The sequence below is a fragment of the Triticum urartu genome, chromosome 2A (assembly GCF_056163025.1).
Source record: "Triticum urartu cultivar PI428250 chromosome 2A, HENAU_Tu73, whole genome shotgun sequence".
Lineage (NCBI taxonomy): Eukaryota > Viridiplantae > Streptophyta > Magnoliopsida > Poales > Poaceae > Triticum > Triticum urartu.
In genome coordinates, this window is record NC_141874.1 from 429,109,389 (window position 1) to 429,181,477 (window position 72,089).

The following is a 72,089-nucleotide window of genomic DNA, read 5'->3' on the forward strand; positions in this document are numbered from 1 at the left end:
AAAAAACATCATATATATGATCATCTATGAATAAAAAAAAGCATAATATGAGCAAAAAAGCACATATATATATAGGACAAGACTATTCTAATCCCAGGATCATAATAACTATTTGGATCACAGATCCCCCTATATAGGCAGTGAGGAGGTGTTCCCGAACTTAGTAAGAAGAAGAAAAACACTTGCCTCCCCCACCCCCACGCACCGTCCCTATCCTCCCGATGGACCAGCACTCGTCGGCCTCCCCATAGACCCCCGCGTGGCGAGGCTCACCCAGCCCGCCGGCGTCGGCGGCGCACTTTGCCGTTCGCCCGCGCGCATCCCTGAACCCCAACCGACCGCGCGCGCCCCACCACCAACCCCGAGCGCCACCACCCGATGCAGGTCACCCCCGAGCGCCACCACACATGGATCCGGCTGAAGCCGGCCAGATCCGGTCTCCACGTCGGCATCCGCACCGCCCCGCCCAGCGCATCGCCACTTACCTTCCCGGTGGCCGCATAAGGATCCACAAAAAGCACAGCGGGCCTGCATCTTTCGGTCCCCGCACGCTTCAACGCCCAACCCACCGGCGCGCCTCCACCCCCAACTCGCCGGCGCGCCACTCCAGCCAGCCCGCGCGGCACCCTCACGCGCGTGCCTCCCTCTGTCTGAGCTTGCTGCTGCGGCCAACCGCCTCCATCTCCACCCGCAGTTCCCATCTCCGCAAGCAACTGCGCCTCTTTGGAATTCTTCAGTTAGTCTCTCTGCAGCCGCACACACGACATCACCCGGCCACCGTTCAAATTGTGCCTTGGCTACATTCCACAACGCGCTGATGCTCCACCTCCTAGCGCGTGTATGCCAAGCGCAAGTGCGCATGAGTTGCTGCGGGTGCAGCTGCAACTCTCATTGTGCATGCACACAGCTGCTCTTCTCTCTCTCTTAGCACATGTGTGCAACAACGATTCAGCTCTCTAATGGTGTTTTCTCTTTTGTCAGTGTGACGGCTGCTAGAATTTACTCCTACTCTTTATCTACTGTCTCAATAATTGTTCTAGCGCGCGTGAGAAGTTCATGTACTGACAGCATATAAATTACTAACATATTTCAATGTTCGCCAGAGAGGAAAAAGACCAAAAACTCTGACAGAACAGATCGATGAATAAGTTCACCACAGATGCAGGGAGAAGGTCACCACGGAGGCAGGAAGAAGTTCACCAGAGGCAGGGAGATGGATGCGATCTCACAATCTGTGTATTCTTGAGATGGCCTCCCTTAGACTCAAAACCATATTGCCTACAAATATGATAGTCGCAAATGCTACCGTCATGTGTAAAGAAAATTATATATGTACATGTACACAACCTACAACAACTTTACGGGGAGTTGATGGATTATTCAGTGGTTGTTGCTGCCACTACTGATTTTTTCTTGAGATGGTCTTCATCACCATTCAATAATTCACTTTTTTCTTAGTTGCATCTAGTTCCCTCACTCCACCTCAACACTGATTCCTTCAGCTAGATCTCCCTTGTTATTTTGTATTCTTATTTTCTTTTCATAAAACATTTGCTCTGAAATCCGGATACGATGACGTAGCTTTGACTATTCATGAAAACGTGGTGAAAATTTTACATGCTCTGTAGGTAAATTTTTTGGCTTTAATATATTTTTTGTGAACGTCAAAATGTTGTGTTTGAGAAGGTCAGGTCTGTTATCTCAGCAAGTTCAAATAAAAAATAAACATGCAAGGTAAAACATCGGAGAGTTGCGATTTTTTAGAACTTCAAGTGACAAACAAATTTGAAAAGAGCACAAAACAAAATTTAAGTCTAGAAAAATCACTTCAAAACACTAACAAGAAAAAGAATGTTCTCTTTGTTATCGAACGCAAAAATAAAAATTAATGAAAGGGGGAATGCAGTCTACGCATTTTGTGAAAGAACTAAGAAGTTCGAGTCAAACTAATAAAGTAGTTTGATTTTAATAAATAATTCTGTTTTTTTGTTTCATAAATAAAACCAAGAAGTTCAAATTTTAAAAATAGAGAAGTTCAAAAATCATAAAAAGTACTTTCATTGTTTCTAAAATTTAAAAAACTCTAGAAGTTGAAATTGAAATAATGGACAATTCAATATTTATTACAAAACTATGATATTGTCTTTACTAAAAGAAATAAATCAAGAAGTCCAAATTACAAAAATAGAGAAGTTCCATATTTATGACAAAACTTAGATTTTCCTTGTTACAAAAAAATAAAATGAAGAAGTTCAAATTAAAAAAGGAGAAGTTCGATGGATATTGAAAAACTCAAATTCCTTTCGTTTCTTGGAAAAATAAAAGTATGAAGTTTAATTTTTAATAAAATGTTTGATGCTTATTTAAAAACATATTTTTTTCTAAGAATAGGACTAAGAAGTTCAAATTAAAATAAAAGAGAAGTCCAAAAATTATGAAAAACTCAGATTTTTCACGATACTGAAGTATAAAACGAAGAAGTTCAAATTAAGAAAAGGAACAACTAAAAAAAGATTAAAAGTAGATTTTCCCCATTTCTAAAAGAACTAGAAGTTCAAACGAAAATAACGAAGTGGTTCGATGTCTATTTAGAAACTAAGATTTTACCGTTATTAAAATACTCAAATGTCCCTTAGTATTGAAGAATCAACCATGAAGTTCAAATTGAAAAAAAAGATTAAGAAATAAAACCAGGAAGTCCATATTAAAAAGATGGAGAAGTTCTATGATTATAGAAAACTCAGATTTTGCTCGTTATTAAAGAATGGAAACAAGAAATTAAAAAATAGAATAACAAGAAGTTCAACTTTTAAAAATAGAGCGCTTCAAAATTTCATAAAAAGATTAAGAAATAAAACCAGGAAGTCCAAATTAAAAAGATGGAGAAGTTCGATGATTATAGAAAACTCAAATTTTCCTCGTTATTAAACAATGGAAACAAAAAGTTCAACTTTTAAAAATAGAGCGCTTCAAAATATCATAAAAAAGATTAAGAAATAAAACCAGGAAGTCCATATTAAAAAGATGCAGAAGTTCGATGATTATAGAAAACTTAAATTTCCCTTGTTATGAAACAATGGAAGCAAGAAGTTCAAAAATAAAATAACAAGAAGTTCAACTTAAAAAATGGAGCGCTTCAAAATTCACAAAAAAAGGATTATGAAATTCAGATTAATATTTATAAAAAACTTAGATATTTTCACATAACCGAGAGAAGTTCAGGTTGATAAACTACCAGAAGTTCACGTTCTACACGGTGTGCATTTTGTAATAAAAAGGAATAAAAATGCAAAGGCTAAATTTGTTGTCGTTATAAGTTCAAGTACTCCGTCGGAGAAAGTTAAAAAAATTATTGTGAGAGAGGTTTGTATAACAAGAATGTCATTTGTGTAACACTGACGAATGGATGAGAAAAATACAAACAAAAATACGTCACAGATGTCCAACGTGAAAACAGTATGAAGTTCAACTACTACGCTGAATGAATTTCAGATGAAAAACTTTTAAAATCATCACGAGTATGAAAAAAGATCAACACGGGAAAGTTATGTGCTTACAACAGCTTTCCACTGGTATATCACTTGCTCAATTCCGGTGAGTGGATGGAGTTACGAGCAGTGGATGGAGACCTACGAGCAAAAAAATCACGTGAAAAACAGAGTGAAGTTTAGGTACACGCGCCGAGAAGTTCAGGTTCTTCACGCGGTGCATTTTCGAAGAATCAGTTTTGCGATAAATGCAGAACGCATGATCCCGCCGTTTTCGAAATTACTTGAAAACGGCTAGGAATCAGAGAAAATCATCAACATGAAAAAGTTTCGAATTTTCCGTAGCTTTTCAGCGGTATATTATTTGCCCCATTCCGATAAAGTTTGTAGAAATTACGGTGAAAATATGGTTTTCGCCATTTTCGAAACTGACTTAAAACCGTAAAGAATTGGGAGAAACAATACATACCAAAAAGTTTCGCATTTGTTCAAGCTTTCCAATGCCATATCATTTGCTGCATTCGGACACACGGTTAAAAAATTAGCTCAAAAATACGAACTCGGTAGGACTTGGACCATTTTCTATATTACTCTTAAACCATTCAAAATTAGGAAAAAACTTTCAAGATGAAAAAGTAGCGCATTTTCATAAGCTTTCAAACGCCCTATCATATGCCTCCATTGGATTAGCCGTTTAGAAATGACATTGAAAAAACGTACTCAGCTGTTCGGTTTACGAAATTTTATGTTTTTTCAAATTACTCTTTAACCATAGGGAATTAGAGAAAACTTTCAACATGTGGAAGGAGTGGTTTTGCAGCAACTTTCCAACGCCATATTATATGCCTCATTCCGATAAACGGTTTAGAAATGCGATCGAAAATACGATTCACGTTTTTTATGCGAAGAAAAAACGGTTTTCAAAACTGCTCTTAAACCGCTTATATTTTGCCAAAGATTTAAGTTGGGTCATGATATTGGGGTCCATAGCTTTCCAACGGTATATCGCAAGCCCCATTTGGGTAATGTTGGCGGAAGATCAACCTAGTTCACAGGGAAGTTCAACGTACTACTAGCGGGGCAGGTCAGGTTGTGATCAGAATATTATTCTGATCCCATGATCAGAATAGTGTTTATATATATATATGTGATCAAGCAGGGGAGAAAAAGGGGGTCGGCCGCCAGACCGAACGGGGAGGAGTGGCGCGCACCGTCGGGGCAGGGCAGGGGCGCGGGGCGGCGCGTCAACGACGAGCTCGGGGTAGGGCAGGGGCGCGGGGCGGCGCAGACATGGCGAGCTCGAGACAGGGCATGCAGGGGCGCGGTGGCGGCAAGGAGACGGCGAGCTCGGGGCAGGGCAGGGGCAAGGGCGTCGATGGCGAGCACTGGCAGGGGCGCGGCAGCGGCGCGTCGACAGCGAGCTCGGGGCAGGGCGAGGGGCGCGGCGGCGAGCACGGGCGGTCTGGCGGCGTCGATGAGCTCGGTGTCGTCGGGGGGCAATTAGCGATGAAACTGCCAAATTTTCTAAGTGCGGGCTTATATACCCACACCATTGGTCCCGTTTCGTCGCAAAAACAGGGACGAATGCCCCTTTGGTCCCGGTTCGTGTCACCAACCGGGACTAAAGGTCTCTTTTCGGCAGCCCAAAGGGCGGGAATGTCTTGGTTGGTGGCACCAACCGGGACCAAAGGTGTGCTTTGGTCCTGGTTGGTGCCACCAACCGGGACGAAAGGGTGGCCCAGCGGTGGTGTGGTGGGAGTTTAGTCCCACCTCGCTAGCCGAGGGAGCTTACCACCTGTTTATAAGCCGCGTTGCGGCAGAGGTGCTGAGCTCCTCTCTAATTGCAGGCAGTACTTGCCTACCCTTGTCGCTGCCTTGTTGGGCCTATTGGGCCACCGGGCCTGCATCCTGGCCCATGTACAGATGAAATTCTAGTTGTATGCAGGCCGTGTGGCCCAGTAGGCGGATTTTTTTTTAAAATTCCAGTATTTTTGTTTTGTTTTTTGCATTATTCATTTTCTTTTGTTTTTTGCTTTATTTTTTAAAATTCCTTTTGCTTTTAGGTCCGAAAAATATAAACTTTCTGTTAGTGCCATTAGTTTTCAAATTTTAATAGTTTAAATTTTAATTCTTTGAAATTTGTGTGAATCAATAGATTGTGATTAACTTTACTATAAAAATATATTTTGGAGTGATTCTTTTTCCTGCTATTTAATATTACAGCGTTTTATCATTATTCAAAAACAGTTTTTGTTAATTTAGTTTCTAACAAAAAAATCTTTATGATAATTCTTTTTGCTATTAAAGTTTCTAACTAAAAAAGTTCTTTATGAAAAGCAGTTCAAATGAATTCTGAAGAGGTTGAAAATTGGCATGGTATCATCATTTCACCCACATAGCATGTGCTAAAAAGTCGAGAGGGTTACGGCAAAAACTGGATGCCCTTCATGTACAAAATGGACAATCTCTTTTGAAGTATCAGGGTTTCGCGTGAAAACTCATCTGTTACAAAGGGATTTCATTTTTTTGAACTTATTTGAACTCCAGACATTTTGTGTGTTCAAAATGCACCATTCAAAGCCACATCATCAATTTTCAACCCTTTCTGACTTCATTTGTTATTTTTCATGCATTTACTGATTTTTTGAGCTAACTGACCTTGAAATTAAAAAACATTCAGATGAACTCGGAAGAGGTTGAAAATTGGCATGGTATCGTCATTTCACCCACATAGCATGTGCTAATAAGTTGAGAGGGTTACGACAAAACTGGATGCCCTTCGTGTACAAAATGGACAATCTCTTTTGAAGTATCAGGATTTTGGACGAAAACTCATCTGTTACAAAGGGATTTCATTTTTTTGAACTTATTTGAACTCCAGACATTTTATGTGTTCAAAATGCACCATTCAAAGCCACATCATCAATTTTCAACCCTTTCTGACTTCATTTGTTATTTTTCATGCATTTACTGATTTTTTGAGCTAATTGACCTTGAAATTAAAAAACATTCAGATGAACTCGGAAGAGGTTGAAAATTGGCATGGTATCGTCATTTCACCCACATATCATGTGCTAAAAAGTTGAGAGGGTTATGGCAAAAACTGGATGCACTTCGTGTACAAAATGGACAATCTCTTTCGAAGTATCAAGGTTTTGGACGAAAACTCATCTGTTACAAAGGGATATCATTTTTTTGAACTTATTTGAACTCCGGCCTTTTTGTGTGTTTAAAATGAACCATTCAAAGCCACATCATAAATTTTTAACCCTTTCTGACTTCATTTATTATTTTTCATGCATTTACTAATTTTTTGAGCTAAATGACCCTGAAATTGAAAAGCACTTCAGATGAACTCTGAAGAGGTTGAAAATTGGCATGGTATCATCATTTCACCCACATAGCATGTGTTGAATAGTTGAGAGGGTTAGGACAAAAACTGGATGCACTTCGTGTACAAAATGGATAGTCTCTTTCGAAGTATTAGGGTTTTGGACGAAAACTCATCTGTTACAAAGGGATATCATTTTTTTGAAATTATTTGAACTCCAGACTTTTGTGTGTTCAAAATGCACCATTCAAAGCCACATCATCAATTTTCAACCCTTTCTGACTTCATTTGTTATTTTTCACGCATTTACTGATTTTTTAGCTATATGACCCTGAAATTGAAAAGCACTACAAATGAACTCAGAAAAGGTTGAAAGTTGGCATGGTATCATTATTTCACCCACATAGCATGTGCTAAAAAGTTTAGAGGGTAACGACAAAAACTGGATGCACTTCGTGTACAAAACGAACAATCTCTTTTGAAGTATTAGGGTTTCATAAGGAACCTCGTCTGTTACAAAAGACATTTCATTTCTTCACATGTAACTGCAGTGATATTCTAGATCAAAGGCATCATCATAATAGTTGTGGAGAGAAAGTTTTCTCTTTTTCTTCGCTTGTGTCCTTTGCTTATTGCGTCGTAACCATGGATATTCTTCATCGCTTAACAGGGTGCTTGGGTCATCCTTGACTTTGAAGGGAGGAATTTCATGAAACTTTTCATAATCTTCAGACATGTCTGTCTTGCCCTGCTATCCCACGATGTCTCTTTTTCCTGAAAGAACTATGTGGCGCTTTGGCTCATCGTATGATGTATTCACTTCCTTATCTTCTCTTTTTCTCGGTTTGGTAGACATGTCCTTCACATAGAAAACCTGTGCCACATCATTGGCTAGGACGAACGGTTCGTCTGTGTACCCAAGATTGTTCAGATCCACTGTTGTCATTCCGTACTGTGGGTCTACCTGTACCTCGCTGATGTCTACTACACAACCTTCTTCTTGTAGACGTTGTTGGGCCTCCAAGTGCAGAGGTTTGTAGGACAGTAGCAAATTTCCCTCAAGTGGATGACCTAAGGTTTATCAAACCGTAGGAGGCGTAGGATGAAGATGGTCTCTCTCAAGCAACCCTGCAACCAAATAACAAAGAGTCTCTTGTGTCCCCAACACACCCAATACAATGGTAAATTGTATAGGTGCACTAGTTCGGCGAAGAGATGGTGATACAAGTGGTATATGGATAGTAGATAAAGGTTTTTGTAATCTGAAAATATAAAACAGCAAGGTAACAAATGATAAAAGTGAGCGTAAACGGTATTGCAATGCTAGGAAACAAGGCCTAGGGTTCATACTTTTGAAGGAAATATGCCCGAGAGGCAATAATAAAGTTATTATTTATTTCCTTATTTCATGATAAATGTTTATTATTCATGCTAGAATTATATTAACCAGAAACATAATACATGTGTGCATACATAGACAAACAGAGTGTCACTAGTATGCCTCTACTTGACTAGCTCGTTGATCAAAGATGGTTAAGTTTCCTAACCATAGACATGAGTTGTCATTTGATTAACGGGATCACATCATTAGGAGAATGATGTGATTGACTTGACCCATTCCGTTAGCATAGCACTTGATCGTTTAGTTTGTTGCTATTGCTTTCTTCATGACTTATACATGTTCCTATGACTATGAGATTATGCAACTCCCGTTTACCGGAGGAACACTTTGTGTGCCACCAAACGTCACAACGTAACTGGGTGATTATAAAGGTGCTCTACAGGTGTCTCCAAAGGTACTTGTTGGGTTGGCGTATTTCGAGATTAGGATTTGTCACTCTGATTGTCGGAGAGGTATCTCTGGGCCCACTCGGCAATGCACATCACTATAAGCCTTGCAACTAATGAGTTAGTTGCGGGATGATGTATTACGGAACGAGTAAAGAGACTTGCCAGTAACGAGATTGAACTAGGTATTGAGATACCGACGATCGAATCTCGGGCAAGTAACATACCGATGACAAAGGGAACAACGTATGTTGTTATGCGGTCTGACCGATAAAGATCTTCGTAGAATATGTAGGAGCCAATATGGGCATCCAGGTCCCGCTATTGGTTATTAACCAGGGAGGTGTCTCGGTCATGTCTACATAGTTATCAAACCCGTAGGGTCCGCACGCTTAACGTTCATTGACGATATAGTACTATATGAGTTATGTATGTTGATGACCGAATGCTGTTCGGAGTCCGGGATGAGATCACGGACATGACGAGGAACTCCGGAATGGTCCAGAGATAAAGTTTGATATATGGGATAGTAGTGTTTGATCTTCGGAAGGGTTCCGGAATTCACCGGAAGGGGTTCCGGATGTTTCCCGAAATGTTTGGGCACGAGAACACTTTATGTGGGCCAAAGGGGAAAGCCCACGAGGCTTTTGGAAAGTGCAAAAGGAAGTTTTGCGGAGACCAGAGGCTAGATGCCAGGAACCCTGGCGTCTAAGGGGTAGACGCCGGGAACCCTGGCGTCTAGCCCTGGAGTCCGAGAAGGACTCTTGTCTTTCAGGTGAAACCGACTTTGAGTAGGCTTTTACTCCAAGTTTTGACCCCATGGCTCAACATATAAATAGAGGGGTAGGGCTAGCACCAAAGACATCAAGAAACACCAAGCCGTGTGCCGGCAACCCCGTCCCCTCTAGTTTATCCTCCGTCATAGTTTTCGTAGTGCTTAGGCGAAGCCCTGCGGAGATTGTTCTTCACCAACACCGTCACCATGCCGTCGTGCTACCGGAAATCATCTAATACTTCGCCCCTCTTGCTGGATCAAGAAGGCGAGGACGTCACCGAGCCGAACATGTGCAGAACTCGGAGGTGCCGTGCTTTCGGTACTTGGATCGGTCGGATGTGAAGACGTACGACTACATCAATCGCGTTGATATAACGCTTCCGCGAATGGTCTACGAGGGTGCGTAGACAACACTCTCCCCTCTCGTTGCTATGCATCACCATGATCTTGCGTGTGCGTAGGAAATTTTTTGAAATTACTAAGTTCCCCAATAGTGGCATCCGAGCCAGGTTTTATGCGTTGATGTTATATGCACGAGTAGAACACAAGTGAGTTGTGGGTGATATAAGTCATACTGCTTACCAGCATGTCACACTTTGGTTCGACGGTATTGTTGGATGAAGTGGCCCGGACCGACATTACGGGTACGCTTACGCGAGACTAGTTTTACCGCCGTGCTATGCACACAGGTGACTAGCGGGTGTCAGTTTCTCCAACTTAAGTTGAACCGAGTGTGGCTACGCCTGGTCCTTGAGAAGGTTAAAACAGCACCAACTTGACAAACTATCATTGTGGTTTTGATGCGTAGGTAAGAACGGTTCTTGCTAAGCCCATAGCAGTCATGTAAAACTTGCAACAACAAAGTAGAGGACGTCTAACTTGTTTTTGCAGGGCATGTTGCGATGTGATATGGTCAAGACGTGATGAGATATAAGTTGTTGTATAAGATGATCATGTTTTAGTTATCGGCAACTGGCAGAAGCCTTATGGTTGTCTCTTTATTGCATAAGATGCAAGCGCCAAATAATTGCTTTACAATTATCGCAATGCGATAGCAATAGTTGCAAGAGCAATAGTTGGCGAGATGACCATGTGACGACACATTGATATAGATCAAGGTGATGGAGATCATGGTGTCATGCCGGTGACGATGGAAATCATGACGATGTTTTGGAGATGGAGATCAAAGGCACAAGATGATGATGGCCATATCATGTCACATATTTTGATTGCATGTGATGTTTATCTTTTATGCATCTTATCTTGCTTTGATTGACGGTAGCATTATAAGATGATCTCTCACTAAATTTCAAGATAAAAGTGTTCTCCCTGAGTATGCACCGTTGCCAAAGTTCGTCGTGCCCAGACACCACGTGATGATCGGGTGTGATAAGCTCTACGTCCATCTACAACGGGTGCAAGCCAATTTTTGCACACGCAGAATACTCAGGTTAAACTTGACGAGCCTAGCATATGCAGATATGGCCTCGAAACACTGAGACTGAAAGGTCGAGCGTGAATCATATAGTAGATATGATCAACATTGTGATGTTCACCATTGAAAACTACTCCATTTCACGTGATGATCGGTTATGGTTTAGTTGATTTGGATCACGTGATCACTTAGAAGATTAGAGGGATATCTTTCTAAGTGGGAGTTCTTAAGTAATATGATTAATTGAACTTAAATTTATCATGAACCTTGTCCTAGTAATATTAGCATATCTATGCTGTAGATCAATAGCTCGCGTTTAGCTCCCCTGTTTTATTTTTGATACGTTCCTAGAGAAAACTAAGTTGAAAGATGTTAGTAGCAATGATGCGGATTGGATTTGTGATCTGAGGTTTATCCTCATTGCTGCACAGAAGAATTATGTCCTTAATGCACCGCTAGGTGACAGAACTATTGCAGGAGCAGATGCAGATGTCATGAACGTTTGGCTAGCTCAATATGATGACTACTTGATAGTTTAGTGCACCATGCTTAACAGCTTAGAATCGGGACTTCAAAGACGTTTTGAACGTCATGGATCATATGGATGTTCCAGGAGTTGAAGTTAATATTTCAAGCAAATACCCGAGTTGAGAGATATGAAGTCTCCAACAAGTTCTATAGCTAAAAGATGGAGGAGAATAGCTCAAGCAGTGAGCATGTGTTCAGATTGTCTGGGTACTACAATCGCTTGAATCAAGTGGGAGTTAATCTTCCAGATAAAATAATGATTGACAAAATTCTCTAGTCACCGTCACCAAGTTAGTAGAACTTCGTGATGAACTATAGTATGCAAGGGATGATGAAAACAATTCCCGAGCTTTTCATGATGATGAAATCGATGAAGGTAGAAATCAAGAAAGAGCATCAAGTGTTGATGATTAACAAGACCACTAGTTTCAAGAAAAGGGCAAAGGGAAAGAAAGGGAACTTCAAGAAGAACGGCAAGCAAGTTCGTGCTCAAGTGAAGAAGCACAAGTCTGGTCCTAAGCCTGAGACTAAGTGCTTCTACTGCAAAGGGACTAGTCACTGGAAGCGGAACTGCCCCAAGTATTTGGCGGATAAGAAGGATGGCAAAGTGAACAAAGGTATATTTGATATACAAATTATTGATGTGTATTTTACTAGTGTTCGTAGAAACCCCTCGGTATTTGATACCGGTTCAGTTGCTAAGAGTAGTAACTTGAAACGGGAGCTGCAGAATGAACAGAGACTAGTCAAGGGTGAAGTGATGATGTGTGTTGGAAGTGGTTCCAAGATTGATATGATCATCATCGCACACTCCCTATACTTTCGGGATTAGTGTTGAACCTAAATAAATGTTATTTGGTGTTTGCGTTGAGCATGAATATGATTTGATCATGTTTATTGCAATACGGTTATTCATTTAAGTAAGAGAATAAATTGTTGTTCTGTTTACATGAATAAAACCTTCTATGGTCATACACCCAATGAAAATGGTTTGTTGGATCTCGATTGTGGTGATACACATTCTCATAATATTGAAGCCAAAAGATGCAAAGTTAATAATGATAGTGCAACTTATTTGTGGCACTCCCGTTTAGGTCATATTGGTGTAAAGCGCATGAAGAAACTCCATGCTGATGGGCTTTTGGAATCACTTGATTATGAGTCAGTTGATGTTTGCGAACCATGCCTCATGGGCAAGATGACTAAGACTCCGTTCTCCAGAACAATGGAGCGAGCAACAGATTTGTTTGAAATCATACATACTAATGTATGTGGTCCGATGAATATTGAGGCTCGCAGCAGGTATCATTATTTTCTAATCTTCACAGATGATTTAAGCAGATATGAGTATATCTACTTGATGAAACACAAGTCTGAAACATTTGAAAAGTTCAAAGAATTTCAGAGTGAAGTGGAGAATCATCGTAACAAAAATAAAAATTTCTTCGATATGATCGCAGAAGTAAAATATTTGAGTTACGAGTTTGGCCTTCAGTTAAAACAATGTGAAATAGTTTCACTATTCACGCCACCTGAAACACCACAGTGTAATGGTGTGTCCGAACGTCATAACCATACTTTATTAGATATGGTGCGATCTATGATGTCTCTTACCAATTTACCACTATCGTTTTGGGGTTATGCATTAGAGACAGCTACATTCACGTTAAAAAGGGCACCATCTAAATCCGTTGAGGCGACACCGTATGAACTGTGGTTTGGCAAGAAACCAAAGTTGTCGTTTCTTAAAGTTTGAGATTGCAATGCTTATGTGGAAAAGTTTCAACCTGATAAGCTCAAACCCAAATCGGAGAAGTGTGTCTTCATAGGATACCCAAAAGAAAATGTTGGGTACACCTTCTATCACAGATCCGAAGGAAAGATATTCATTGCTGAGAATGGATCCTTTCTAGAGAAGGAGTTTCTCTCGAAAGAAGTGATTGGGAGGAAAGTAGAACTTGAAGAGGTAACTGTACCTGCTCCCTTATTGGAAAGTAGTTCATTACAGAAATCTGTTTCTGTGACTCTTACACCAATTAGTGAGGAAGCTAATGATGATGATCATGTAACTTCATATCAAGTTACTACCGAACCTCGTAGGTAAACCAGAGTGAGATCCGCACCAGAGTGGTACGGTAATCCTGTTCTGGAGGTCATATTACTTGACCATGACGAACCTACGAACTATGAGGAAGCGATGATGAGCCCAGATTCCACGAAATGGCTTGAGGCCATGAAATCTGAGATGAGATCCATGTATAAGAACAAAGTATGGACTTTGATTGACTTGCCCAAAGATCAGCGAGCCATTGAGATTAAATGGATCTTCAAGAGGAAGACGGACGTTGATAGTAGTGTTACTATCTACAAAGCTAGAATTGTCGCAAAAGGTTTTCGACAAGTTCAAGATGCTGACTACGATGAGAGTTTCTCACTCGTATCTATGCTTAAGTCTGTCCGAATCATGTTAGCAATTGCCACATTTTATGAAATCTGGCAAATGGATAAACAAAACTGCATTCCTTAATGGATTTATTAAAGAAGAGTTGTATATGATGCAACTAGAAGGTTTTGTCAATCCTAAAGGTGCTAACAAAATATGCAAGCTCCAGCAATCCATCTATGGACTGGTGCAAGCATCTCGGAGTTGGAATATACACTTTGATAAGTTGATCAAAGCATATAGTTTTATACAGACTTGCAGTGAAGCCTATATTTACAAGAAAGTGAGTGGGAGCACTACATCATTTCTAATAAGTATATGTGAATGACATATTGTTGATCGGAGATAATGTAGAATTATTCTACATAGCATAAAGGAGTGTTTGAAAGGAGTTTTTCAAATAAAGACCTCGGTGAAGCTGCTTACATATTGAGCATCAAGATCTATAGAGATAGATCAAGACGCTTGATAAGTTTTTCAATGAGTACATACCTTGACAAGATTTTGAAGTAGTTCAAAATGGAACTATAAAAGAAAGAGTTCTTGCCTATGTTACAAGGTGTGAAACTGAGTAAGACTCAAAGACCGACCACGGCAGAAGATAGAAAGAGAATGAAAGTCATTCCCTATGCCTTGGCCATAGGTTCTATAAAATATGCTATGTTGTGTACCAGATCTATTGTATACCCTACACTGATTTTGGCAAGGGGTACAATAGTGATCTAGGAGTAGATCACTGGACAGCGGTCAAAATTATCCTTAGTGGAATAAGGATATGTTTCTCGATTATGGAGGTGACAAAAAGGTTCGTCGTAAAGGGTTACGTCGATGCAAATTTTGACACTGATCCAGATGACTTCAAATCTCAATCTGGATACATATTGAAAGTGGGAGCAATTAGCTAGAGTAGCTCCGTGCAGAGCATTGTTGACATAGAAATTTGCAAAATACTTACGGATCTGAATGTGGCAGACCCGTTGACTAAACTTCTCTCACAAGCAAAACATGATCGCACCTTAGTACTCTTTGGGTGTTAATCACATAGCGATGTGAACTAGATTATTGACTCTAGTAAACCCTTTGGGTGTTGGTCACATGTCGATGTGAACTATGGGTGTTAATCACATGGTGATGTGAACTATTGGTATTAAATCACATGGTGATGTGAACTAGATTATTGACTCTAGTGCAAGTGGGAGACTGAAGGAAATATGCCCTAGAGGCAATACTAAAGTTATTATTTATTTCCTTATTTCATGATAAATGTTTATTATTCATGCTAGAATTGTATTAACCAGAAACATAATACATGTGTGAATACATAGACAAACAGAGTGTCACTAGTATGCCTCTACTTGACTAGCTCGTTGATCAAAGATGGTTAAGTTTCCTAACCATAGACATGAGTTGTCATTTGATTAACGGGATCACATCATTAGGAGAATAATGTGATTGACTTGACCCATTCCGTTAGCTTAGCACTTGATCGTTTAGTTTGTTGCTATTGCTTTCTTCATGACTTATACATGTTCCTATGACTATGAGATTATGCAACTCCCATTTACCAGAGGAACACTTTGTGTGCCACCAAACGTCACAATGTAACTGGGTGATTATAAAGGTGCTCTACAGGTGTCTCCAAAGGTACTTGTTGAGTTGGCGTATTTCGAGATTAGGATTTGTCACTCCGATTGTCAGAGAGGAATCTCTGGGCCCACTCGGTAATGCACATCACTATAAGCCTTGCAAGCATTGCAACTAATGAGTTAGTTGCGGGATGATGTATTACGGAACGAGTAAAGAGACTTGCCGGTAACGAGGCTGAACTAGGTATTGAGATACCGACGATCGAATCTCGGGCAAGTAGCATACCGATGACAAAGGGAACAACGTATGTTGTTATGCGGTCTGACCGATAAAGATCTTCGTAGAATATGTAGGAGCCAATATGGGAATCCAGGTCCCGCTATTGGTTATTAACCAGAGAGGTTTCTTGGTCATGTCTACATAGTTCTCGAACCCATAGGGTCCGCACGCTTAACGTTCATTGATGATATAGTACTATATGAGTTATGTATGTTGATGACCGAATGTTGTTCGGAGTCCGGGATGAGATCACGGACATGACGAGCAACTCCAGAATGGTCCGGAGATAAAGTTTGATATATGGGATAGTAGTGTTTGATCTCCGGAAGGGTTTCGGAATTCACCGGAAGGGGTTCCGGATGTTTCCCGAAATGTTTGGGCATGAGAACACTTTATCTGGGCCAGGCTTTTGGAAAGTGCAAAAGGAAGTTTTGTGGAGACCAGAGGCTAGACGCCAGGAACCCTGGCGTCTAGGGGGTAGACACCGGGAACCCTAGAGTCTAGCCCTGGAGTCCGAGAAGGACTCCTGCCTTTTGGGTGAAACCGACTTTGAGGAGGCTTTTACTCCAAGTTTCGACCCCAGGGCTCAACATATAAATATAGGGGTAGGGCTAGCACCAAAGACATCAAGAAACACCAAGTCGTGTGCCGGCAACCCCGTCCCCTCTAGTTTATCCTCCGTCATAGTTTTCGTAGTGCTTAGGCAAAGCCCTGTGGAGATTGTTCTTCACCAACACTGTCACCACGCCGTCGTGCTGCCGGAACTCATCTACTACTCCGCCCCTATTGCTGGATCGAGAAGGCGAGGACGTCACCGAGCCGAACGTGTGCATAACTCGGAGGTGCCGTGCTTTCGGTACTTGGATCGGTCAGACGTGAAGACGTACGACTACATCAACCGCGTTGATATAACGCTTCCGCGAACGGTCTACGAGGGTACGTAGACAACACTCCCCCCTCTTGTTGCTATGCATCACCATGATCTTGCGTGTGCGTAGGATTTTTTTTGAAATTACTATGTTCCCCAACAACTTTCACTAGTGCAAGTTCTGTCAACAATAATAACATAATTGGATCACATAAATATCCCTCAACATGCCACAAAGAGTCACTCCAAAGTCACTAATAGCAGAGAACGAACAAAGAGATTATGGTAGGGTACGAGACCACCTCAAAGTTATTCTTTCCAATCAATCCGTTGGGCTATTCCTATAAGTGTCACAAACAGCCCTAGAGTTCGTACTAGAATAACACCTTAAGACACAAATCAACCAAAACCCATAGTCACCTAGATACTCCAATGTCACCTCAAGTATTCATGGGTATGATTATACGATATGCATCACACAATCTCAGATTCATCTATTCAACCAACACATAGAACCTCAAAGAGTGCCCCAAAGTTTCTACCGGAGAATCACGACGAAAACGTGTGCCAACACCTATGCATAGGTTCATGGGCGGAACCCGCAAGTTGATCACCAAAACATACATCAAGTGAATCACGTGATATCCCATTGTCACCACAGGTACGCACGACAAGACATACATCAAGTGTTCTCAAATCTTTAAAGACTCAATCCGATAAGATAACTTCAAAGGGGAAACTCAATCCATTACAAGAGAGTAGAGGGGGGAAGAAAACATCATAAGATCCAACTATAATAGCAAAGCTCGCGATACATCAAGATTGTATCACCTCAAGAACACGAGAGAGAGATCAAACACATAGCTACTGGTACATACCCTCACCCCCAAGGGAGAATTACTCCCTCCTCGTCATGGAGAGCACCGGGATGATGAAGATGGCCACCGGAGGGGGATTCCCCCTCCAGCAGGGTGCCGGAACGGGTCTAGATTGGCTTTTGGTGGCTACGGAGGCTTCTGGCGGTGGAACTCCCGATCTATTGTGCTCCCCGATCGTTTTAGGGTATATGGGTATATATAGGAGGAAGAGGTACGTCAGGGGAGCCACGAGGGGCCCACGAGGGTGGAGGGCGCGCCCTAGGGGGGTGGGCGCGCCCCCTACCTCATGGCTCCCTCGTTTCTTTCCCGACGTGCACTCCAAGTGTATCAGGTTGCTTTCCTTCCAAAAATAAGTTCCGTGAAGTTTCAGGTCAATTGGACTCCGTTTGATTTTCCTTTTCTGCGATACTCTAAAACAAGGAAAAAACAGAAACTAGCACTGGGCTTTGGGTTAATAGGTTCATCCCAAAAATCATATAAAATAGTACATAAATGCATATAAAACATCCAAGGTTGATAATATAATAGCATGGACCAATCAGAAATTATAGATACGTTGGAGACGTATCACCCGCCTCCTGACTGATTAACCCATTTGCACTTAAACAAAGGGACCTTAAAATCATGTCTGTAGTCAAGTTCCCATATGTCCACTATCTGACCATAATATGTGTCCGTTACCCTATTGGTTGCTGCATCAAAGCAGACACTGTTGTTTTGGTTGGTGCTCTTTTGATCTTGCACGATCGTGTAAAATGTATTCCCATTTATCTCGTATCCTTTGTAAGTCAATACAGTCAAAGATGGTCCCCTGGACAACGAGTACAACTGATCAAAAACAGTGTTGTCACCTCTGAGACGTGTTTCCAACCAACTGCCGAAAGCCCTGATGTGTTCACATGTAATCCAGTCGTCACACTGCTCTAGGTGTTTGGAGCGTAGACTGTTCTTGTGTTCATCGACATACGGGGTCACCAAGGTAGAGTTCTGTAGAACTGTATAGTGTGCTTGAGACCAAGAATGCCCGTCCCTGCATATTATTGAGTCCCCTCCTAGCGTGCCTTTTCCAGTTAGTCTCCCCTGATACCGCGAGTAAGGGAGACCAATCTTAAGGCCATGAATGAAGTCAACACAAAACCCAATGACATCCTCTGTTTGATGGCCCATGGAGATGCTTCCTTCTGGCCTAGTGCGGTTACGGACATATTTCTTTAGGACTCCCATGAACCTCTCAAAGGGGAACATATTGTGTAGAAATACGGGGCCCAGGACGACAATCTCGTTGACTAGAGGAACTAGGACGTGTGTCATGATATTGAAGAAGGATGGTGGGGACACCATCTCGAAACTGACAAGATATTGCGCCACATCACTCCTTAGCCTTGGTATGATTTCTGGATCGATCACCTTTTGAGAGATTGCATTGAGGAATGCGCATAGCTTCACAATGGCTAATCAGACGTTTTTCAGTAGAAGCCCCCTCAATGCAACCGGAAGCAGTTGCATCATAATCACGTTGCAGTCATGAGACTTTAGGTTCTGGAACTTTTTCTCTGGCATATTTATTATTCCCTTTATATTCGACGAGAAGCCAAACGAGGCCTTCATACTGAGCAGGCATTCAAAAAGATTTCCGTCTCTTCTTTGGTAAGAGCGTAGCTGGCAGGACCTATTCATACTACTTTGGAGGCATGCCGTCTTTTTCGTGCAAATGTTGCAAGTCCTCCCGTGCCTTCGGTGTATCTTTTGTCTTCCCATACACGCCCAAGAAGCCTAGCAGGTTCCTGCAAAGGTTCTTCGTCGCGTGCATCACGTTGATTGAAGAGCGGACCTCTAGGTCTTTCCAGTAGGGTAGGTCCCAAAATATAGATTTCTTCTTCCACATGGGCGCGCGTCCCTCAGCATCATTTGGAACAGATAGTCCGTCAGGAACCTTTTCAAATATTATGTGTAAATCATTGGCCATAACAAGTACGTGATCACCGGTACGCATGGCGGGCTTCTTCCGGTGATTTGCCTCGTCATTGAAATGCTTGCCTTTCTTTCGACATTGATGGTTGGCCGGAAGAAATCGATGATGGCCCAGGTACACATTCTTCCTGCATTTGTCCAGGTATATACTTTTGATGTCAGCTAAACAGTGTGTGAATGCGTGGTATCCCTTGTTTGTCTGTCCTGAAAGGTTACTGAGTGCGGACCAATCGTTGATGGTTACAAACAACACCGCATGCAGGTTAAATTCCTCTTGTTTGTGCTCATCCCACACACGTACACCGTTTCCATTCCACAGCTGTAAAAGTTCTTCAACTAATGGCCTTAGGTAGACATCAATGTCGTTGCCGGGTTGCTTAGGGCCTTGGATGAGAACTTGCATCATAATGAACTTCCGCTTCATGCACATCTAAGGAGGAAGGTTATACATACATAGAGTCATGGGCCAGGTGCTGTGATTGCTGCTCTGCTCCCCAAAAGTATTAATGCCATCCGCGCTTAAACCAAACCATATGTTCCTTGGGTCACCTGCAAACTCAGTCCGATACTTTCTCTCGATTTTTCTCCACTGCGACCCGTCAGCGGGTGCTCTCAACTTCCCATCTTTCTTACGGTCCTCTCTGTGCCATCGCATCAACTTGGCATGATCTTCGTTTCTGAATAGACGTTTCAACCGTGGTATTATAGGAGCATACCACATCACCTTGGCAGGAACCCTCTTCCTGGGATCTCGCCGTCAACATCACCAGGGTCATCTCGTCGGATCTTATATCGCAATGCACCGCATACCGGTCATGCGTTCAAATCCTCGTACGCACTGCGGTAGAGGATGCAGTCACTAGGGCATGCATGTATCTTCTGCACCTCCAATCCTAGAGGGCATACGACTTTCTTTGCTGCGTACATACCGTCGGGTATTTCGTTATCCTTTGGAAGCTTCTTCTTCAATATTTTCAATAGCTTCTCAAATCCTTTATCAGGCACAGCATTCTCCGCCTTCCACTGCAGCAGTTCCAGTACGGTACCGAGCTTTGTGTTGCCATCTTCGCAATTGGGGTACAACCCTTTTTTGTGATCCTCTAATATGCGATCGAACTTCAGCTTCTCCTTTTGACTTTCACACTGTCTCCTTGCATCAACAATGACCCGGCGGAGATCATCACCGGGCACATCGTATGGTTCCTCTTGATCTTCAGCAGCTTCCCCCGTTGCAGCATCACCGCATTTAGGGGGCACATAGTTTTCATCGTCCTCTTCTTCTTCGCTGTCTTCCATCATAACCCCTATTTCTCCATGCTTGGTCCAAACATTATAGTGTGGCATGAAACCCTTATAAATCAGGTGGCTATGAAGGATTTTCCGGTTAGAGTAAGACTTCATATTCCCACATATAGGGCATGGACAACACATAAAACCATTCTGCTTGTTTTCCTCAGCCACTTCGAGAAAATTATGCACGCCCTTAATGTACCCGGAGGCGTGTCTGTCACCGTACATCCATTGTCAGTTCATCTGCGTGCATTATATATAATTAAGTGTGTCAAAAACCATTACAGAACATCATGGATAGATAAGTGACCAAATTAATAGAAGCTCATCATCACATTAAAACCAAAGTACATACATAGTTCTCATTGAACAACATATAGCTCTCCAGAGCATCTAATTAAACCATACATTGAAACTATGTAAAACATTTCAACACAACAACAAATGCGATCATAATCGCAACCAAGGTAACAATTGATCCAACGGCATAATGATACCAAGCCTCGGTATGAATGGCATATTTTCTAATCTTTCTAATCTTCAAACGCATTGCATCCATGTTGATCTTGTGATCATCGACGACATGCGCAACATGCAACTCCAATATCATCTTCTCCTCCTCCTCAATTTTTTAGTTTTTCCTTCAAGTAATTGTTTTCTTCTTCAACTAAATTTAACCTCTCGACAATAGGGTCGGTTGGAATTTCTGGTTCACATACCTCCTAGATAAATAAAATCTATGTCACGTTGGTCAGCATAATTTTCATAAACAATAAATGAACCAAATAGTTATAAAAGATAATATATACCACATCCGAGTCATAGACAGGACGAGGGCTGACGGGGGTGGATACCAAAACCATCGCACTATATAGTAACAAGCAATAATAAAAGTAAGAAAATTAGACAAGTATCTATCTAATCATACAAGTAAGAATTTTTTTCTTTCAGAAAGAAGATAAAAACAAGAGGCTCACCATGGTGGTGCCAGCGACGAGATCAGTGCGGGCGATCGACGGCGGTGAAGACGGGGATGTGACGTGATGAACCGCTAAACCTAGACAAATCTTGAGGAAAATGGAGCTTGGAGGTCGAGTTTCAAGAGGAGAAAGATTAACTAGTGTAGCTAGGGCATTTCATCGAACACCTCATGTGCATAGGAGGTGAGCTAGAGCACTACAAAGCGCTCACCTCGCCGGCCAGAAAAAACAGAGCAGTGCGGAGTGCTCTGCTCGCCGGCGATGGGGTATATATAGGCAACTCATTGGTCCCGGTTCGTGGCTGGAACCGGGACTAAAGGCCCCCCTTCTGTCCCGGTTCCAGCCACAAACCGGGACCAATAGATGTGGACCAGGAGCGAGGACCATTGGTCCCAGTTCATGCCTGGAACTGGGACAAATGGGTCCAGACGAACCGGGACCAATGCCCCACGAGGCCCGGCTGCCTCCCTGGGCTCACGGCGAACTGGGACGTATGCCTCAATTGGTCCCGGTTCATTATTGAACCGGGACTAATGTGCTGGCCAGGCCTGAACCTAAGCCCTATTTTCTACTAGTGTGGTTCTACTGATGTGCTTCGCACACAGATGGCTAGCGGGTGTCTGTTTCTCCAACTTTAGTTGAATCGAGTTTGACTACTGCCGGCCCTTGTTGAAGGTTAAAACAACACACTTGATGAAAAATCATTGTGGTTTTGATGCGTAGGTAAGAACAGTTCTTGCTAGAAGCCCGTAGCAGCCACGTAAAACTTGCAACAACAAAGTATAGGATGTCTAACTTGTTTTTGCAGGGCATGTTGTGATGTGATATGGTCAAGACGTGATGAGATACAAATTGTTGTATGAGATGATCATGTTATGTAACAGTTATCGGCAACTGGCAGGAACCATATGGTTGTCGCTTTATTGTATGGAATGCAATCGCCATGTAATTGCTTTACTTTATCACTAAGCGGTAGCGATAGTCGTAGAAGCAATAGTTGGCGAGATGACAACGATGCTACGATGGAGATCAAGATGTCAAGCCGGTGACGATGGTGATCATGACAGTGCTTTGGAGATGGAGATCAAAGGCACAAGATGATGATGGCCATATCATATCACTTATTTTGATTGCATGTGATGTTTATCTTTTATGCATATTATTTTGCTTAGTACGCCGGTAGCATTATAAGATGATCTCTCACTAAATTTCAAGGTATAAGTGTTCTCCCTGAGTATGCACCGTTGCTACAGTTCATCGTGCCGAGACACCACGTGATGATCAGGTGTGATAAGCTCTATGTTCACATACAACGGGTGAAGCCAGTTTTTACACATGCAGAATACTCGGGTTAAACTTGACGAGCCTAGCATATGCATATATGGCCTGGGAACACTGAGACCGAAAGGTCGAACGTGAATCATATAGTAGATATGATCAACATAGTGATGTTCACCATTGAAAACTACTCCATCTCACGTGATGATCGGACATGGTTTAGTTGATATGGATCACGTGATCATTTAGATGACTAGAGAGATGTCTATTTAAGTGGGAGTTCTTAAGTAATATGATTAATTGAACTTTAATTTATCATGAACTTAGTACCTGATAGTATTTTGCATGTCTATGTTATTGTAGATCAATGGCCCATGCTACCGTTCCCTTGAATTTTAATGCGTTCCTAGAGAAACTACACGTACTGGGTCCATAACTTGAGGATTATCCTCATTGTTGCATAGAAGAATTACGTCCTGGAAGCACCTCTAGGTGCAAAACCTGCTGCAGGAGCAACTCCAGATGGTATGAATGTCTGGCAGAGCAAAGATGATGACTACTCGATAGTTCAGTGTGCCATGCTTTACGGCTTAGAACCGGGACTTCAATGACGTTTTGAACGTCATGGAGCATATGAGATGTTCCAGGAGTTGAAGTTAATATTTCAAGCAAATTCCCAGATTGAGAGATATGAAGTCTCCAATAAGTTCTACAGCTCCAAAATGGAGGAGAATAGTTCTGTCAGTGAACATATAGTCAGAATGTCTGGGTACCACAACCACTTGACTCAACTAGGGGTTAATCTTCCTGATGATAGTGTCATTGACAGAGTGCTTCAATTAGTGCCACCAAGCTACAAAAGCTTCGTGATGAACTATAATATGCAAGAAATGGATAAGATAATTCACGAGCTCTTCGCGATGCTATAGGTTGCGGAGGTAGAAATCAAGAAGCAGCATCAAGTGTTGATGGTTAACAAGACCACTAGTTTCAAGAAAAGGGGCAAAGGGAAGAAGGGGAACTTCAAGAAGAACGGCAAGCAAGTTGCTGCTCAAGTGAAGAAGCCCAAGTCTAGACATAAGCCTGAGACTGAGTGCTTCTACTGCAAAGGGACTGGTCACTGGAAGCGGAACTGCCCCAAGTATTTGGCGGATAAGAAGGATGGCAAAGTGAAATGTATATTTGATATACATGTTATTGATGTGTACCTTACTAATGCTCATAGTAGCGGCTAGGTATTTGATACTAGTTCTGTTGCTCATATTTGCAACTCAAAACAGGTGCTACGGATTAAACAAAGATTGGCTAAGGACGAGGTGATGATGTGAGTGGGAAATGGTTCCAAAGTCGATGTGATTGCCGTCGGCACGCTACCTCTACATCTACCTTTGGGGTTAGTTTTAGACCTGAATAATTGTTATTTGGTGCCAGCGTTAAGCATGAACATTATATCTGGATCTTATTTGATGCGAGATGGTTATTCATTTAAATCAGAGAATAATGGTTGTTCTATTTATATGAGTAATATCTTTTATGGTCATGCACCCTTGATGAGTGGTCTATTTTTGTTGAATCTCGATAGTAGTGATACACATATTCATAGTATTGGAACCAAAAGATAAAAGTTTTATAATGATAGTGCGACCTATTTGTGGCACTGCCGTTTAGGTCATATTGGTGTAAAGCGCATGAAGAAACTCCATGTTGATGGACCTTTGGAATCACTTGATTATGAATCACTTGATGCTTGCGAACCATGTCTCATGGGCAAGATGACTAAGACTCCCTTCTCCGGAACAATGGAGTGAGCAACAGACTTGTTGGAAATAATACATACTGATGTGTGCGGTCCGATGAGTGTTGAGGCTCGCGACAGGTATCGTTATTTTCTGACCTTCACAGATGATTTGAGCAGATATGGGTATATCTACTTGATGAAACATAAGTCTGAAACATTTGAAAGTTCAAAGAATTTCAGAGTGAAGTGGCAAATCACCTCAACAAGAAAATAAAATTTCTATGATCTGATCATGGAGGTGAATATTTGAGTTATGAGTTTGGTCTTCATTTGAAACAATGCAGAATAGTTTCGCAACTCACGCCACCTGGAACACCACAACATAATGGTGTGTCTGAACATCGTAACTGCACTTTATTAGATATGGTGCGATCTATGATGTCTCTTACTGATTTACCGCTATCGTTTTGGGGTTATGCTTTAGAGACAGTTGCATTCACGTTAAATAGGGCACCATCTAAATCCGTTGAGCCGACACCATATGAACCGTGGTTTGGCAAGAAACCCAAGTTGTTGTTTCTTAAAGTTTGGGGCTACGATGCTTATGTGAAAAAGCTTCAACCTGATAAGCTCGAACCCAAATCAGAGAAATGTGTCTTCATAGGATACCCAAAGGAGACTATTGGGTACACCTTCTATCACAGATCCGAAGGCAAGATATTGGTTGCTAAGAATGGATCCTTTATAGAGAATGAGTTTCTCTCGGAAGAAGTGAGTGGGAGGAAAGTAGAACTTGATGAGGTAATTGTACCTTCTCCCGAATTGGAAAGTAGTTCATCATAGAAATCAGTTCCAGTGATTCCTACACCAATTAGCGAGGAAGCTAATGATGATGATCATCAAACTTATGATCAAATTATTGCCGAACCTCGTAGGTCAACTAGAGTAAGATCCGCACCAGAGTGGTATGGTAATCCTGTTCTGGAGGTCATGTTACTTGACCATGACGAACCTACGAACTATGATGAAGCGACGATGAGCCCAGATTCTGTGAAATGGCTTGAGGCCATGAAATCTAAGATGGGATCCATATGTATGAGAACAAAGTGTGGACTTTGGTTGACTTTCCCGATGATCGGCAAACAATAGAGAATAAATGGATCTTCAAGAGAAGACTGACGCTGATGGTAATGTTACTGTCTACAAAGCTCGACTTGTTGCGAAAGGTTTTCGACAAGTTTAAGGAGTTGACTACGATGAGACCTTCTCACCCGTAGCGATGCTTAAGCCTGTTCGAATCATGTTAGCAATTGCCGCATTTTATGATTATGAAATTTGGCAAATGGATGTCAAAACTGCATTCCTTAATGGATATCTTAAAGAAGAGTTGTATATGATGCAACCAGAAGGTTTTGTCGATCCAAAAGGTGCCAATAAAGTGTGCAAGCTCCAACAATCAATTTATGGACTGGTGCAAGCCTCTCGGAGTTGGAATATACGCTTTGATAGTGTGATCAAAGCATATGGTTTTATACAGACTTTTGGAGAAGCCTGTATTTACAAGAAAGTGAGTGGGAGCTCTGTAGCATTTCTGATATTATATGTGGATAACATATTGGTGATTGGAAATGATACTGAATTTCTGAATAACTTAAAAGGATACTTGAATAAGAATTTTTCAGTGAAAGACCTCGGTGAAGCTGCTTATATATTAGGCATCAAGATCTATAGAGATAGATCAAGACACTTAATTGGACTTTCACAAAGCACATACCTTGATAAAGTTTTGAAGAAGTTCAAAATGGACCAGTCAAAGAAAGGGTTCTTGCCTGTGTTACAAGGTTTTAAGTTGAGTCAGACTCAATGCTTGACCACTTTAGAAGATAGAGAGAAAATGAAAGTCATTCCCTATGCCTTAGCCATAGGTTCTATCATGTATGCAATGTTATGTACCAGACCTGATGTGTGCCTTGCTATTAGTTTAGGAGGTGGGTACCAAAGTAATCCAGGAGTGGATCACTGGACAACGATCAAGAACATCCTGAAATTCCTGAAAAGTACTAAGGATATGTTTCTCGTTTATGGAGGTGATAAAGAGCTCATTGTAAATGGTTACATCGATGCAAGCTTTGACACTGATCCGGATGACTCTAAGTCACAAACCAGATACGTATTTATATTGAATGATGGAGCTGTCAGTTGGTGCAGTTCCAAGCAGAGCATCGCGGCGGGATCTACATGTGAAGTGAAGTACATAACTGCTTTGGAAGCAGCAAATGAAGGAGTTCATATCCAATCTAGGTGTCATACCTAGGGCATCGGGTCCAATGAAAATCTTTTGTAACAATACTGGAGCAATTGCCTTGGCGAAGGAATCCAGATTTCACAAGTGAACCAAACACATCAAGAGACGCTTCAATTCCATCCGCGATCAAGTCAAGGAGGGAGACCTAGAGATTTGCAAGATACATATGGATCTGAATGTTGCAGACCCATTGACTAAGCCTCTCTCACAAGCAAAACATGATCAGCACCAAGACTCCATGGGTGTTAGAATCATTACTATGTAATCTAGATTATTGACTCTAGTGCAAGTGGGAGACTGAAGGAAATATGCCCTAGAGGCAATAATAAAATTGTTATTTATATTTCCTTATATCATGATAAATGTTTATTATTCATGCTAGAATTGTATTAACCGGAAAATCAGTACATGTGTGAATACATAGACAAACAGAGTGTCCCTAGTATGCCTCTACTAGACTAGCTCGTTAATCAAAGATGGTTAAGTTTCCTAACCATAGACATGTGTTGTCATTTGATGAATGGGATCACATCATTAGAGAATGATGTGATGGACAAGACCCATTCGTTAGCTTAGCATAAAGATCATTTAGTTTTATTGCTATTGCTTTCTTCATGACTTATACATGTTCCTCTGACTATGAGATTATGCAACTCCCGAATACCGAGGAACACTTTGTGTGCTATCAAACGTCACAACGTAACTGGGTGATTATAAAGATGCTCTACAGGTGTATCCAAAGGAGTTTGTTGGGTTGGCATAGATCGAGATTAGGATTTGTCACTCCAAGTATCGAAGAGGTATCTTTGGGCCCTCTCAGTAATGCACATCACTATAAGCCTTGCAAGCAATGTGACTAATGAGTTAGTTGCGGGATGATGCATTGCGGAACGAGTAAAGAGACTTTCCGGTAACGATATTGAACTAGGTATGATGATACCGATGATCGGATCTCGGGCAAGTAACATATCGATGACAAAGGGAATAACATATGTTGTTATGCGGTTTGACCGATAAAGATCTTTGTAGAATATGTAGGAGCCAATGTGAGCATCCAGGTTCCTCTATTGGTTATTTACCGGAGATATGTCTCGGTCATGTCTACATAGTTCTCGAACCCGTAGGGTCCGCACACTTAACGTTCGATGACGATTTGTATTATGAGTTGTGTGATTTGATGACCGAAGTTTGTTTGGAGTCCCGGATGAGATCACAGACATGACGAGGAGTCTCGAAATGGTCGAGAGGTAAAGATTCATATATTGGAAGGCTATATTCAGACATCAGAAAGGTTCCGAGTGATTCAGGTGTTTTTTCAGAGTACTGGGGAGTTGCGGGAATTCACCGGGAGAAGTAATGGGCCTTATTGGGCCATACGGGAAAAGAGGAGACATGCCAAGGGGAGGGGGGCAGGTGCCCCCCATGGGTCCGAATTGGACTAGAGGAAGGGGGCGGCGCCCCCTTGCCTTTTCCTACTCTCTCTCTCTCTCTCTCTCTCTCTCTCTCTCTCTCTCTCTCTTTCCTTCTCTCCTACTACGAAAAGGAAAGGGATTCCTGCTAGGACTTAGAAGTCCTAGTAGGACTCCATACTATTAGCGCGCCCCTAGGGGGCCGGCCTCTCTCCCTCCCTTCTTTATATACGTGGGCAGGGGGCACCCCAAATACACCAAGTCTTCTCTTAGACATGTGCGGTGCACCCCCTCCACAGTTACACACCTAGGTCATATCGTTGTAGTGCTTAGGCGAAGCCCTGCGCCGGTATTTCTTCATCATCGTCGCCACACCGTCGTGCTGACAGAACTCTCCGTCGAGCATCTGCTGGATCAAGAGACCGAGGGACGTTATCAAGCTAAACGTGTGCTGAACGCGGAGGTGCCGTATGTTCGGTGCTTGGATCGGTTGGATCGCGAAGACGTTCGACTACATCAACTGCGTTACTAAACGCTTCCGCTTTCGGTCTACGAGGGTACGTGGACACACTCTCCCCTCTCGTCGCTACATCTCCTAGATAGATTTTGCATGATCATAGGTAAATTTTGGGAAATACTACGTTACCCAACAGTTCTGCCTCGAGACGGCGGTGCTCTGTCCCGAAAGTCCTCTCCTTATTTTTTCTAGGTCAAAATGACTTATATACGAGAAGATGGGCACCAGAGGTGGGCCTGGGTGAGCACAACTCACCAGGGTGCGCCTGGGCTCCCTAGCGCGCCCAGGTGGGCTGCGCCCACTTATTTGCTCAAATATTCTTTATATATTCCTTAAAAATTCTTTGTGAAGTTTCAGCTTGTTTGGAGTTGTGCAGAATAAGTAGCTTGACGTAGATTTTCCAGGTCCGGATTTCCAGGTGCCAGAATTCTCCCTCTTTGTGTATACCTTGCATATTATGAGAGAAAAAGCATTAGAATTACTCCAAAAAGCATTATTATGGATAAAAACATCATAAATAACCGTAAGTAAACATGATGCAAAATGGACGTATCAACTCCCCCAAGCTTAGGCGTCGCTTGTCCTCAAGAAAAAACCGAAATAAAAAACATGTCCACATGCTTAGAGAAAGAGATATGTCGATAAAAACAAAATACAGACATAGAAGCATCATGTTCATTATTATAACAACAACAAACTTAAACATAAGACTCTTATCATAGACTTCTCATGAATCAGTGACAATTCATCACACTATTGAAGTATAAAGCAAAAACAAACCAACAAACTATGTTCTCAGTCAACTTTGCAACTACAATTCATCATCTTTTCGGGAAGGGTCACGTGTCAGAGCCTTTATGCAAGTCCACATACTCAACTATTATACAGTCTTCCATGATTGCTAACATTCACCGCGTACACATGAGCAAAACATTTCAACCGGACACATAGAAAGATAGGGGCTTGTAGTTTCGCCTCCCAACGTAATCACCTCAAGGGTGATGTCAACAATAATAACTCATGCTATCTATATTCAACTAGACATATGTGCCTAGATCTTTCCTCACCACATGATGCTTGCCAAAGGAGAAAATAAAAAGGAATAGAGAGAAAACTTTGACTCTTTGCATAAAAGTAAATACATAGAAGTAAAAGATAGGCCCTTCGCAGAGGGAAGCAGAGGTTGCCATGCGCTTATTTGTTTGTATGCTCAACCCCTTAATGCAAAAGAACGTCACGTTGCATTGCCCCTTGTGATGGCGACCTTTATTATGCAGTCTATCATTTTTATTTTTCAGCATCACAAGTTCGTGCAATGCTCAATTTTCTCATACACTAAATGATCTCACACTTTTAGAAGCAATTTTTATTGCCTTTTTGCATCGATGACAACTTACTTGAGGGATCTTGCTCAATCCCTAGGTAGGTATGGTGGACTCTTGAAAATAAGATTTGGGTTTAAGGGTTTTTTGAAGCACAAGTAGTATCTCCACTTAGTGCAGAATTTTTGGCTAGCAAAGATAGGGGGCTATAACACCCCGTTGTAATGATGCTACAGTAACCCCTGGGGTTAAGTTGATCATTTTTGTAAACAAGTGTTTGATCATCATTGTATCCTCTCTCTTTCAAATTCCAGTTGAATTCAATTTCAAATTATGAGTGAAATTCAAAATTGCTCAAACATGAAAACTAAAATGTTCATCATGTGCCAAATAATCAATAACTAATATTGGTGGTGAACCAACATTTTTGCAAAATGTTTAAGTGGCCTTAAAACAGTGACCTAAGCAATAAATTAAATGCCTTTTTAATTTATAAAATTTGCAAACTATTTCAAAAGTCTCACGATCTTTTTGTGGCGGTGCACATTAATTCTTTGAATTTGTTTTGGCCAGTGGCATATTTTTGCAAAGTCATTTGTGGCTAAAAGAAAATGCAAAAGCTATTAGGAAAAATAAAAAGAAAAAAAGAAAAAGAAGAATAGGTGGGAGAGCCCCTGGCCTCCCCTTGGGCTTCGGCCCATCCCAGCAGGCCGACCCGCCTTTCCCCCCTGCACGGTCGATCCCCTTCCTCACTGCTGCTCCGACCGGGGCGCGTCCCAGCCGGACCGGGCACACCGCCCCATAGTGCCACGACACCGGCGAGGGGTTAAGGGCAGCCCCGACGCCTCGGGCTCCCTCCCCCACTCGGCCACTCCCCCTTGCGCTCCCTCTCCCGTTGCCTCAGATCCACCACGTCCGTGCCCCGCGGTCGCCCTGCTTCTCGCTCCGCAGCGGCAACCGACTCCCTCCCCGTCCCTCTCCGCCGCGTCCCGGAGCTCCAGCCCCGCTGACTCGGTCGTCTATGCCCACGAGTGGGAGCCGGGAACCCCCCCTACATCGTCGAGCCGACCCACTTCATCCACCTCTGAGCGCCATCGCCGCCGCGTCTTCGTCATCTCCGCGGCCACCGTGCCTTCGATGCGGCCTGGTCGTGCTCGTCGGCGTCGCCGTGGACTACCGTGTCCTCTAGAGCCGCTGGAGGGACCCGAGGAGCTCTGCATCACCCGAACGCGTCGTCGTCTCCCTCGGCTGGCCGGCGATCCCCTTCTTCCCCAGCGACATTCTGCTGCTCCTAATATCCCAAGGGCCATCTTGCGTGCCGCACGGTGAGCTCCTCCGCGTTCAGCTCCTCCTCATTAATTGCCTCGCGCACCATAGCTAGCTCGTCGCCCTCACCGAGAGCTCGCCGCCATAGATCACCTCGCCGCCGCGACCATGGTTCTTGTCACGCTCGCCTGAGGCCTCCGTCGTGCTCCTGGTGCTCTCAAGAGCTCAACAAGCTCACGACCGAGCCTCCCCGCGCCATCTAGCTCCGTTCTCATCACTGCCCGATCTCCGGCGACCGCCCCGCTTCTCGCCGTCGTCATTCCAGCCTGTTACGGGCCGCACCGCCACCGTAGAAGGATGCGGCGTCGAACGCCCGATCGAACGCGCCTAGCCGCACCTCTCCCCGTGCCCCGTAGCATTTTCCAGCGAAGTCCGACGATGCTCCGCCGCCGATTTGGTTGCCGGAGCTCTCTGCAGCACCGACGCCGACGTGGCACAGTGGGCCCCACCCCTAGGTCGCTGACCAGTGGGCTCGGGTGGCCCAGTTGACTGGGTTGACCCAGTCAACTGCTGACTGGGCTGCCCAGTGAGACTGACGTGTGGGCCCCACTTGTTTAAAACGTTTTAGAAATAAACAAATCTACTAATTAAAATTTGTTAATTAATTAGTAATTAGTTAGTCACTGACACCAGGGGCCCACCCCTCTAATTAGCCTGTTAGTTTAGTTTAAATTACTGTTAGACTAACAGACGCTGACATGTGTGTCCCACTAGACCCATAGGTCAGGTTTGACCCTGGTCAGCGAGTCTGTTGGCTGCTCACATCATCCCCAAGTCATGCTGATGTCATATTTCTTTTTCTGTTAATTTAAATAATTCTAAAAATGCTTTAATCTTTGAAAATTCATAGAAATTAAACCGTAGCTAAGATGAAAATGTTTTCTACATGAAAGTTGCTCAAAAAAATCCAACGAATCTGAATATGTGGTTCGTTCATCTGTCACAGGACCCTAGCATGCTGAACATGGAACCGTGCCCTCTCTTTCAAATGTCCGGAATCCATCTAACATTGGGAAATCATCCTCGGATGTTTTCCCTCTCCGTCTACAGCGTGTAGCACTACGTTAGGTCAAACCTAGCGCTGCCTATCGTCATGTCATGCTTAGTGATGCATATGTTTGCTCTGTATTTACTATTTCTTCCCCCTCTTCTCTCTGGTAGACCCCGAGACAGATGCTGCCCCTATGATCGACCACCTCATCGACGACCCTTCTTTTGCAGCAAAGCTTCCAGGCAAGCAAACCCCCCTTGAGCATTATGATATCACCCATTTCTTTCCCTCTCATGCTTGCATTAGAACTGCTACTGCTTTTTGTATGATCCTATTCTGATGCATAGCCTGTTTTTTGTTACCTGCTTTCATACCTACCTACTTATTCTAAACTGCTTAGTATAGATTGATTAGAGATCCATCAGTGACCCCCAGCTTGTCCCAGTTGCCCCTGCTTTATGTTCGATGACTCGATCAACGTGATCGACATCTAGGCCCCGACACCGCACATCACCCCCCTTATCTGTACGACTCTGCAGAGTTACTATCGAGTGCCGAGGGTGATACCTCATCAGCACTTCTGGTGTTAGCCCTATTAGTGTAGCTATTCGGTCGTGGCCATCGAGGGTGATTCTTCCTTGAACACTCCTGATAACGACTCTGTCGTGCAACCGCTCAAGTGTGGACCAACGAGGGTGATTCCTCCAAGTCCACCTTGATGCTTACATCGAGTGGGAATCCATCGAGGGTGATTCCTCAGGTTCCCCCCTTGCTGTTTCAGACACACGGTTACTTTGACTTACCACGGAGCCATGATGACATCGGGTCGGCCCCGAGGGGTACCCATGAGTGATGTGAAGTTGGGTTGATCTGGAGGATACCCGCAAGTTTTCCACGCGGCACGGTCGGGCATTCTTAGCCCTTGCCGCAAGTCCGTGAGGCGGGGCGACGGGACCACATATCGTGGATCATTGATCGTTACCGCACTATCAAGACACTAACTGTTTGGATATTTGATCCGAGTAGGCCTCTGGCCTTTTTCGCACTAGCCACCACGTGGGACTAAGTATGGGCACTCTGCGTTGTATGTATCAGCCGAAGGCTCAACGAACATCAGTGATGGAGCGACGCGCGCTAGGTTGGACTGGAACGCCTCGCCTTGTATAAGGGAGGCTAGGTCTGCTCACCGGCCGCATACGCAACATGCAGGATTGCAAAGGAGGATGGCCCATGACCCCTTCACATTTAGGATGTAGACCGGCGTGCTGGCCTCTCTGTTGAGCCTAGGTAGGACTGCGATGTGTTGATCGGCCGAGGCCGGTCATGATCTGATGGTGTGTCCGGCCGAAGTTGATCGAGCGTGTTGGGTAAGTTGGTGCACCCCTGCAGGGAAGTATTCTATCTATTTGAATAGCCGTCTCCAAGGCAACGGAAGCTCGGAGTTGTATCCCGGTCGATACAACTAGAACTTGATGCTGAGACATGTAATGGAAATGATGGCTCCGGGATTGTTTCCTCGCAGGGAGTCGAGGAAGTGATCTCTGGGCAATGTTACAACATACTTACCAATATTATAATATGCCTGTCTTATCTCTTCTGATGCTGCAAGATGCTTGGAGCTGCTTGAAGATGCTAGTCTTCGATAGGCTAGGCTTTCCCCTTCTCTTCTGCCCTTCTGCAATTTTGTCCATAGATACAACCCATTCCTTTGATACATATGCATATTTAGTTTAGATCTGATGTAAGTCTTGCGAGTACTTTGGATAAGTACTCACGGTTGCTTTGCTACCTCTTTTTCCCCATACCTGATTGTTGCGACCAGATGACAGACCTCAGGAGCCAAATGACACCACTGATGCCTACTACTACGTGACGACCGCTGACGACCTGGAGTAGTTAGGAGGCTCCTAGGCAGGAGGCCTTGCCTTTTCGATCGTTGTTGCTTTTGTGCTAGCCTTCTTAAGGCATACTTGTTTAACTTAGGTTTGTACTCAGATATTGTCGCTTCCGTTGACTCTTGTGTATTCGAGCTTATGTATTTGAGCCCTTGAGGCCCTGGCTTGTAATATAAAGCTTGTATTATTTTAATTTGTGTCTAGAGTTGTGTTGTGATATCTTCCCGTGAGTCCCTGATCTTGATCATACACATTTGCGTGTATGATTAGTGTACAATTGAATCGGGGGCGTCACAAGTTGGTATCAGAGCCAACTGCCTGTAGGTCCCCCTTTCCAACTCCTTGGCCGAAGTTGAGTCTAGTCTATGAAAAACCTGATTTACTAACATGGCTGTGTGGCTTACCGGCCCACGTCGTCATTGGGTGGTATTAGGATATTTTACTCCTCGATCTTTACTCTGGGATTATGATCTCTCATCCACTCGGGTTAAATGATTTTGCTAACTCTAACATTAGGATCCTGTGACCACATTCACCCCAAAGTTGGACAAGCCATAGTTATTCTTTAGAATAGTATCTTGAATAGTACACACACTATCGTGTTGACTACTAGGTGGTATCCATCGTACCTCTTTCATTATGCATGTTTCATCATGAATGATCCTTGGTCTTTACAAATGCTCAATGTTCAACTACCCCTGCTACATGTTGGCATGATGGTTAGACCCGCCGGTCGTGGCCGTGGTGGCAACGCTCCACCACCGCCTGAATTCATGGCCGGAATGATGCAACAGTTTGAGCTGAATCGTCAATTCATGGAAGGAATGATGGCTTAGTTTCCTCTCCCCAACACGAATCAATAGCCAACCCAGTAACTCTGCAGGACTTCATGTGCCTCAACCCAACTATTTACCGCAGCTCAACTCAGCCCCTTGATGCTAATGACTGGCCCCATGATATCACCTATGAGATGGAGTTTGCTGATGTAGCCCCTGCAAGCTATGTCACCTTTGCATCCTTCTTCCTCAAGGGTCCTGCTGCCCAATGGTGGCACAGCCACAGGTGTACCCTACCTGCTAGAATGGTCATCACTTGGCCAGATTTCCAAGATGCCTTCCGTGCCAGCTTCATTCCTCAGGGAATCATGGACAGGAGGAAGCGCGAGTTTCGCAACCTCACCCAAGGCAACAAGACAGTTGATGCTTATCAGCGGGAATTCTTGGACTTGCCCCGCTATGCTTAAGAAGACATTGCTACTGATGCTCGTAGACAGGAAAAGTTTCGTGACGGACTTCACCCTGATATCAAGCTAGCACTGCTCGTTCATGACTTTGCCGACTTCGCCACCTTGGTGAACAAGGCTATTTAGGTTGAGACTGGTCTTCAGGACACCAGGGATCCCTCAGGTGTAGCCATGACGCTGGCTCATCTTCGGGCCCGTCAGCGCAGAAGCATCGGATATGGATTCCCCACACCATGTATTGTCCAACTGCACCTGCACCAAGTCAGTCATATGCCGCACCTCATCTGCCTCCTCCACCGCAGTGGCAGCCTCTTCGAGCTGTACCACCCCAAGCTCCTGCTCCCAATCCCAATGATGGTTTGTGCTTCATATGTGGCCGTCCAGGTCACCTTTCCAAAGAGTGCAATCAGAAAAAGAACCAGCTAGCTCTGCCTTCAACTGGCCATAACAATCAGCCCCATAACAACAATGCCAGACCTTATGGTCGTGGTCAGGCTAATCATGTTGATCTGAATGAAGCTCAAGACCAGCCTTCCACTGTGATGGGTAGTCTTCTTGTTAATTCAGTACCGGCTTCTGTTTTATTCGATTTAGGAGCATCACATTCATTTATGTCAGAAAGTTTTGCATAGGCACACGACATTCGATGCGAACCCATGAACACTCTGATAGTAGTGCGCACTCTTGCGGGCCAATGTCAAACTACCATGATTGGTCACGACATTCCCGTTGAGATTGAAGGGTTGGAATTCCTTGTTTCTACCATTATTCTAGAGTCTTCCAATATTGACCTCAATCTGGGAATGGAATGGTTGAAAGCACATATTGCCTCTATAGTTTGCGCTACCAAAGTCGTTCATCTCCTACATCCTTCCGATGAGATAGTAAGCTACCATGCTCAGATTGTTCAAAATGTTGAAGCACGGATTTATGTGTTGAATGCATTGAATGCAACACCTCTTGAGGGAATTGAAAAGATTCCAGTCATTCGCGACTTCCAAGACGTCTTTCCAGAAGAACTTCCAGGAATACCCCCTACACGGGTTGTCGAGTTCGTCATCCACTTGAAACCAGGCACCGTTCCTATCACCAAACAACCCTACAAGATGCCACCTCATGAACTCCATGAGCTTAAGGAGGAAATCGAAAAATCTCTTCGCAAGGGTTTCATTTGTCCAAGCTCCTCTGCTTGGGGAGCACCTTCTCTCTTCATCAAGAAGAAGGACAGAATGAATCGATTGGTCCAAGACTAATGTCCTATCAACCAAGCTACAATTCAGAACAAATATCCCCTTCCTCGGATCAATGATATGTATGATCAACTGGCTGGTTCATCGATATTCTCTAAACTCGACTTGAGGTTGGGTTACCACCAGATCCGTGTTCATGAAGAGGATATTCCGAAGATCGCTTTCGTCACTCGTTATGGTTCTTACGAGTACACCGTCATGTCTTTTGGCTTGACCAATGCTCCATCCACATTCTCCCGTCTGATGAACTACATATTCATGGATTACCTCGACAAGTTCGTCATAGTCTATCTGGATGATATCCTGGTATATTCGAAGAACAAAGAGGAACATGCTGAACATCTTCGACTTGTTCTAGAAAAGCTTTGAGAACATCAACTTTATGCCAAGTATTCCAAGTGTGAATTCTGACTTCCCGAAGTAACCTACCTTGGGCATGTCATCTCCAAGGATGGTATTGCCGTCAACCCAGAGCGAGTTTAGGCTATTCTTGACTGGACCTCTCCAAAGACTGTCAAGCAAGTCAGAAGCTTTCTCGGACTAGCCAGCTATTGTCGCCGCTTTGTTGAGAACTTCTCTAAGATCGCCAAGCCACTGACTAATCTGCTTCACAAAGGCGTTAAGTTCGATTGGACATACAAATGTCAGGAAAGTTTCCACGCACTCAAGGACAAGCTGACTTCTGCCCCAGTGCTTGCTCCCCCTGATTCATGCAAGGACTTCGTCATCTATTGCGACGCTTCATGTCAAGGATTAAGCTGTGTCCTAATGCAAGAGAGTAGGGTGATTGCTTATGCCTCCCGTCAAGTGCGTCCTCACGAAGAAAACTACCTAGTGCATGATCTCGAGCTTGTTGTGGTTATCTATGCACTGAATCTATGGCGACAGTACCTTCTCGGTAATCGTTGTGAGATCTTCACCGGTCATCAGAGTCTGAAGTACCTGTTTACTCAGCCAGATCTGAACCTCCGTCAACAGCGATGGATGGAAGCTATTGCTGACTACAACTGCGGTATATCCTATACCCCTGGTAAGGCTAATGTAATGGCCGATGCCCTGAGCCGCAAGTCTTATTGCAATAATCACATGGTCTACAAAGCTCAACCCCGCCTTTATGAAGAACTTTACAAGCTGAACCTTCAACTAGTTCCACAGGGTTCTCTGAATAACCTTGTCCTGGAACCAACTCTTCTCAAAGCTATTAAGTCTGCACAAGCCAAAGATGCTCATGTTGATCTGATGAAAAAGGATCTTGCCTTAGAGAAATCCAGATATTTCTCACTTGGTGAAGATGGAACCCTATACTTCATAGATCGTATTGTAGTACCCCGGTTCGAGCTTATGATAGAGAAGGTGATGAAATAAGCACATGGCACCCCTCTCTCTATTCATCCGGGAAGTACCAAGATGTATTTAGACATTTGTCAGAAGTATTGGTGGTCTAAGATGAAGCAAGACATTGCTTGATATATTGAAGAATGTGACGTTTGTCGTCGCGTCAAAGCAGAGCATCAGAAACCGGCTGGACTTCTACAACCTCTCCCTATTCTTGAATGGAAGTGGGATAAGATCTGAATGGACTTTGTCACTGGCCTTCCCAAGTCACAAAGGGTAATGATGCCATCTTTGTCGTCATCGACCAATTCTCGAAACTTGCTCACTTTCTGCCAGTCAAGGAGACCATTTCTAGTCAATTAGCAAACTTATATATCTCCATAATTGTGTCACTCCACGACATTCCAAAGGAGATCAGTTCAGACCGCGGTAGTATTTTCACTTTGAAGTTCTGGGATAGTTTCCAAGAGGCAATGGGAACTCATATTACCTGGAGCACTGCTTATCATCTCCAATCCCAAGGCCAAGTCCAGCGAGTCAATCAAATTTTTGAAGACATGCTTCGGGCTTGCGTTATTTCTTTTGGCAAGAAGTGGGAAGAATATCCCCCTTATGCGGAGTTCTCTTATAACAACAGTTATCAAGCCAGCTTGAAGATGACACCTTTCAAAGTGCTTTATGGATGTAAGTGCCGAGCCCCGCTGAATTGGTCAGAAACTGGGGAACGAGCACTCATTGGTCCGGACAATGTTCAACAAGCTGAAGAACAGGTTCGCATTGTTCGGGATAATCTCAAGGCGGCCCAGTCCTACCAGAAGAGCAACTACAATCATAAACACTGGGGTTCAACTTATCAGCCTAGTGAACAAGCTTATCTGCGTGTCACTCCTTTGAGAGGCACCCATCTATTCGGAGTCAAGGGCAAGGTAGCTCCGCGCTACATTGGTCCTTTCCGCATTCTGGCCCGTCATGGACTGGTGGCTTATCAACTGGAGTTGCCACCTCAGTTCTCTCACGTCCATGACATCTTCCACGTGCCACAACTTTGCCGATGCTTCAAGGATCTGGAATGTGAAGTGGATCCGGAACTGATTGAAGTGCAAGATGATCTCACCTATAAAGAGCATCTGATCCGCATTCTTGAAGGAGCTGAACGTCGAACCCGCCAGAAGGTTACCAAGTTCCTCAAGGTGCAATGGTCGAATCATACTAAAGATGAAGCCACTTGGGAATGCGAGGATAACCTCCATGCTCAATACCCCGATCTTTTCCCTTCTACCTCTTAATTCTTGGGACGAGAATTTATTTTAGAGGAGGAGAGTTGGAACACCCCGGTGTAATAATGCTACAGTAACCCTTGGGGTTAAGTTAATCATTTTGCTAAACAAGTGTTTTATCATCATTGTCTCCTCTTTCTTTCAAATTCCAGTTGAATTCAATTTCAAATTATGAGTAAAATTCAAAATTGCTCAAACATGAAAACTAAAATATTCATCATGTGCCAAATAATCAATAACTAATATTGGTGGTGAACCAACATTTTTGCAAAATGTTTAAGTAGCCTTAAAACAGTGACCTAAGCAATGAATTAAATGCCTTTTTAATTTATAAAATTCGCAAACTATTTCAAAAGTCTCACAATCTTTTTGTGGAAGTGCACATTAATTATTTGAATTTGTTTTGGCCAGTGGCATATTTTGCAAAGTCATTTGTGGCTAAAAGAAAACACAAAAGCTATTAGGAAAAAGAAAAACAAAAAAAAGAAAAAAAAAGAAGCGGTGGGAGAGCCCCTAGCCACCCCTTGGCCTTCGGCCCATCCCAGGAGGCGACCCACCTCCCCCCCCCCCGCGTGGTCGATCCCCTTCCTCACTACTCCTACGACCGGGGCACGCCCCCGCCGGAGCGGGCGCGCTGCCCCGTACTGCCATGACGCCGGTGAGGGGATAAGGGCAGCCCTGACGCCTTAGTCTCCCTCCCCCACTCGCCCACTCCCCCTTGCGCTCCCTCTCCCCCTGCCCCAGATCCACCACAGTCGCGCCCCGCCGTCGCCGTGCTTCTCGCTCCGCCGCGGCAACCGGCTCCCTCCCCGTCCCTCTCTGATACGTCTCCAATGTATCTATAATTTTTTATTGTTCCATGCTATTATATTATCTGTTTTGGATGTTAATGGGCTTATTTGTACACTTTTATATTATTTTTGGGACTAACCTACTAACCCAAGGCCCAGTGCAAATTGTTGTTTTTTGCCTATTTTAGTGTTTCGCAGAAAAGGAATATCAAATGGAATCCAAACGGAATGAAACCTTCGGGAGAGTTATTTTTGGAACAAACATGATCCAGGGGACTTGGAGTAGACGTCAAGAAAGAAACGAGGGAGCCACGAGGCAGGGAGGAGCGCCTGCCCTCCTGGGCGCGCCCCCACCCTCGTGGGCCCCTCGCAGCTCCACCGACCTACTTCTTCCTCCTATATATATATATATACACTAGCAAAAGAGCCCGTGCGTTGCAACGGATACAAAATAAATGAATATATAGCTTAGTGTAAGGTGAAGTAGCGAATCAAGTGATCATGTTTATGCAAATCAGATTTGGAGGAGAAGTGCTGCTGTGACCTAGGTCTTTGAAGGGAGATTAATACTTAATAGGATGATTTTCGATGTGAAAATGTATGTTTTTTCAAGAATGGCCATCCATAATTTTGAGTACTTCTACTATTCTTTTGATACTTTTACAGTTGTTTCAGTGGTAAATTAGTTTTCAGATTTGTAAGCAATCCAAGATTTGAAAACATGACCAGTATTAACTGGATTAATGATGGAACTGCGTATGGTTATTATGATACATTAATCCCCAAATACAAATACAATGACATAATAAATGAACTCAAATAATCATACATGAATTAACTAATGATGAATTTGCAAAGATAGTGGTAAAATAACACATAACATGCTGATGCGGCAATTAGCATGGTATATGCACTAACTAATGCACCAAATATTTATGAAGGTCTGAACACAACAGGAAAATAACTCACTGCTATTGTCACCATGTTTTTTGGTCGAGCGAACTATCACCATGATGACTAAAGCTAGCAGTGCCTAGCCATAGCAGCTAAGCAGTCATTGGTAGTAGTACTTTTCGTGACAGATTGTCAGAGCTAACATCCAAGTTCGGGAGGACTGTGGCACAACCTGACTATGTGACAAACTGACGATGGATCAAACAAACATGCATGTGAGGTCTATACCAACAATCATAGGGATGGATGGGGAAAAAAGAGGAGACGATAGCCTGTCGAGTAAGATGCACATCGGTGAAAATAATCAAGGATGAAGCTAGCAGCAGCAGGATCTGGATCAACCTAGACATTGCTTGGGGTGAGAAACTTTATGTATGTGTCCTTAGTGTAGAAAGGTGGCGATTCTAGGTTATGGACAGACAGTGAAGTCATGCATGTATACACAGCCGGTTTTTTGAGGGATATCACAACCACGTACATGTTGAGACGGAAACTTGAACGTCTCAAAACGAAGCTGGAACAGATAACGGATTTTCACCCCGGCCGGCGCAGTACTCCTCTGTCGGGCGCGCGAGGCAGGTAGCGAGCACTGCATGCATGTTCGTGGCTGCACATTGCAAAGGTGCAGGCCTCTAGAGTCTAGCCCCCATGGGTTGTGGTTGGCGAAGAAAATCTGGAGTGCATCGGGCCAGTCAAACGTCAAAACGACATCGATGGCGCCAGATTGCCGGAGCACGTCGAGCAGATCAAACATCGTCGACATCGGCCATGAATCCCATGCATGTCAACAGATGGGCTCAATTAACAAAGCCGCCGCCCAACGCCGGCCAGATCGGCTGCGCCATGATCCCGCGCAAGTCATTAGGTTAGCTTAATCAGCAAGCACACCAGCTTCTGGGTAGGTGCAAATTCTGCACGTATATTAACTGGTGTGGCTGAATGTAAATAGTCGAGGTGGGACTATTTCAGCATGATTTGAACTCTTCTTCAAGGGACTAACAATTGCTAGCTCAATTGGTCTCGGTCTTACAGGCTTAGTGGGAGGATGTGAGTTCAATCCCCACATACCACACAAATTTGTTTTGGTCTTTGCTAGAGTAGATGGGCCATGCAGGTTGTCGCTATGAATTCCGGGCAAAAATAATACAGCCTGCCTCGAACGACGAAAAAACGGTTTGTTTTTTTCTTACGCTTTAGTACCACCTCATGTATATGTTTTAAATTCGAACTGAAAACGTAAATTCACAGGAAGAAAGCGTATTGTGATGGTGAACCCACGGAGTCAGTTCGTGCTTTATTATTAGGGATATATATATATATATCCATATACCCTAAAAACATCCAGGAGCACCACGAAACCCTATTTCCACCACCACAACCTTCTGTACCCAAGAGATCCCATCTTGGGGCCTTTTCCGGAGCTCCGCCGGAGGGGGAATCAATCACAGAGGGATTCTACATCAACACCATAGCCTCTCCGATGATGTGTGAGTAGTTTACCTCAGACCTTCGGGTCCATAGTTATTAGCTAGATGGCTTCTTCTCTCTCTTTGGATCTCAATACAAAGTTCTCCTCGATCTTCTTGGAGATCTATTCGATGTAACTCTTTTTGCGGTGTGTTTGTCGAGATCAGATGAATTGTGGGTTTATGATCAAAATTATCTATGAACAATATTTGGTTCTTCTCTGAATTCTTATATGTATGATTTAATTATCTTTGAAAGTCTCTTCAAATTATCAGTTTGGTTTGGCCTACTAGATTGATCTTTCTTGCAATGGGAGAAGTGCTTAGCTTTGGGTTCAATCTTGCGGTGTCCTTTCCCAGTGACAGCAGGGGCAGCAAGGCACGTATTGTATTGTTGCCATCGAGGATAAAAAGATGGGGTTTATATCATATTGCTTGAGTTTATCCCTCTACATCATGTCATCTTGCTTAATGCGTTACTCTGTTCTTATGAACTTAATACTCTAGATGCATGCTGGATGGCAGTCGATGTGTGGAGTAATAGTAGTAGATGCAGAATCGTTTCGGTCTACTTGTCGCAGACGTGATGCCTATATACATGATCATGCCTAGATATTCTCATAATTATGCACTTTTCTATCAATTGCTCGACAGTAATTTGTTCAACCACTGTAATACTTATGCTATCTTGAGAGAAGCCACTAGTCAAACCTATGGACCCCGGGTCTATCTTTCATCATATAAGTTTCCAATCTATTTTATTTCGCAATCTTTACTTTCAATCTATATCATAAAAATACCAAAAATATTTATCTTATTATTATTATTATCTCTATCAGATCTCACTCTCGTAAGTGACCATGAAGGGATTGCCAACCCCTTTATCACGTTGGTTGCGAGGTTCTTATTTGTTTGTGTAGGTATGAGGGACTTGCGTGTAGTCTCCTACTGGATTGATACCTTGGTTCTCAAAAACTGAGGGAAATACTTACGCTACTTTGCCGCATCACCCTTTCCTGTTCAAGGGAAAACCAACGCAGTGCTCAAGAAGTAGCAAGAAGGATTTCTGGCGCCATTGCCGGGGAGATCTACGCACAAGTCAAGACATACCATGTACCCATCACAAACTCTTATCCCTCACATTACATTATTTGCCATTTGCCTCTCGTTTTCCTCTCCCCCACTTTAGCCTTACCATTTTACTCGCCCTCTTTTTCCGTTCCCCTTCTCTTTTCTAGTTCGTCTCTTTTCACTTGCTTCTTGTGTGCTTGTGTGTTGGATTGTTTGTCACGATGGCTCAAGATAATACTAAATTGTGTGACATTTCTAATACCAACAATAATGATTTTATTAGCACTCCGATTGCTCCTCTTACCGATGCTGAATCTTGTGAAATTAATACTGCTTTGCTGAATCTTGTCATGAAAGATCCGTTTTCTGGCCTTCCTAGTGAAGATGCCGCTACCCATCTAAATAGCTTTGTTGATTTGTGTGATATGCAAAAGAAGATAGACGTGGATAATGATATTGTTAAATTGAAGCTATTCCCATTTTAGCTTAGAGATCGTGCTAAAACTTGGTTTTCGTCTTTGCCTAAAAATAGTATCGATTCATGGAATAAGTGCAAAGATGCTTTTATCTCTAAGTATTTTCCTCTCGCTAAGATCATCTCTCTTAGAAACGATATTATGAATTTTAAGCAACTTGATCATGAACATGTCGCACAAGCTTGGGAGAGGATGAAATTAATGATACATAATTGCCCTACACATGGTTTGAATCTTTGGATGATTATACAAATTTTTTATGCTGAATTGAATTTTTCTTCTAGAAATCTTTTAGATTCGGCCACGGGAGGCACTTTTATGGAAATCACTTTAGGAGAAGCTACTAAACTCCTAGATAATATTATGGTTAATTATTCTCAATGGCACACTGAAAGATCTACTATTAAAAAGGTGCATGCAATAGAAGAAATTAATGTTTTGAGTGGAAAGATGGATGAACTTATGAAATTGTTTGCTAATAAGAGTGTTTCTTATGATCCTAATGATATGCCTTTGTCTAATTTGATTGAGAATAATAATGAATCTATGGATGTGAATTTTGTTGGTAGGAACAATTTTGGTAATAACGCGTATAGAGGTAATTTTAATCCTAGGCTGTTTCCTAGTAATTCCTCTAATAATTATAGTAATTCCTACAACAATTCTTATAGAAATTATAATAAGATGCCATCTGATTTTGAATCTAATATTAAAGAATTTATTAGTTCGCAAAAGAGTTTCAATGCTTTGATTGAAGAAAAACTGTCTAAGATTGATGAGCTGGCTAGGAACGTGGATAGAATTTCTCTTGATGTTGATTCTTTGAAACTTAGATCTGTTCCACCTAAGCATCATATCAATGAGTCTCTTAAATCTATGAGGATTTCCATTGATGAGTGCAAATAAAGAACCGCTAGGATGCGTGCTAAAAGAGATTGCTTTGTGAAAGTGTGTTCTTCTAGTTTTCATGATAATAGGATGAAGATCTAAAAGTGATTGATGTGTCCCCTATTAAATCTTTTTTTTGAAATATTAATCTGATAATGACGGGACTGGATATGAGTCAACTTTAGTTAAAAGGTGTCCCAATGATTCGGAGTTTTTAGATCTTAATGCTAAAATTGGTAAAAGTGGGATTGGAGAGGTCAAAACTTTACATAGCAGTGAACCCACTATTTTGGATTTCAAGGAATTTAATTATGATTATTGTTCTTTAATATATTGTATTTCCTTGTTGCAATCCGTGCTAAATTCTCCGCATGCTTATAATCAAAATAAAGCTTTTACTAAACATATCATTGATGCTTTAATGCAATCTTATGAAGAAAAGTTTGAATTGGAAGTTTCTATCCCTAGAAAATTTTATGATGAGTGGGAACCCACTATTAAAATTAAAATTAAAGATCATGAATGCTATGCTTTATGTGATTTGGGTGCTAGCATTTCGACGATTCCAAAAACTTTGTGTGATGTGTTAGGTTTCCGTGAATTTGATGATTGTTCTTTAAATTTGCACCTCGTGGATTCCACTATTAAGAAACCTATGGGAAGAATTAATGATGTTCTTATTGTTGCAAATAGGAATTATGTGCCCGTAGATTTCATTGTTCTTGATATAGATTGCAATCCTACGTGTCCCATTATTCTTGGTAGGCCTTTTCTTAGAACGATTGGTGCAATTATTGATATGAAATAAGGGAATATTTGATTCCAATTTCCATTAAGTAAAGGCATGGAACACTTTCCTAGAAAGAAAATTAAATTACCTTATTGAAAGGATCGAGAAGAGGTGTCTAGAGGGGGGTGATTAGACACTAAGTACCAAAAGTTGCAGTTTTTAACTTCTTTAAGTTGAAGTGGAGTTTTGTCACAAGTTTAACAAACACAATACATATCAAGCAAGCATGCAAAGAGTATATGAGCAGCGGAAAGTAAAGCATGCAACTTGCAAGAATGTAAGGGGAAGGGTTTGGAGAATTCAAACGCAATTGGAGACACGGATGTTTTTGTCGTGGTTCCGATAGGTGGTGCTATCGTACATCCATGTTGATGGAGACTTCAACCCACGAAGGGTAACGGTTGCGCGACTCCACGGAGGGCTCCACCCACAAAGGGTCCACGAAGAAGCAACCTTGTCTATCCCATCATGGCCATCGCCCACGAAGGACTTGCCTCACTAGCGGTAGATCTTCATGAAGTAGGCGATCTCCTTGCCCTTACAAACTCCTTGGTTCAACTCCACAATCTTGTCGGAGGCTCCCAAGTGACACCTAGCCGATCTAGGAGACACCACTCTCCAAGAAGTAACAAATGGTGTGTTGATGATGAACTCCTTGCTCTTGTGCTTCAAATGATAGTCTCCCCAACACTCAACTCTCTCCCATAGGATATGGATTTGGTGGAAAGAAGATTTGAGTGGAAAGCAACTTGGGAAGGGTAGAGATGAAGATTCATATGGTGGGAATGGAATATCTTGGTCTCAACACATGAGTAGGTGGTTCTTTCTCAGAAAATGTGTATTGGAAGTGTAGGTATGTTCTGATGGCTCTCTACACGAATGAGGAGTGGGTGGAGGGGTATATATAGCCTCCACACAAAATCTAACCATTACACACAATTTACCAATCTCGGTGAGACCGAATTGAGAAACTCGGTCGGACCGATTTAGCAAACCTAGTGACCGACTAGATCAACTCGGTGGGACCGATGTGCTAGGGTTAGGGTAAATCCAAAACTCCGTTTGACCGATTACTCAAACTTGGTGGGACCAATTTGGGTAATAAGCGAAACAGAGAGTTGGCCAAGCAAACTCGGTAGGGCCGATTGCATATCTCGGTGGGACCGAAAATATTGCAACAGGTAACAGAGAGTTTGCAAGCCCATCTCGATGAGACCGAGATCCCTATCGATGAGACCGAACTGATTAGGGTTTCTGGCAGTGGCTATGTCAACAGAACTCCGTGGCTTCGGATAGAAAGAATCGGTGGGGCCGAGTTGGATATTTGGTGTGGGACGTATTTGGAAGTGAGAAAGTGATTGAGGGCTTTGGAGCATATCACTAAGCACTTTGAGCAAGCAGGCCATTAAGCAACACCTCATCCCTTCTTAATAGTATTGGCTTTCCTATAGACTCAATGTGCTATTGGATCACTAAAATAGAAAATGTAGAGTCTTGAGCTTGGAGCTTGAGCCAATCCTTTGTCCTTAGCATCTTGAAGGGGTTCCACATCCTCTAGTCCATGCCACTTCATTGTTGAACTTATCTGAAACATACTAGGTAAAAGTGTTAGTCCAACAAGAGATATGTTGTCATTAATTACCAAAACCTCCTAGGGAGCACTTGTGCTTTCACTTATTAATATATTATGAGAGCCGCTTATGGATTGCATACCAAAGATGATAACACCTAGATCTATTCTTGCTTTTATGCCTAGCTAGGGGCGTTAAACGATAGCGCTTGTTGGGAGGCAACAAAATTTTATTTTTGTTTCTTGCTTTTTGGTTCTGTTTAGTAATAAATAATTCATCTAGACTCTGTTTAGATGTGGTTTTATGCTTTTAATTAGTGTTTGTGCCAAGTAGAACCTTTGGGAAGACTTGGGGGGAGTTTTAGCGATCTTGCTGTAAAAAACAGAAACTTTAGCGCTCACGAGATTTGCTGCCATTTTTTACTGGCGAGTGCGATTAGGTTGATTCTTTTTACAGATGATTAATAGATAAATTACTCACGTCAAGAAATGTATTTTAGAATTTTTGGGGTTACAGAAGTATTCGAAACCTACAGATTACTACAGACTGTTCTGTTTTTGACAGATTCTGCTTTTCGTGTGTTGTTTGCTTATTTTGATGAATCTATGCGTAGTATCGGAGGGTATGAACCATAGAGAAGTTATAATACAGTAGGTTTAACACCAATATAAATAAACAATTAGTTCATTACAGTACCTTAAGTGGTTGTTTGTTTTCTTATACTAATGGAGCCCATGAGATTTTCTGTTTAAGTTTTCCGTTGTGAAGTTTTCAAATTTTGGGTAAAGATTTGATGGATTATGGAATAAGGAGTGGCAAGAGCCTAAGCTTGGGGATGCCCAAGGCACCCCAAGGTAAAATTCAAGGACAACCAAAAGCCTAAGCTTGGGAATGTGTTCGCACACGAACACGTCACCTTGTACCGTCGACGCCGGGGGTGATGCACCGCAGCTCACGTCGAAGGAGACCCGCCCGGAAGCGCGGTACGCAAGACAATCCGGTGGGCGCTTTTGTACACCCGAAACCCCACACGCCCGGGAGGGACCCCGTCTGGGCACGGGACAGCTATGGGCTGCCCTAGGTCGACCTGATCGCCCCTAGGGCCTCGAGGTTCGCCGCCCTGCAAACGAAGAACGAACGAAGAACGAGGAAGAAGAAGATCAAGGGAGAAATAAAGGTAAAGGTAAAAAGATGATATATTGATAGATCGATTGTGTGTTGTTCAATCGGCCTTCACCCCTTACATATATATGAGGCGGATGGACTTCCCGTACAAGAAAAGGATTCAAATCACGTCCAAATCATCAAAAGTTACCCTAACTCGGACTACGAGGGCCGGAACTTCCGGTCGGGCCCGGAACTTCCGGGCTGAAATTATATCAAGTAGCCCTCTTGCACTGAATCTGCAGGCCGCATACTACTTCGGATGACAATGGTCCCAAAAGCAAAGTTGTAGATCTTGCAATGGAGAAAAACTCTTCAGTTGATCACTTTTTCATCCGAGGTCATCTTGATGTCGAAATCGGCCCCGCAAATCTGCAAATAATGTTAAAATCCTAGTTTTCGGGGCGCACCGCGTGCAAACTTTCGGTTTAGCCCAGAACCTCCCTGGAAGTTTTGCCCGGAACTTCCGGGGCAAACTTATGCAGCACACTGTTTTGGCTCTAACTTTTGCATACGAACTCCGATTTAGACGTTTTTTATATCAAAATCGATCGTCTTGACGAGACGAAGACAATTCGTTTAGAAACATTACTCATATGAGTCCACCTTGGGGGCATAATCAGCCGAATAGTGTTCTGAATGCAAAACCTCAGTACTTCAAACACAACTTCAGCTTTAGAGATTAGATCAGATGACTATGACCCAAATATCAAAGTTTCTCCTTTTGACGATACGGAACTTTTTCACTTCGAACACTTTTCCATTTGAAGCCTTCTTAATTATCTTTTTGACCATGCCAAAATCTGGTGTCAACACATGCCCCCCTGTTTTTCGGCAAAGCTTGTGTGCCGAAAAATAACTTCCGCATAGCTTGTTCTAAGGACGATGTCAACACTCCATCGGCCATTTTGCATGTTCTCAGGATGATAAGTATATATCGGTCATTGCTTGTTTGAACCTCTTGATGCAAACTTGGGTGAAAACTTCTCAGCTTCTATAACAATCCGGTGATAAGGTTCCATAGATCAAAACCATCCTCCGAACCATATTGTTCACCCTTTCGCTAGGATTTTGCAGATAACCAAGAATGAACTTCCTCCAATCATTACTTCGTCTGCATAAAAGTTTCATTAGTGGCCGAAGCGGTGGGCTTCGATTCGTCCTTACCTATGTTGACAAGACCTAGCATCGGCTATTGATAGACATGCAATACACCATGGTTAACATAGTAGTCGGATGCTTGCTGTGCCAACTCTTTCGAATAGTCATGTCTAGATATATGAATAATTTTAAAGCAACCCAAGGTAAATCTTGCATCTAGACATACCAAAAGATAAACTATAAGTGATTCGTCAAAATATTGATAACCTTGGATATTTGTTGCACTACTAATAACGAATCACCGGAAGCCTCAATATGTATAGCACCTATAGCAAGGCAAAGCTCCAATCCAAATAACAATGCATACTCGGCTTTGATCATTGTGCAAAAATATTTTAAGCGGCATGAGGCTTCACAAAATAGCTTCATATGGAGATAAATAAACAACACCAACACCTTGGCCATTGTTAGAAATTTAACCATCAATTTATAATCTCCATGGTACTAGAGAGATCAAACTAAAAACAATATTATGCATGACGTCAATATGATGCTCAATAATAAAATAAACCATGATTTGGCCTTACGTAAGTTCTGAAAACTAACAAGCCAAAGCACACCCAATCAAAACATAAGTTCACTTTGCAATTTTGATGAATTGGTCTATGCATAATATCCTCAATGGCATCAATTTGACAAATTCCTTTGCAAGCACTTATCTCAATCTCTACTCAAACTAAGGACGGTGTTAGAGTACCACACCGGCCATTCTTACATATATTCTTAGGGCGATAGATAAGTATCGGCCATTACCATGAGGTCCATGTAGAATTCATTCACCAAATCATGTATAGCCGAAATAAACAAATGAAATAGCAATCAAATATTTCGGCCCTTTGGATTAGCAAGAAAAAATGTAGCTAATAAATTGTATAGAGATTTGGTAATACCCTCTCATGATGCAGAAAATTAAGCCGCTTCCATGGATCAAAATAAATCCAGGGAGGGTAATTTATCATACTTGATGATGAATTCCATGGCAAAGGCATCAATGGTATGGTTGAAAAACATGGATGATGTGCTGACCGAAGATTTTGATGGGATGATGCAAACCTTCGGCTTAATTGTTTCTGGTTTCCATCCTTCTCTTTCTTCACTTTTATAAAACTTGTTGCAATAGAAGGTTGCACATCATTTTTATTTTGACTACTCCTCTTGGGAACCCATGCCATGTTCTTCTTTTTCAGCTCTTGTGCACTAAGTTTTTGTAATTCCTTCTTTCGCCAATACGATAAGCCGAGTGGGCACCCCGGCTGTGATTTTGTTTGAAGCAATGGCAATTCTTGTTTTACCTTGTGCACTGTCAACTTCTTTTCTTCAGATTTGGCACTTTGACTCTTGATAATTGGTTGCTTCGTCTCATTGCCTTTAGTAGCCAATGTCAACACGTTAATTGGTTCTTTTTCATTTGAGATCAAATCTGAAGTTGCACTCTTACGACCATCTCTTTTAACACGGTACACTTGTTTGACCACCTCTTTCTTCTTCTTTGAGCTTCGGACCGATTCCTTATGATTGAAACGGCCTTTAACATATGATTGTTCAAATGTTGATCTTCTCGGAGATGCATAATATTGGTTAGATGGTCTAAAATAAGATGGAGAGTGTGCCCTTGTATCATACCTGTCCCATGATGGATATGGATCTACATGAGCATAGGGATGCATCCACGACATTGGCACTGGCGGCCCAAAATAAGGATATGAATATGTTGCATTAAAATGCTCACTTTGCCAATACCGATCCTCATATTTGCGCCTTGGGGTGATCTTGGTTTCTTTGCATGATTTGGCCGATAAGCATTCTTCTCTCCACTCTTCTTTTGATATTTATCCAATAGTTCAGCGAAGGTGATTTTGATCCCTTACACTTGCGCTTATTTCGGCCTTTGTTTTCTTTTGGTTTGCTTTCATCGATCATTGGATTTCCTTGTTGCCCCCCCAGTCCTTAGCGTCTTCATTGTAGCTTCGATGGAATTCTCACCCTCAAGTTCATGCTCATTGTGACCTTATACTTCTTTACTTGAAAGCTTGATCCCATCACCTACAGTTTTTACCTTCTCTTTAGATGGATCGGCTTGAAGTAGCCGATGCAAAAACTTTTTGCCATCAAGACCAATTGGAATAGACTGGTCATCCTTTGGTGTTTCAACAAATTTCAATCGTCCTTTTTCAATGGCCGATTTAACTATTTGACGAAACAGGTGGCAGTCCTCAAAATTATACTTGGACGAATCATGCAACTTACAATACATTCGTCCTTGGATAGATGGCTTGACATGGTGATCAAGAATTCTAATGTAATTATTTTTCAACAACAAAGCAAAGATTTGATCACACATGTTTGAATTGAAGGTATACCTTTTGTTTTCTAGCTGATCTTGTTGTGAGAACAGCTTTGGAGTTAAGCAAACGAATGGTTCAGATTTGGCATCTTCCCATTCGGCTATGAATTCTCTTTCGCATACTTTTTCTCATGTCCTTAAATAAGAAACTATACTAGCATCGGTTTTCCCAAAAGATTTTAACCTTGGCTTTAAATTTCTGAAATCAAAGTAGTTAGAACCTACACGTCTCAATTGAGACCATGCATAAGCCAAGCATGAAGCAAGAAAAGCTACCCAATTAGATATGAACTTTAAATAAAGCAACGGGAAAAACTTTGGCTGCAGTAATAAGTCACTATCGGTCTCTTTGAATGGTACAGTATATTGGCCGATATGCTTAGTAACAATTTTATTGCTAAGAAGTAAATTGCCCTTCTTCATTGGTCTTTGAAAATTACTTACTAGAATTTTTCTAATAGATGCATCAACAATAAAGTTGTGACCAAATCTGAAAATAGGTAAATTACTTGCTAGACATACCTCTTCAAATATGTTGGGAGAGCATGATGATTGCATATCATGAATAATATTGTGCTTTGCTTCTGGATGACTTCCCAGCACCATGTCACAATTTTCTTTTTGATTTCGTGCATCATAAATTTGAAGATCTTTGTCAATCGAACTTTGTTCGGCTACTTGTTCTTGTCCTTGAAGCTTGTCAATTTGTGACGCCCCCGATTCAATCGTACACTAATCATACACGCAAACATGTATGATAAAGATCAGGGACTCACAGGAAGATATCACAACACAACTATACAAATAAAATAAGTCATACGAGCATCATATTACAAGCCAGGGGCCTCGAGGGCTCGAATACAAGAGCTCGATCATAGACAAGTCAGCGGAAGCAACAATATCTGATTACAGACATAAGTTAAACAAGTTTGCCTTAAGAAGACTAGCAAAAACTGGGATACAGATCGAAACAGGCGCAGGCCTCCTGCCTGGGATCCTCCTAAACTACTCCTGGTCGTCGTCAGCGGGATACACGTAGTAGTAGGCACCTCCCGAGTAGTAGTCATCATCGTCAACGGTGGCGTCTAGCTCCTGGGCTCCAACGTTTGGTCGCAGCAATCGGGTATAGAAAGGGGGAAAAGAGGGAGCAAAGCAATTGTGAGTACTCATCCAAAGTACTCGCAAGCAAGGAGCTATACTACATATGTATGCATTGGTATCAAATGGAATAAGGGTATCATATGTGGACTGAACTACAGAATGCCGGAATAAGAGGGGGATAGCTAGTCCTATCAAAAACTACGCTTCTCGGGTAACCTCCATCTGGCACCAGGAGAAGAGAGTGGATGGTAAGTTCACCAAGTAGCATCCTGTAGCATAATCCTATCCGGTGATCCTCTCCTCATCGCCCTGTGAGAGAGCGAACACCGGTTGTATTTGGCACTTGGAAGGGTGTGTTTTATTAAGTATCCGATTCTAGTTGTCATAAGGTCAAGGTACAACTCCGGGTCGTCCTTTTACCGAGGGACACGGCTATTCGAATAGATCAACTTCCCTGCAGGGGTGCACCACATTTCCCAACACGCTCGATCCCCTTTGTCCGGACACACTTTTCTGGGTCATGCCCGGCCTCGGAAGATCAACACGTCGCAGCCCTACCTAGGCACAACAGAGAGGTCAGCATGCCGGTCTAAATCCTATGGCGCAGGGGTTTGGGCCCATCGCCCATTGCACACCTGCACGTTGCGAGGGCGGCCGGAGAGCAGACCTAGCAACCTCCATTACAAAGGAAGTTGCGTTACGCGGTCCAACCCGGCGCGCGCCGCTCAGTCGCTGACGTCACGAAGGCTTCGGCTAATACCACGATGTCGAGTGCCTATAACTGTCCCCGCGTAGATGGTTAGTGCGTATAGGCCAGTGGCCAGACTCAGATCAAATACCAAGATCTCATTAAGCGTGTTAAGTATCCGCGAACGCCGACCAGGGCCAGGCCCACCTCTCTCCTAGGTGGTCTCAACCTGCCCTATCGCTCCGCCACAAAGTAACAGTCGGGGGCCGTCGAGAACCCAGGCCCACCACTACCTGGGTGGAACCACCTGCCCTTCAGCCCCCATCTCCGAACAGTATCACAACTAATGTAACAGTGTAAAGTATATAGTATATGCCCGTGATCACCTCCCGAAGTGATCACGGCCCAGTAGTATAGCATGGCAGACGGACAAGAGTGTAGGGCCACTAATGATAATCTAGCATCCTATACTAAGCATTTAGGATTGCAGGTAAGGTATCAACAGTTGTAGCAACAATGAGAGGCTATGCATTAGAATAGGATTAACGGAAAGCAGTAACATGCTACACTACTCTAATGCAAGCAGTATAGAGAAGAATAGGCGATATCTGGTGATCAAGGGGGGGGGGCTTGCCTGGTTGCTCTGGCAAGAGAGGGGGTCGTCAACACCGTAGTTGTACTGAGTAACAGCGGCGTCGGTCTCGGTGTCTAGCGAGAGAAGAGGGGGAAGAAAGAATACATATTAAGCAAACAGATGCATAGCGATGCATGACATGACAAGTATCGGCGCTAGGGGTGCCCTAACGCGGTACGAGGTGGTACCGGTGAAGGGGGAAAACATCCGGGAAAGTATTCCCGGTGTTTCGCATTTTCGGACAGATGGACCGAAGGGGGAAAGTTGCGTGTTTGCTATGCTAGGGATGTGTGGCGGACGAACGGGCTGCGTATCCGGATTTGTCTCATCGTTCTGAGCAACTTTCATGTACAAAGTTTTTCTCATCCGAGTTACGGTTAATTTTATATGAATTTCCAAAGTTTAAATGATTTTCTGGTTTTAATATTAATTCGAAATAAAAGAATAAAATGCTATGGGTACACAGAGAGTGTACCCAGAGAGGTGCATATGTGGCTGACAGCGGGACCAGTTGACTGGGTCAACTGCCCAGTCAGCAGAGGCTGACTGGTGGGCCAGTCAAAGTCAACCGCCCAGTCAGCATTGACCATTGACCTGGTCAACCTAACAAGTGGGTCCCGCATGTCATAGGCGGACATTTAATTAACCGCCTAACAGTTGATTAGCAGGTTAATTAAGTTTAATTATCCTAGATTAATCCAGTTAATTAAATTAATTAAACAGTGTTAATTAATTAATTATTATTTTAATTCTTTTAATTAATTAATTTTATACTTTTTTAAATTTTAATTTTAATTTTCTTTTTAACAAACGTTCTAGGCACGGGGCCTACTTGTCATAGGCCCATGGCCTTAACGGGTGCGTGGGTTCGGACGGAACCGGGCGAAGGGCGCCCGATTGGGGGAAAACCCGGGCGCTGGCCTCGGGCACGGCTCGCCGGCGAGACAAAGCGCCACCGCGGCGGGGGCGGCGGACGGCACAGGGAAACAGAGCAGCGAGGCGCGGGAGGGGCCGGAGGAGCGCTGGGCGGCGATGCAGCGAGGAGCAGCGGGGCAACGGCGAGGCATGTGGGGCCGTGGCGGGCGCGCGAGCGAGTGAGGCGGAGGCGCGCGAGCGAGCGGGGCCTAGGCGCTCGGTAGGGCGCGCGTGCGAGCAAGCGACAGCAGCGGCGAGCACGGGGCGGCCGCCATGCTCGAGGCGTGGCAGATGCAGGGAGGGAAGGTGTGTGCGGCAGATGCAGGGAGGGAAGGTGTGTGCGGCAGCGGGGGGAACGGTGCAGGGCTCGGGGCGAAGGGCACGGGGCCTCCGAGCGGCGCCGCAGTGTAGTGGCCGGAGCCGGGCGGGGGCGGCACAGCCTGCGCGCAGCAGAAGCAGCGTAGGACGGGGCGTGTCGAGGTCGCAACGACAAGCAGAGGCGGGCAGCAACGCGTAGAGGCTCGGCGGCAAGGCGAGAGCAGCGGCAGACGGTCGTCGCTGTTGCGGGCGAGGGGGACGGCGGTGAGCGCGCGGAGCGGGAACGACGCAGCAGGGGAAGAAGCCGGGGCGCGCTGAGCGCGGCCAGATGCGGCTTCGGGCGGGCGGTGTGCGGCACGGGGGTTCGAGTGTGTGCGCGGGGAGGAAGAGAGGGGACGCTCACGGGGGGTTGTAGGGTTCGAGGTAGTAGGGCACGGGGAGGAAGGACGGAGCCGACGTGCGTAGGGGTAGCGGCCGGTGGGGAGGTCCGGCGAGGTGGAGGCGGCGACGCAGCTTCGGGCGGCGGGGATCGGCGGTCTCCTCCCGATCCAATTGAGAGAGAGAGGGGGGATATTTTGCGAGGGGAGGAGTGGGGGTGTCGGTGGCGGTTAGGGCTTCGGGGGAGGGGGTTATGGAGAGAGTGGGGGGTGGCCGGCTGGGCCGGTCGGTTGCGGCCTGGTGGGCCGAAGCCCAAGGGGCCGGGGGGGGCTTTCTCCTTCTTTTTTTTAGTTTTAGTTTTAGTTTTTCCTTTTTTGTATTTTCTTTCTTTTACTTATTTTCTATTCTGTTTTATTTCATTTTAAATCATTTAGGCGTTTTCTAATAATATGTTTTCTTTACTATAATTATCTTTGTAATATTCGGCAACCACCGAACATTTTTGTTTCAACTTTTAAAAACTTTTGTTGTTTGCCATTTTTTCTTTCTTTTTTTTGAATTGGTTTGAACTAACGAAAGTTTAGCAACAGTAATCAAAGATGACATGGCATCATTAAGAGAGTTTTACTGTAGCCTAATTATCCGGGCGTCACAATTCTCCTCCACTACAAGAAATCTCGTCCCGAGATTTAAGAGGTGAAGTAAGGGGGAAGTTCTAGTTACGAAAATCTATCGAGTCTTCTCGGTCTTGGTTGCTCTTCCCGAAGTAGTTGATCCCTTTTGGTGATGTCTTCATTTCTCTGCTCCAGGTCATCATGGTGAAGTCGTCCTTTTCTTCGGGAACTCCAACGTACTTACGAATAGGTAAGGGGCAGCTCGGCTACGGCAGAATGCTTATGAGGGAAACAATCTGGGGTTAACCCATGAGTGAGCATAAGATTATCTCTCGAGTTGAACATATAAAATACATCGAGAGTAAGGTACAAAGGTAAAATGAGAGGGTCCAAGCGGATAGATAGCTACTCAAAGTCTGAACCGGAGTGAGAAAGGGGTTCAGAGCTGCGAGAGTAAGTATTGCGTCCGATACCAGAATGGAGCACTAGGTGGGTGGCTCGCGAATTACCTACAAAACCAAGAGCAAGGAATAACTTTGTCAACAAGGTGTACAGGAGAGTCAGGTTTCGATCCTGTGGAACTGTGGGTTATGGGCCCACCATGCGGGTTAAAAGTAGGAGGAGCGGTGACATCTTGCTCGTTCATGACAGCAAGGCATGTCAAAGGGTAGCCTGTCAATTATGTCGGCAGCAACGTCGGTACCAAGGGCAAGGGGCGAAGAGAACTATCTTCCTGCTCGTTGAACGAGGCAGACCTATAGGCAAAGTTCTCGTCCATCGGTGGTTACCAGAATGTCAACAACAATAGTAACAGGGTCTTACTGACAGAGTTGTACACTGAGGTACTTATAAAAGCAGTGACGTATTACTTCTTAGATCATATAAACCTCAAGAAGGTTAAACAGAACAATGGAAAGGAAAATGTGATTATTAGATTAAACAGAACAATGGAAAGGAAAATGTGTTTAAACACATATTTCAGGGGTATATCCTTCCCAAGAACAAGCAGAGTATGATATCCAAGACCGGATAGAAGGTAGAAAACCACTTAAGTAAGGGGGAGAAAGCTCATGATATTACCCATACAATGGTGTTTGGATAATTGAGCAGGAAACATTTAGCATTAGCTTCAATGTTCTTGTTGAAAATCGGAATACCATAGACATGCTTCGAGATAGCATTGACATGGTCAACAGGTGAAGATCAGACTCTGGAGACACAAAGGATCCATCAGGAATAATCTTGAAGAATAGGTCTTACAATTCCCTCATGGAATAAGGGATAACCTTGCTGAAAAGGAATCTATAACAACAAGTCCTCCGGCCAGGTGTGATAGGCATGACCTCACCTTACCAATATATAAGGACCAATGTAATAACTCTTGGAAATATGTTCCAACCATCATATCTGACAGAGATTCACATCTGATTGGTGCCAGGATGCCTCAGACTCAGGATGCCTGAGAAGAAAAGGTGCAACACAATTGACGATACGACATTGTAAGATTCTCGGGAAATGTACTATGGAAGCGAGTTCCAAAACAAGAGTTCATTAAAACCAAGGGGAGGATGAAGAGGTGGCTGATGAACTCAGCGACAATTCATTGAGATTTTCAAAAGATGGATTTCCACGCTTATGTGAACAAGGAGATAACATTTGTCGGATGAAATGATATAAGGATGTATGCTCGAGAAAAACATACACAATTAGCATTGGTTGAAAAGTGCACCCAAAATATGGTTTTAGGTAGCATGATCAATGTTAGGAAGGTGATTGAACAACCAATAGTCTAAGAATGAAATGTCGACCATTAACTTGAAAGAAATAGGATGCTAGAGACATGAACAAGTTTGTGTTGAACAAAAGGCAATAAAGTGGTCGATGATAACACAAATCATCGAGGTCAAGGAGGGTACTTCTCATCATAAATTCAATTGATATCTTGGAAGGGGTCAAAATGTTGATGATGATCACGACACACTTGTCGAGAGGTTTCAAGAAGATGTAACCGATCGGCGATGACATCAAGGCAACAGAATGATGAAGCAAAAGTTTATTGAAACCATGGGTACGACACAAACTCCAAAGCAAGCTTGCTTTCCAAAGCGAAATGATATGATGAGGAAGATCGACGTAAGCTTAACTCATCGTCAAAAATTTGTGCTCTGGGAAGAAGGACCAGGTAGCACAGTTAAAATCGGCACGACAAGGATATAGCCAAACAGGCTAGGAATGACGTGATTGAGTTCAAACTCGTAAGTAATGAAGGTTACCAAGAGTTGTTTAATCGCGATGCGGGCTCGAGTCAGTTATCGATGTCTTTGAGTGTTAAATAAATCAGAGTCCATGAAAAATTGGAATCAATGAGAATGTAGCAGTTGATGAAGAACTCATAAGAAGTTATGCAGTTCCGTGATAATCTTGAGATACCAGGGGGTAATACTCGATGACAAATCAAAGTAGAGGTTGGACTGGGGTATTACTCCGCAGAAGACAAGTGCTTAAACTTGCACGAGAGATGATATTTAAAGGAGAACATGGTCGGAACCACTATTGCAAAAGGATCAATTCATAGATACCAAATGATATAATATCAACGAAATAGTTATTATTACCAGAAGCTTCTATGGTAGGCTTTACATTGTGTCCATGGGCATGAACACAAAGTTCAAGGTCAACTCCCACTTCTTCAATGTATAACCTTCCATTCACCTCTCGTATTTCAAAGATGACATTAGTTGTTGGAAGTTTTTTTTACCTGGTGCAATACCAGATAAGTATGACCCGTGAAATCTTTCGAGTTCACACGGATTAGGGAAGGCGTAGGTTCAACCCATCAGGGCATCTTAGGAACATATAACACAAACTTCGGAGTGAACAATACAAGTTCGAAAGTAGAGCATGGTTCACAAAGACGAGGATACAATTTACCAAAGGCATTATGTATCCGAAGAAAAGCTCATAATGTTTAATGAATATGAAGGACGGTGTCGGATAAAATCCAGCAAAGGATCTGGTGGTCCACAAGGGATCTGATGTGAGCATCGGTACTCAACCAGAAGAAGGAAAAAGGTAAGAAGATCAGACCATAGAAACAACTGACTAATTTAATCTCAAATGCAACAGAATTAAGATTTTCAAATCAAGGGATCAGAAGCAACACTCTGATTAGGGTTGGAAAATTGAATAGCCGTAGGGGTACAATCGACAACTATTTGAATGGTCAAGAACCAGCTCATGTTTGGGAGGACATCCGAGCCGGAAAGATAATTTATAAGGATCAACTGATGATTGCGTGCATTCGCACACATGCTGAATCAATATGGTCAGAATGTTCACCACAAGGATTTTAATGAATATTGCTTGACATATGGAATTAACCATTATGCAAGCAGGTAAAGAAGATCAAGAGCAAATAGGCTACTGCGGATTTCAGAAGATCGAATGGCATTTCAAAGAATTTTGCGAAACACCTGAACAACTGGGGATGAACGAATCCCCGGTAAATGCGAGGAATTATTCATACATGTATTCATGAGGAAAAGGAGCCGCAAGACAGTAGACACAAAGAATCTTCGGAATATCCGAAGTATTTCAGGGTATCTTGTAATAACAACAACAATTGGAAATGAAGTTATGGACGACAAGTGTATGTGGCTTTCCATAGGGATTTAACGGTGGTATGGAACTGCAACGGCGAAGGGCACAAGGGTCTCGGGGAAACATCGGAGAGTATCTTCAAAATATTCTGGTGCAGCTAGCGATCATCTGGACTGAAGGGGCTCTCCGGCAGAAAGTATTTATGAGAACCTAATGTTAGAGTTTTAGTAAATTCATTTAACCCGAATAGAAGAGATGTTAGAGTCCCAGAGTATAGGTCAAGGAGTAAAAAAGATCCTACTACCACCCAATGGCGATGTGGGCCCGTATGGCGCACAACCATGTTAGTAAAAGTTTTGCAATGACTAGACTCAACTTCGGCCAAGGAGTTTGGAAGGGGAATTCCTACAGGCAGTCGGCTCTGATACCAACTTGTGACGCCCCCGATTCAATCATACACTAATCATACACGCAAACGTGTATGATCAAGATCAGGGACTCACGGGAAGATATCACAACACAACTATACAAATAAAATAAGTCATACAAGCATCATATTACAAGCCAGGGCCCTCGAGGGCTCGAATACAAGAGCTCTATCATAGACAAGTCAGCGGAAGCAACAATATCTGAGTAGAGACATAAGTTAAACAAGTTTGCCTTAAGAAGACTAGCACAAACTGGGATACAGATCGAAAGAGGCGCATGCCTCCTGCCTGGGATCCTCCTAAACTACTCCTGGTCGTCGTCAGCGGGCTGCACGTAGTAGTAGGCACCTCCCGAGTAGTAGTAGTCGTCGTCGATGGTGGCATCTGGCTCTTGGGCTCCAACGTCTGGTCGCAGCAATCGGGTATAGAAATGGGGAAAAGAGGGAGCAAAGCAACTGTGAGTACTCATCCAAAGTACTCGCAAGCAAGGAGCTATACTACATATGTATGCATTGGTATCAATTGGAATAAGGGTATCATATGTGGACTGAACTGCAGAATGCCGGAATAAGAGGGGGATAGCTAGTCCTATCGAAGACTACACTTCTCTGGTAACCTCCATCTTGCAGCAGGAGAAGAGAGTAGATGGTAAGTTCACCAAGTAGCATCGTGTAGCACAATCCTATCCAGCGATCCTCTCCTCGTCGCCCTGTGAGAGAGCGATCACCGGTTGTATCTGGCACTTGGAAGGGTGTGTTTTATTAAGTATCCGGTTCTAGTTGTCATAAGGTCAAGGTACAACTCCGGGTCGTCCTTTTACCGAGGGACACGGCTATTCGAATAGATCAACTTCCCTGCAGGGGTGCACCACATTTCCCAACACGCTCGATCCCCTTTGTCCGGACACACTTTTCTGGGTCATGCCCGGCCTCGAAAGATCAACATGTCGCAGCCCTACCTAGGCACAACAGAGAGGTCAGCACGCCGGTCTAAATCCTATGGCACAGGGGTCTGGGCCCATCGCCCATTGCACACCTGCACGTTGCGAGGGCGGCCGGAGAGCAGACCTAGCAACCTCCATTACAAAGGAAGTTGCGTTACGCGGTCCAACCCGGCGCGCGCCGCTCAGTCGCTGACGTCACGAAGGCTTCGGCTGATACCACGACGTCGAGTGCCCATAACTGTCCCGCATAGATGGTTAGTGCGTATAGGCCAGTGGCTAGACTCAGATCAAATACCAAGATCTCGTTAAGCGTGTTAAGTATCAGCGAACGCCGACCAGGGCCAGGCCCACCTCTCTCCTAGGTGGCCTCAACCTGCCCTGTCGCTCCGCCACAAAGTAACAGTCGAGGGCCGTCGGGAACCCAGGCCCACCACTACCTGCGTGGAACCACCTGCCCCTTCAGCCCCCATCTCCGAACAGTATCACGGGTAATGTAACAGTGTAAAGTATATAGTATATTCCCGTGATCACCTCCCGAAGTGATCACGGCCCAGTAGTATAGCATGGCAGACGGACAAGACTGTAGGGCCACTTATGATAATCTAGCATCCTATACTAAGCATTTAGGATTGCAGGTAAGGTATCAACAGTTGTAGCAACAATGACAGGCTATGCATCAGAATAGGATTAACGGAAAGCAGTAACATGCTACACTACTCTAATGCAAGCAGTATAGAGAAGAATAGGAGATATCTAGTGATCAAGGGGGGGGGGCTTGCCTGGTTGCTCTGGCAAGAGAGGGGGGTCGTCAACACCGTAGTCGTACTGGGTAACAGCGGCGTCGGTCTCGGTGTCTAGCGAGAGAAGAGGGGGAAGAAGCAATACATATTAAGCAAACAGATGCATAGTGATGCATGACATGACAAGTATCGGCGCTAGGGGTGCCCTAACGCGGTACGAGGTGGTACCGGCGAAGGGGGAAAACATCCGGGAAAGTATTCTCGGTGGTTCGCGTTTTCGGACAGATGGACCGGATGGGGAAAGTTGCGTGTTTGCTATGCTAGGGATGCGTGGCGGACGAACGGGTTGCGTATTCGGATTTGTCTCGTCGTTCTGAGCAACTTTCATGTACAAAGTTTTTTCATCCGAGTTATGGTTAATTTTATATGAATTTCCAAAGTTTAAATGATTTTCTGGTTTTAATATTAATTCGAAATAAAAGAATAAAATGCTATGGGTACACAGAGAGTGTACCCAGAGAGGCGCATATGTGGCTTACAGCGGGACCAGTTGACTGGGTCAACTGCCCAGTCAGCAGAGGCTGATTGGTGGGCCAGTCAAAGTCAACCGCCCAGTCAGCGTTGACCGTTAACCTGGTCAACCTGACAAGTGGGTCCCACATGTCATAGGTGGACATTTGATTAACCGCCTAATAGTTGATTAGCAGGTTAATTAAGTTTAATTATCCTAGATTAATTCAGTTAATTAAATCAATTAAACAGTGTTAATTAAGTTAATTAATTAATTATTATTTTAATTCTTTTGATTAATTAATTTTATACTTTTTAAAATTTTAATTTTAATTTTCTTTTTAACAAACGTTCTGGGCACGGGGCCTACTTGTCATAGGCCCATGGCCTTAACGGGCACGTGGGTTCGGGCGGAACCGGGCGAAGGGCGCCCGATTGGGGGAAAACCCGGCCGCTAGCCTCGGGCATGGCTCGCCGGCGAGACAGAGCGCCGCCGCAGCGGGGGCGGCGGATGGCGTAGGGAAACAGAGCAGCGCAGCGCGGGAGGGGCCGGAGGAGTGCTGGGCGGCGATCCAGCAAGGAGCAGCGGGGCAACGGCGAGGCAAGCGGGGCCGTGGTGGGCGCGCGAGCGAGTGAGGCGGAGGCACGCGGGTGAGCACGGCCTAGGCGCTTGGTAGGGCACGCGTGCGAGCAAGCGACAACAGCTGCGAGCACGGGGCGGCCGCCATGCTCGAGGCGCGGTAGATGCAGGGAGGGAAGGTGCGTGCGGCGGCGGGGGGAATGGTGCAGGGCTCGGGGCGAAGGGCGTGGGGCCTCCAAGCGGCGCCGTAGTGCAGTGGCTGGAGCCGGGCGGGGGCGGCACAGCCCGCGCGCAGCAGAAGCAGCGTAGGACGGGGCGCGTCGAGGTCGCAACGACAAGCAGAGGCGGGCAGCAACGCGCAGAGGCGCGGCGGCTCGGCGAGAGGAGCAGCGGACGGTCATCGCTGTTGCGGGCGAGGGGGACGGCGGTGAGCGCGCGGAGCGGGAGCGGCGCAGCAGGGGAAGAAGCCGGGGCGCGCAGTGCGCGGCCAGACGCGGCTTCGGGCGTGCGGCGTGCGGAACGGGGGTTCGAGTGTGTGCGCGGGGAGGAAGAGAGGGGACGCTCACGGGGGGTTGTAGGGTTCGAGGCAGTAGGGCACGGGGAGGAAGGACGGAGATGACGTGCATAGGGGTAGCGGCCGGTGGGGAGGTCCGGCGAGGTGGAGGCAGCGGGGATGGGCGGTCTCCTCCCGATCCAATCGGGAGAGAGGGGGGGATATTTTGCGAGGGGAGGAGTGGGGGTGTCGGTGGCGGTTCGGGCTTCGGGGGGAGGGGGTTATGGAGAGAGTGGGGGTGGCCGGCTGGGCCGGTCGGTTGCGGCCTGGTGGGCTGAAGCCCAAGGGGCCGGGGGGGCTTTCTCCTTCTTTTTTTAGTTTTAGTTTTAGTTTTTCCTTTTTTGTATTTTCTTTCTTTTACTTATTTTCTATTCTGTTTTATTTCATTTTAAATCATTTAGGCGTTTTCTAATAATATGTTTTCTTTACTATAATTATCTTTGTAATATTCGGCAACCACCGAACATTTTTGTTTCAACTTTTAAAAACTTTTGTTGTTTGCCATTTTTTCTTTCTTTTTTTGAATCGGTTTGAACTAATGAAAGTTTAGCAATAGTAATCAAAGGTGACATGGCATCATTAAGAGAGTTTTACTGTAGCCTAATTATCCGGGCGTCACAGAATTTCTATGGCACGAAACTCATAGGGCAGGAAGTAGGTTCGATTAACTTCAGAAAAATCAAGCATTGTTGTTTTGCTATGCTTGCCATGCCCTTTCTCAATAATGTTTGCCTCTTTGTATTTGATGGATTCAGAATCTTTACTACTTGATTCGACTTTTTCAACCGAAGCACTTTTAGTTTCCGAATCATCACTGCATTCACCGGCTATATCAATTGGCAACACTTATTTTCTTTGAGCTAATTCCCTATCAATTCTCTCTTGGCGAAGTACTTGCACCCTATCGCGCAAAGCTTTAACTCCCCTCTCAATCTCAGCCCGCTCTATATTAGTTTGCCCCCAATGCTTTTAGAATCTTTCGGCAATGAAGTGTCAGTGTTGCCGAAATTTTGCAATTGTGTAGGGGGTGTATAATGTGTTGCGGTACTAGGTGGAGGTGTATGCACTGCTGTATAACCATATGCTCTCTCGCCAATTCTATCAATTGATGAAGTTTCATCTTGTTGCAAAACTCTAGCCTTTATTGCAGCATAATCAGGATACAACCCCTTTTTATATTGTTCAAGGCAAAGAGCACTAATCCTCTTATTTTGTGTCAAGCTCTTTTTAACGCAGCCACAACCACTTCTGGAAGAGATTGCTCCGCAATACTTATAGATTCTTTCGGCAATGATTCGTGAGTGTTGCCGAAATTCTTGAATTGCGTGGAGTATGCATTATATGCTACAATATTTGATGATGGCACATGTGTTCCTGTAAAATTTTCACTTATTCGGCTATGACCATGAATATGCGGGGCCGAATTATGAACATCTACAGTTGCATACGGTGCTGACAAATTACTAACATGAGGTGTAGCATATGATGGTTGAGAGTAACTGGCCAATTATCCCATCCATCGGCAAGGTTGGATTCACATATTGCAAATTAGTTGCCGATGAATAAAAACGAGAAACACTTTCTTGTATGCTATTGGAAATTTTAACATGAGGTGTTTCAAACTGATTAACCAAACCCATCATGTTGTTCATCGGCATATGGATTTGTGGGGTTGCCGATGCATGAGAGTTTGGATAGATATGTTGCACGTTGCTAAAATCATAAGAATTTGAAGCCTGAAGATTGCTTTGCATCGGCCATTGCGCATAATTAGATGCATGATTGATAAAACTAGGGTTAGCCGATACATTATGCTCATTAGGTGATCCAGCAACAACATATGGATTTTTTGCATCTACAAAGGGGAATTGGGTATTCATATTACCTTCGTAGATTGCAGCAACTTGATGACGACCTCTTCGTAGCAAGAACAGACTGGAGACCGTTCAAAGCTTCTTCCCCAACGGAGTCGCCAAAAAGTGTGTTCGCACACAAACACGTCACCGTGTACCCTCAACCTGGGGGTGATGCATCGCAGCTCATGTCAAAGGAGACCCGCCCGGAAGCGCGGTACGCAAGACAATCCGGCGGGCTCTTTTGTACACCCGAAACCCCACACGTCCGGGAAGGACCCCATCTAGGCGCGCGGCGGCTATGGGCTGCCCTAGGTCGACCTGATCGCCCCTAGGGCCTCGAGGTTCGCCGCCCTGCAAACGAAGAATGAACGAAGAACGCGGAAGAAGAAGAACAAGGGAGAGATAAAGCTAAAGGTAAAAGGATGATATATTGATAGTTCGATTGTCTGTTGTTCAATCGGCCTTCACCCCTTACATATATATGAGGCGGATGGACTTCCCGTACAAGAAAAAGACTCAAATCACGTCCAAATCATCAAAAGTTACCCTAACTCGGACTATGAGGGCCGGAACTGAATTTGCAGGCCGCATACTACTACGGATGACGATGGTCCCAAAAGCAAAGTTGTAGATCTTGCAATGGAGAAAAACTCTTCAGTTGATCACTTTTTCATCCGAGGTCATCTTGATGTCGAAATCGGACCCGCAATTCTGCAAATAATGTTAGAATTCCAGTTTTCGGGGCGCACCGCGTGCAAACTTTCGATTTAGCCCGGAACCTCCCCGAAAGTTTTGCCCGGAACTTCCAGGGCAAAATTATGCAGCACACTATTTTGGCTCTAACTTTTGTATACAAACTTCGATTTAGATGTTTTTTATATCGAAATCGAATTCGTGTAGAAACATTACTCATATGAGTCCATCTTGGGGGCATAATCAGTCGAATAGTGTTCTGAATGCAAAATCTCAGTACTTCAAACACAACTTCGGCCTTGGAGATTAGATCGGATGACTACGGCCCAAATATCAAAGTTTCTCCTTTTGACGATACGGAACTTTCTCACTTCAAGCACTTTTCCATTTGAAGCCTTCTTAATTATCTTTTTGACCATGCCAAAATCTGGTGTCAACAGGATTCCCTGGAAGGCATCCCCTCTTTCGTCTTCTTCTATCGGTAATTTTACTTGAGGCTATATTTTTATTCACCACATGATATTTGTTTTGCTTGGAGCATCTTGTATGATTTGAGTCTTTGCTTTTTAGTTTACCACAATCATCCTTGTTGTACACACCTTTTGGGAGACACACACTTGAATTGGAATTTATTAGAATACTCTATGTGCTACACTTATATCTTTTGAGCTAGATAATTTTGCTCTAGTGCTTCACTTATATCTTTTAGAGCATGGTGGTAGTTTTATTTTATAGAAATTATTGATCTCTCATGATTCACTTATATTATTTTGAGAATCCTTTAGAACAACATGGTAATTTGCTTTGGTTATGAAATTAGTCCTAATATGATAGGCATCCAAGATGGGTATAATAAAAACTATCATAGAAAGTGCATTGAATACTATGAGAAGTTTGATACTTGATAATTGTTTTGAGATATAAAGATGGTGATATTAGGGTGTGCTAGTTGAGTAGTTGTGAATTTGAGAACTACTTTTGTTGAAGATTGCAAGTCCCGTAGCATGCATGTATGGTAACCGTTATGTAACAAATTTGAAACATGAGGTGTTATTTGATTATCCTCCTTATGAGTGGCGGTCAGGGACGAGCGATGGTCTTTTCCTACCAATCTATCACCCTGGGAGCATGCGCATAATGCTTGGTTTTTGATGACTTGTAGATTTTTGCAATAAGTATGTGAGTTCTTTATGACTAATGTTGAGTCCATGGATTATACGCACTCTCACCTTCCATCATTGCTAGCCTCTTCGGTACCATGCATTGGCCTTTCTCACCTTGAGAGTTGGTGCAAACTTTGCGTGCATCCAAACCCCGTGATATGATACGCTCTGTCACACATAATCCTCCTTATATCTTCCTGAAAACAGCCACCATACCTACCTATTATGGCATTTCCATAGCCATTCCGAGATATATTGCCATGCAACTTTCCACCATTTCATTTATGACATGCTTCATCATTGTCATATTGCTTTGCATGATCATGTAGTTGACATCGTATTTGTGGCAAAGCCAGCATGCATAATTTATCATCCATGTCACTCTTGATTCATTTCCCTTCCCAATACACCGCCGGAGGCATTCATATAGAGTCATATTTTGTTCTAGTATCGAGTTGTAATCACTGAGTTGTAAATAAATAAAGTTTGATGATCATCATTAATAGAGCATTGTCCCAAAAAAAGAGAAAAGAGAAAGGCCCAAAAAAGAAAAAAAGAAATAAAAAGGGACAATGCTACTATCCTCTTTTTCCACACTTGTGCTTCAAAGTAGCACCATGATCTTTATGATACAGAGTCTCTTGTTTTGTCACTTTCATATACTAGTGGGAATTTTTCATTATAGAACTTGGCTTGTATATTCCAACAATGGGCTTCCTCAAATGCCCTAGGTCTTCGTGAGCAAGCAAGTTAGATGCACACCCACTTAGTTTATTTTGTTGAGCTTTCATACATTTATAGCTCTAGTGCATCCGTTGCATGGCAATCCCTACTCCTTGCATTGACATCAATTGATGGGCATCTCCCTAGCCCGTTGATTAGCCGCGTCGATGTGAGACTTTCTCCTTTTTTGTCTTCTCCACATAACCTCCATCATCGTATTCTATTCCACACATAGTGCTATATACATGGCTCACGCTCATGTATTGCATGAAAGTTGAAAAAAGTTTGAGATTACTAAAGTATGAAACAATTGTTTGGCTTGTCATCGGGGTTGTGCATGATGAGAGCATTCTTGTGTGACGAAAATGGAGCATGACCAAACTATATCATTTTGTAGGGATGAACTTTCTTTTGCCATGTTATTTTGAGAAGACATGATTGCTTAGTTAGTATGCTTGAAGTATTATTATTTTTATGTCAATATTAAACTTTTGTCTTGAATGTTTCAAATCTGAACATTCATGCCACAATAAATAAAATTACATTGAGAATTATGCTAGGTAGCATTCCACATCAAAAATTCTGTTTTTATCATTTACCTACTCGAGGACGAGCAGGAATTAAGCTTGGGGATGCTTGATACGTCTCCAACGTATCTATAATTTTTGATTGTTCCATGCTATTATATTATCTATTTTGGATGTTAATGGGCTTATTTATACACTTTTATATTATTTTTGGGACTAACCTACTAACCCAAGGCCAAGTGCAAATTGTTGTTTTTTTGCCTATTTCAGTGTTTCGCGGAAAAGGAATATCAAACGGAATCCAAACAGAATGAAACCTTCGGTAGAGTTATTTTTGGAACAAATGTGATCCAGGGGACTTGGAGTAGACGTCAAGAAAGAAACGAGGGAGCCACGAGGCAGGGAGGCACACCTGCCCCCTGGGCGCGCCCCCACCCTCATGGGCCCCTCGCAGCTCCATCGATCTACTTATTCCTCCTATATATATCCATATACCCCGAAAACATCCAGGAGAACCATGAAACCCTATTTCCACCGCTGCAACCTTCTGTACCCAAGAGATCCCATCTTGGGGCCTTTTCCGGAGCTCCGCCGGAGGGGGAATCAATCACGGAGGGCTTCTACATCAACACCATAGCCTCTCCGATGATGTGTGAGTAGTTTACCTCAGACCTTTGGGTCCATAGTTATTAGCTAGATGGCTTCTTCTCTCTCTTTGGATCTCAATACAAAGTTCTCCTCGATCTTCTTGGAGATCTATTCGATGTAACTCTTTTTGCGGTGTGTTTGTCGAGATCCGATGAATTGTGGTTTATGATCAAGATTATCGATGAACAATATTTGGTTCTTCTCTGAATTCTTATATGTATGATTTAATTATCTTTGCAAGTCTCTTCGAATTATTAGTTTGGTTTGGCCTACTAGATTGATCTTTCTTGCAATGGGAGAAGTTCTTAGCTTTGGGTTCAATCTTGCGGTGTCCTTTCCCAGTGACAGCAGGCGCAGCAAGGCACGTATTGGATTGTTGCCATCGAGGATAAAAAGATGGGGTTTATATCATATTGCTTGAGTTTATCCCTCTACATCATGTCATCTTGCTTAATGTGTTACTCTGTTCTTATGAACTTAATACTCTAGATGCACGCTGGATGGCGGTCGATGTGTGGAGTAATAGTAGTAGATGCAGAATCATTTTGGTCTACTTGTCACGGACGTGATGCCTATATACATGATCATGCCTAGATATTCTCATAATTATGCACTTTTCTATCAATTGCTCTACAGTGATTTGTTCACCCATCGTAATACTTATGCTATCTTGAGAGAAGCCACTAGTGAAACCTATGGCCCCGGGGTCTATCTTTTATCATATAAGTTTCCAATCTATTTTATTTCGCAATCTTTACTTTCAATCTATATCATAAAAATACCAAAAATATTTATCTTATTATTATTATCTCTATCAGATCCCACTTTCGTAAGTGACTGTGAAGGGATTGACAACCCCTTTATCGCGTTGGTTGCGAGGTTCTTATTTGTTTGTGTAGGTATGAGGGACTTGCTGATACGTCTCCGTCGTATCTATAATTTTTTATTGTTCCATGCCAATATTCTACAACTTTCATATACTTTTCGCAACTTTTTATACTATTTTTGGGACTAACATATTGATCCAGTGCCCAGTGCCAGTTCTTGTTTGTTGCATGTTTTTTATTTCGCAGAATATCCATATCAAACGGAGTCCAAACGGAATAAAAACTTACGGAGATTTTTTGTGGAATATATATGTTTTTTGGGAAGAAAAATCCACGCGAGACGGTGCCCAAGGGGGCCACGAGGCAGGGGGCGTGCCCCTGACCCTCGTGGCCATCTCGTAAGGCAGTTGATGCCCTTCTTTCGCCGCAAGAAAGCTAATATCCGGACAGAGATAGTGTTAAACTTTCAGCCCAATTGGAGTTACTGATCTCCGGGAATATAAGAAACGGTGAAAGGGAAGAATCTGAGAACGCAGAAACAGAGAGAGACAGAGAGATAGATCCAATCTCGGAGGGGCTCTCGCCCCTCCCACGCAAAGGAGGCCAAGGACCAGAGGGGAAACCCTTCTCCCATCTAGGGAGGAGGTCAAGGAAGAAGAAGGAGGGGGGCTCTCTCCCCCTCGCTTCCTGTGGCACCGGAGTGCCACCAGGGGCCATCATCATCACTGCAATCTTCACCAACAACTTCACCGCCATCATCACCAACTCTTCCCCCCTCTATGCAACGGTGTAACCTCTCTCTTACCCGCTGTAATCTCTACTTAAACATGGTGCTCAACGCTATATATTATTTCCCAATGATGTATGGCTATCCTATGATGTTTGAGTAGATCCGTTTTGTCCTATGGGCTATTTGATGATCAAGAGTGGTTTGAGTTGCATGTTTTATTATTGGTGGTGTCCTATGGTGCTCTCCGTGTCGCACCAGCGTGAGGGATCCCCGTTGTAGGGTGTTGCAATACGTTCATGATTCGCTTATAATGGGTTGCGTGAGTGACTGAAACACAAACCCGAGTAAGGGGGTTGTTGCGTATGGGATAAAGAGGACTTGATGCTTTAATGCTATGGTTGGGTTTTACCTTAATGATCTTTAGTAGTTGCGGATGCTTGCTAGAGTTCCAATCATAAGTGCATATGATCCAAGTAGAGAAAGTATGTTAGCTTATGCCTCTCCCTCATATAAAATTGCAAGAATGATTACCGGTCTAGTTATCGATTGCCTAGGGACAAATAACTTTCTCGTAACAAAACACTCTTTACTAAAACTAATTTAGTTGTGTCCTTATCTAAACAGCCCCTACTTTTTATTTACATATCAATGGGAAATGCCCTACCTTTGAGTGTGGTTTGAACTATTGATTTACGTAATTGGAAGTAACCAATTAGG